This window comes from Myotis lucifugus, unplaced genomic scaffold (genome assembly GCF_000147115.1).
Source record: "Myotis lucifugus unplaced genomic scaffold, Myoluc2.0 scaffold_121, whole genome shotgun sequence".
NCBI lineage: Eukaryota > Metazoa > Chordata > Mammalia > Chiroptera > Vespertilionidae > Myotis > Myotis lucifugus.
This window is the reverse complement of record NW_005871169.1, coordinates 2468960-2541048: the sequence shown is the minus strand read 5'-3', so window position 1 is coordinate 2541048 and position 72089 is coordinate 2468960. Positions and strand designations below refer to the sequence as shown.

The 72089-nt window shown below is 42.4% G+C and overlaps 1 protein-coding gene across 1 annotated transcript; it reads left to right on the top strand.

The window, feature by feature from the left end:
* The first annotated feature begins 27322 nt into the window (after positions 1-27322).
* VIM (vimentin) lies at positions 27323-34896 on the top strand. The gene is made up of 9 exons (XM_006093732.3): positions 27323-28028; positions 28695-28755; positions 31128-31223; positions 31319-31480; positions 32092-32217; positions 32565-32786; positions 33226-33268; positions 33656-33741; positions 34539-34896. The coding sequence occupies exons 1-9, from the start codon at positions 27466-27468 to the stop codon at positions 34575-34577; spliced, it is 1398 nt and encodes a 465-aa protein (XP_006093794.1). The 5' UTR covers positions 27323-27465; the 3' UTR covers positions 34578-34896.
* The last annotated feature ends 37193 nt before the right edge of the window (positions 34897-72089 follow it).

Sequence of the window (72089 nt, the reverse complement as noted above, 5' to 3'; positions counted from 1 at the left end):
TGGATAAAAGGTGAAGGGATTAGCCAAAGAACATATATGTGTAACCCATGGACACAGACAACAGTGTGGTGATGGACAGAGGGAAGGGGGTCAGGGTCTGGGTAGAAGTGGGTAAAGGAGGGGGAGGGAAATGGGGACATCTGTAATAATGTCAACAATAAAAATAAAGTAATAAAATAAAATAAAGACAAGGGACTAGTCATGTGGCTCTCTAGGGACAGCATTCCAGACAGAGGGAACAGCAAGTACAATGGCCCTGTGGCTCAGATGTTCTTGGTGTGCTTACTGGTAGCAGGGAGACCATCATCCCTAATCCACTCTCAAGGAGTTAATATTGGTAATAGGACAATGTGCACCTTCCCAACCTTTTTCTAAGATCAAACTATGCGCGCGCACACACACACACACACACACACACACACACACATGCTGTATGTATGTGTCCAAATATGAAACAACTAGAATAAAAGTCAATCCCCCATCATTTTCCCTATGAGAAAATCCAAAATTAGATTTATGAACATTTTCATTATAAATGAAAGAATATAGCTGAAATATTCAAGTAATGTCATATTATGTAACATTAATTTAGCACAGAGGCAGCAGGAAGGCTCTGTGCATCACAGGGTCAGCCAAGGAAAGCTACTCTGAAGAGACCACATACGAACCAAGACATGGAAAATGAAATGCATCTGCTTTGGAAAAGTCTGGGGTTAAAGCACTATGGATAGAGACTATAGCAAAGGCCAGAATGTAGCAGGAACATGAGGGTTTGAGAATATAGACAAAGAAGACCAGTGTGCCTGAAAAAGAGAACCAGAGGCAGACAGAAGCCAGATGTCACAGGCCTAGTAAGAATATGGGACTGTGATTCTAACCTCAAATGGAAGCCAGTTAAGCAAGGAAGTGACATGATCCACTTTACTTTGCAAAAAGATCATTTTGTTACTATGTGGAGAAAGGATGGAGTGAGAAAGCAGAGTGGAGGCAGGGGGGCAGTGAGGAAATTACTTCAATATTTTAAATAAGAGAAAGTATAGCTTAGGTTCACAGTGGTGGCAATGATAATAGAAATAAATATGTGTACAAATTCAGGTTGCATTGGCTGACAGGAGATAAAATATGTGTTTCATTAACAAAAAAAAATTAAAATTATGCAATTGCCCCTATCAAATTAGCAAAAGTTAAAACTGGATAATACCAATTCTGAAGACTATGTAGTTCATAAACCTCTGAAAAGCAATTAGTTATTATTATCAAAAGCCTTAAAAATATTCTCATAATTTTCGACTTAGTAACTGGCACAAAATCAAGTCTTTTGTTGTTGAATGAATTAATTCAACTTTTAGAAAACATGCTTAACGAGAAAATCAGGATTTATGCTCCAGGATATAACGAGCACATTTATCCTTGCAATACCCAACACTTACGGAGTGGCTGAACGACAGCGTATGGTGAAGTGCTGAGCAGCATTTAAAATCGAGTTTCAAGATCTGAGGGAAAATTAACTAAGGAAGCAAATTGTACTGGAGTTTTGTTTTCATGCTGGTAAGTTTTGATATGACAACTGAACAGGGGAGAGCTAGCAAATAATTGGTAATAAAAATTTAACAATAATCTAAAATCAAAACAATGCATATTTTCAGAAAACTTACATGCTCAACTCATTCCACATTGTATCTTACACTATTCAGTCTCTTGTTACCCTTGGTACTAAAAAAGGAAGCAGGGACGTTTCAGTTTTGTGGTTGTCTTGGTAATTTAAGTATAAACATGCACAAAGTCTATTTGTCTCTCTGTCTCCAGTGCCCAGCACAGGACCTGGCACAGAACTGGGACTTGCTCAATCCATCTTTTTGGAGTGAAAATCACCAAAAAAACCCACACAACCTTTTCAGTCCCAACTTAGCACCGAAAATTTTAAAACGTCAAACTGGAAGAGGTCCATGAAAGCTATAGCGCTAATAGTAATTGATAATATTGTGAACGGCTACAATCTACCAGGCATTATTAAACTGTATGCTCCCTCTTTCACTCCTCACATTAATCCTTCTCTCAAAGAATTACTTTGCACATTTTAAAGCCAGGGAACAGGTTCAAAAATGGTAAAGAACCAGCCCAAGGTTACAGCGCAACTGAGTTCGAACTCGACCCCTCTCGCGCCTAAACGCACCGAGACACGCTGCACCACGAAGGGTGTGGCTTCTCGGTGATGGGAAGGGACCCGCTCTCGGGGTTCACTGTTTCTACCGGGAACCACAGTGATCCCCTAGAGCCCGGGGTCACCAGGGAGACCCGACCGGACCAGCGACCGCCCCTCCCCACGGGGACTTCCGGGGGCGGGACCCTCTTCCCCCGCCGCTCGGCGCTGCCACACTGGGCTTGGGTGTCGGCACCGGCCGGGGGCTCGCCCCTCCGCCCTGGGGGTCCCCTGTAGGATGACTCAGAGCCCAGCCTGGAGGATCAGGACCCAGGAACTGAGCTCTCTAAGGTTCGGGGCAGGAAGAAGAGTCTCCACCACAGAGCAGCGGGAGGCGGCGGCCCGCAGGCGCTGTTTCCAGGACAACCGAGCCTCCACCACCACCACCCCCTCCAGCGTCTCCGCCCCCGGCGTCTCGCCGCTCCTCCCCTCGCTGGAGCCAGAGCTCCGAGCAGCGCCGGGCGGGAATGGAGGCGCTCGGTGCACTCTCACCTCTCAGCGCCTGGTGCATGCCCCCCACGCCGCTGTACAGCTCCAGCACCCGCAGGGGTTCCATCCCCGCGCCGCCACCGCCACCCCGGAACTAGGCCTGCCGGTCCCCCCAACTTCTCCTCCCTCCGCCGGCGCTGCGCCCTGGCCTCGGGTTCCGCGGCTTTTCAGTTCCGCCCCTTCCTGCAGCTCAGGCTCAGGGCTTCACCTGGCAGCTGGGGCCTGGGACTGGCAGGGGCCGACAGGGACACAGGGCATGTAACAGTGCGGTCTCACCAGTGAATAGCAGCCGCTCTGTGGCCTCATGTGCGCTTCGTCACCCTTCTAAGTGTTTTCTAGGGCCTTGGAAAGGAAGAAATCTGGAGCTCAGTGGATGGGCAAAGTTTGCCTTTGCCTCAAAATCATTGGAATCCAGAAAACTCACTTTTCAGGCATGCCGCTTCTCCAGAAGTCCCTCGAACGCCTGAATTGTTCCAACCTTTTCCCATCAGCCTTGAGCACCTAACACGTGCTTGGGTCATGGCGATAAATCTGACGCCTCTTCCCCAGAGAAGGTCCCAGGGTTACACGTAGGGAAGTAGCACCTGTGCAGCAGAGCCCTGGTGCTGCTATCATTGTTAGCGGCGCTACTTATATTTTAGCTTGGAAAACACCCCTCCAGAGGATATTCGGTCAGTGCAATATGGGACTATTTATGGTCCTCCAAGTGCTAGGGCCTTGCTTCTCCCGGATGGTCCAGTGACCAATTTATTATAAATTGGATTACAGACCAAGAAAGAAAAAAAGGCTATATGCCGGAGAGGCAATGTTCTCATTATGAAGTGTCCCTGTGTTGTTCCCATTACCGCCTCGGGTCTTGTAAGAAAAAATTAGGGAGGACCACTTGTACTAAGTTAACTGATTTCTCAGAAACTTTGCACGTGTGCTAACATAACAACTAAAAGTATGACTACTGTTATCTGAATTACAGAACTGTCTGATCCACATTGATGTGTCCTATGAATGTTTACATTGTAAAAGTGTATTATACTTCAAATGTTTTGCATTTATTGGTCACTTATTTCAGATAAGAAGGGTTGTGTGGTAGAAAGATAGCAGAGACCTGAGGTTAGCCCTAGCATTGCCAATAACTGGTTGTGTGTGACTGCACTGAGCCTGGTTTCTTCATCTGCATCATGAAGGGGAAGGAAGAAAGGGAAATGATTGCTGAGGGCCATGCAGCTTCAAGGAAGGTCCTGTGGCTGGCTCAGTACTTGCAAAGGAGGTCCTGATTGGGCCACATGTTAATTATCCGCTCAAATTGAAATGATCTAGAAAGGAGACATTTTAAAAATCTGCTTTAAGCAAATGTACTCTTAAACCAACTCACAGAAATCATGCACACACTAACATCATATGTGATGCATGAAGCAAACTTCTAATATGTATTACATAATATTAGTGCCGTAAATAGATATCATGCCATATACAGTCAATAATCAACACATTAAATAAATCTAGAATCTGTTTAGCATTAGTGCTATAAATCAAAATAAATATGACCAAGGTTCTGACCCTGGAGGGGAGAGACAGGACAGAAATATGTGGAAGAGTTCATGAAAAATTCCAACCTCCTGGGAGAACAGGAGGTAGAATCTCATCCCCACACAGGCTGGTTACAGACGGTTCACTCTGATATTGTGAAGAGTCTTCACAATAGAACCCCAGACTTACCTTTATTTGTTAACTTTGCTTTCACCCTTCTTGAACTCCAACTCCACTGTAAATCGGACGGCTCAGCATTCCCCAAGCACCATTTCCTACTTACACTCTTTACTTGCCTAGAATTCTTCAAGACCCACACTTCAAGTGGAACCTTCCTTCCAGATCCCCAGGCTAGGCACCCCCGCTTGTTTCAGTTCCTTATTCCACCCCATCCAGTTCTCTGAAATACAGATTCCACCTGCTCCTATCACTAACTCCTTTCAGTTCTCTTTAGCACAGTTTTGACTTCCTACTAGTGTATGCCACATAATTTCTTTACACAGTATTTCTTCTCTAAAGACTATTGTGTGTGCTAATCATTTCAAGAATATGAACTTCTCCACAATCATAATTTACAACTATCTCCATAGAAGTTAGTTGTAGATGTTAGGCCCCTTGGATTATGTGTGTGTTCTCTTCCAACCACTTGCACAAGTTTTGTGAGTTGGGGGTGGGAGGAATGCCCCAATCAGGAGTAGTTGAGGAGGAATATAGGATGGGCAGATAAATGTTAAAAAGAAGATATATATTGAAACTCAGCATCCTTTTTGAAAATACAAATATCAAAACGTGGACTTCAGGATAGTCAGTGCATTTTCCTTCAAAACAGAGAAACATGCCTGGCCAGTATAGCTCAGTGGTTGAGCATCAACCTATGAACCAGGAGGTCATTGATTTGATTCCCAGTCAGGGCACATGCCCAGGTTGCAGTCTCAATTCCCAGTGTGGGGAGTGCAGGAGGCTGCCGATCAATGTCTCTCTCATCATTGGTGTTTCTACCTCTCTCTCCCTCTCCCTTCCTCTCTGAAATAAATAAAAAATATATTTTTAAAACACACAAACAAAGAGAAAACACACTTGTAAAAAAAATGCTTCTCATGCACTGGCTAGGTGGCTCGGTTGGAGCATCGACCCATGCAGGTTTGATTCTCAGGTAGGGCACATACCTAGGTTTCAGGTTCGATCCCTGATCGGGGTGGGTATAAGAAGTAACTGATCAATGTTTCTCTCTCTCTCTCTCTCTCTCTCTCTCTCTCTCTCTCTCTCTATATATATATATATATATATATATATAATCACAAATAAAAACATGTCCTCAGATGAGGATTTTTAAAAATGCTATTTATCACCTGGCACATGTGAAGTATATTAGAAATAATTAAAGGTTACAATATAATTCTAAGGATTATATCAAAATGATAATAGCATACTCAATTATTTAAGGGATCATTATTAACTTGAAATCTAATAATATTCTATTCTTCCTCTCCTGTGTTTCTCTGATCATTAATATCTAACTAAATTAAAGTCTGTCAAATGCTTAACATACTTTTTGAAATCATTTTTGAGGTTCCATGATCCAGGCAATTTTTTATTCCTCTGTGAAACATGAGGTGGATTCCTATACAGGCTCACCCACAGGTAGAGTATACCCTGCTTATGACAATTGGAATAATGAATAAATTGCATTCTGGTTTTACATGGGGAAAAGTGGTCTTTATGAATTACATGGAAAAAATTTTCAAAGTAGTCATATGGGAGTAAATTGGCAAAAATGTCCTCCAGAGAGGAAATTACATTCAGAAGAAACTTGAATTGGAAAGGCCCGGAGTGCTCATCTGCCACTTGTGAGTTCCACTTATTCTAAATGCCTTTTACGGTGTTTCTGCTCAGCCAGCACCAGGCCCAGAGTACTTCACAGAGTGGGGTGGTGGTGAAGGGCTTGAATTACTAAAAACTCTTCTTTAAAGTGACCTAAAATCCAGTTCCTTTGAGATTTGCCCTCTGTACTGATCGTAAAGAACTCTCTGTGTTCTGTAAGGAATTATGTTGTGGTTAAAACTGCAAGCTTCAGAGTCACAGAGTGTAAACAGGAATCATAAATCTGCTGCTTCCTAACTTGGTGACTTGGGGAAAGTCACCCAACCTCTCTGAGACTAGCAACATCTGCAACATGTAGAAATAGGACACGCTGTTGCTATAAGGATTACGTGAAAATTAAAAGCAGTTAGCCCAACATACATGCATGCTTTATAAACAGTATCTATGTAATAACATTCTCCGAGTGATGCGCTCTCAGTCCCTTCAGCTGTGTCCTGTGCCATGACTGATCCCTGGAGTCAGTCACACTGTAGTTTGGTGATGCCCATTTTAGGAGCCGTAACTGAACACTGGGCCCTAAACAAGGTCAGATCATCAGGCTACAGAGTGGTCCAGATGGCACAGGCATCGAAGGCCCTAGCGAGCTGGTGGGAGGAGGAGCCTTCCCGGAGCAGAGTGAAGGAAAGGCTGGAAGTCCGGAAGCCATAGGCACGACTGAAGGGGTGCTGAGTGTAGACGCATAGCAAGTCAGAAGGCAGCAGCACACAGCGAGAGAGACAAACGCCTAGCTCTTAACTCCCAGAAAGGCCAGAGGAGCTGTGAAAGGTGGTGTACAGGCCTGGCCGTCTTAGGGCAAAACTGTCCAAGTGACCTTAAAAGAAGGATTGTATGAGCTGGGAGACCTGGGGTAGAGGTGAGGGAGAACCTATCAGAATCATCAATCATTTATTGATTTATTTTTTCCTGTGCCGGGCACAGAAGAAAGTTTTAATCAAAACAACTTTAAAAGTGTAAAACTCTATACTTTATTTCTGACCATAAAGGAGCCAATAATAATAATAATAATAATAGTAATAATAATAAAAATAATTTAATACCTTCTACTTCCAAAGCATAGCACTATTTTAAAGATTTTAAAAATAAATAAAAATTTCATTGATTCTCTAGAGCTCCATTGCCCATTGGGTAGCCTCTGGTCACATTTGGTGATCTGAGTTTAATTAACTTGCAAAATTTAGCTCAGCAGTCACACTAGGCACCTTTCAAGTGTCGGATGGCCGCCGTGGCTGTTGGCGACTTGCTGCTCCGCAAGGAGAGAGGACGTTCCCATCACCACAGAAAGCCCTGCTGGACAGAGGTGCTGGAGAGGGGCAGTCTCTGCAAGTTATGACCCTCCTGGGTAGCCCATCATTCCATGAACAGCAATTGCTTAATTATTGCATATTGGGCCTGATTTAAAGCAAGTGCCCCAAAAATACGGAGTGAAAGGAACCCACATAAAAGCAGACCTTGTAGCCAAACATTCATCTTTTTTCTCTGGTGTCCAGTCATCTTATTCATAGACTGTCACAGGGGAAAAGAAACAGGAGACAGTGGATGTGTTTTCTCAATGATATGATAAACTTCCAGGAGAAAAAGAGCAGATGGGAAAGGACAAACCTCTTAAAGGAGTGGAACTTTTCTGTTTTTGAGGTAAAGTCTAGTGACTTTTGGTTGTGAATACTCTTTACACTTACCTCTAAAGAAGTAAAAGAATAATTTTTCATTGGAATCAAGAGGAATAGAATTATAGGCTTTCTGATGAAAAGCATGGCCACCATGAAGTTTGTCGTGTAGCTTGCCATTTCAAAGTACTCAAAGATTTTGACACTGATTTTTCTCTTTGAGGTTATTTCTGAAAAATGTAACTTAAAAATGATTTTAAAAATAAATGAAATAAAAAAATGATTTTCAGCAAATTTTAAACATTACATTTTAGTTAAAGGTAGTGAAATTCTCTGTCTTTAAAACTGCTTTCATATGCTCATGGAAAGTTAGAACTAGAAGGAACCTATTTCCTTAGCCCCAGCTAGAAGGCCTGCTTTCCAGTGTTTTATTTGGTTTTTCTTCAACTATTTTTAAATATAGCACTCTTTGTTCAAACAAAATGTCACCTAGAATCAGAGCATAGAGGGAGAGGAAGAGGGAGAGTGAGCACACACGTGCACACACACAGCTGTTGTGTTGCTGAAGCTCGGTGATAGGAGGCCCAGACCTTCCACCCCCACTAACCCCCATAGCTGCCTTTAAGTGACCCTGTAGGACATGATTGTAAACCACTGGTTTCTTCCAGCCTGTTTTAGAGATGGAGACACAGAGACACAGAGGTCCGGAGGTTTAGATAACTTGTCCCAGCCCACGGCTAGGTGGAGAGCAGGGAATTCCAACTCAGGTTTCTCCCAGAGGTCTTTCCAGAATACCCTGAGATGTAGCCCAGGGGCCAAACCAAAGCAGCCCTAGTCAGCAGAATGCATTGCTTCCTGAGAACAGACAGGTCGGCCTGAGAATGAAGGCAACTGTGAGCTCAGTGAAGGAAACCTGAAGTGACAGGGCAATGCATGTTATAATGGTCAGACAGGTTAATTCTGCTTCACAAAAAAGGAACCATCTCAAAGGCTAATTACTAACATTTATAACAGACTAGAGGCCCAAAGCAGCTGTGGCTTCGTCCCGAAGGTCGTCTGAAGGTCGTCCAGTCTAGCATATTATGCTTTTATTATTATAGATTCTCTGCCCAGTCACTCCTGCAAAGACAACTTGATACAGTGCAAGAAACATGGTCCTGAGAACAGATAGATTAATATGAATCCTGCTTCTAATACTTTCTTCATCTATGAAACAGGAATAATATTTGTTAAGAAGGTAGTTGTCTGTATTCAATTATTAATTATATATATATACATATATACATACATTAGAACAATAAATACTGACTTCTTCCCACTTTCTTAACAACTTTGTCATAGCATAAAATACAACTATTTTTTTTCTAACAATTATATAGAGAAATTGTTTTTCTAGTATGTTTTCAAAAAGAATGTACTGCCAAGAGACTAATTGGCACGTTATCTAACAAGATGTATTTCCTTACTGTTTTCTGTGAAGCCTGAATTATTTCAGGTGGAAAAGCAAGCCCCACAATGGGAATAGAGGAGATAAAAATGTAATGGTTTCGAGAGCTGTTATTACTTTGCTCCTTTCTCTAGTAATTTATCTGAACATGGAGAACTGTTTGAGTTCTAAATCCCACAAACCAGATCCAGCAAGACCAGGGAAAGGAAATCTCACACACACACACACACACACACACACACACAGGCACACACACACACACACCAGACACATACACACACACTCAAACTCCACAAAAGCCCTTATTCTTCTTCATAGTCTTTTTTTCATTGCTATAGTTGTCAGTACTGACAAACCAAAATCCAGAGGAAAATCGTCTGTAAGGTTTTTCACTTCATCCTTGCTAGTTAGGTACTAGTTTAGATACACGACGGCATCAGTTAGCATCATTCTCATTTGATCCAATAGTGATAAAAATAACTGACATGTAATTACACAACAGTTCCATTGTACTCCCATTACTGTATTGATTCACCATGTAAGATAAAAACAAACCAACTTTGTTTTTTACTTAAAATTGCTAAAATTTACCTTATCAGTTTTCAAAGTCACTTATGTAAACATTATACTACACAAGCACAACTTCGCAGCTGGAATGCACCAGAGGCCAATACCCCTTATATTACAGAGTTAACTTAATTCTGCAAATCAAGACTATCAGTGTTGCATTTCCATCTAAGGTAATGACTGAGGAGTGAAAATATAGTACAAGTCCCAAAGGAATTTGTTCTATGTTTAGTCATTTAGGGGATTCATAATGACTAAAATTGACTATATTTCAGAAGATGGCAAAAGTATATTTGAATAATAGGATAATATCAATAATAAATGATAATATAGGCGTGCAAGTTTCAAAGAACTTCATGAATGTTTAAAATGCTTATTAATTTATTTCAGACTGATCAGCTTTTCTTCCTTATTACTCTGTTTTTTCACAAAGAATAGGGAAATAAGGATATCAGAGAAAGATGAATATCACATGATCTCACTTATATATGGAATCTAAGGAACAAAATAAACTGACAAGAAAAATAGGACCACAGACATGGAAGCATGAAACAGACTGACAATCTCAGAAGGAAGGCGGGGAGGAGGGTGGGAAGAGATAATCAAAGAATTTATATGTATATATGCATAACCCATGGACACAGACAATAGACAGGTGAAGGTCTGGTGTCAGGTAGGAGCTGGGTGGAGAGGGCAAAGGGGGTAAAATGGAGGACATTTATAATACTCTCAACAATAAAATATTTTTTTAAAAAAAGAGAAAAACCTTCATGTGATCTGCTCAATGTCACATAAATCAATCAATAGTCATTGATTTATTAACATTTATTATTCATTCATTCATTAACAGATTTATTTATAGGTAACAGAATCACATTTTTAAAAAGAGAAATTGAAAGAAAGCATCAGGTGTTTTTTTTTCTTAATAACTGGAAGGCATCAAATAATAAATGAAAGAAGAGAGTCAGTATATATTTTTGGGGGAAACCACATTAGGAGCTAAAAATCATTCTGGTTAGGAAAGAATGTCAGGAATCTGCATGTCATATCTTTTTTTATTCATTTCATTTTAGGACTAAATCCTCAAATAGGGTGGGAAAAGAATGCAACAAAGAGCATTATTTGTATGTCCTTGTAGAATTCACAGTTTTAAAATCCAAAAGCTTCAGATGGTAGTTTCATTATATGACTTGTGCTATAAAGATGTGACGTTATTTTTGAAAAACAGATTTTTATTATTACCAAAATGGAAAGAGACTCAATAAACACACATCAGAAATGCCCAGCATATTGAAAGCCAAACTCAATTCTAAGAGCCTCGCCTCTACACATTCTTTCTCTTTTTTAGCAATATAAGGGAAATTAAGAAATGTATAAAAAATAAAATTTAAAAACCACAAGAGAGAACTGTGGCTAACATTATGATGTTTCTCCTTCTGGTCTTTGCACTAATTATATTTTACCAAAATCATAATCTTCTTGCATATATATTTTATATCCTGACTTTCTTCACCTAACATTTTATGATTACCAGTTCCGAATTTCATTCAATATATCAAAGAGGTATACAGATTTTGTTATCTTGATTTTTTTCTGAATTTTAGAAATAATATATGCTAATTTTGATGGGTAAAACAAATTATCTATAATAATAAAAGTGTAATGTGCTAATTAGACCAAACAGCCGAACGACCTTCCGGACGTCATTCCTGACGAAGCTGTGGCGGCGGGGCTGAGGCAGAGGTGGTTAGGGGCATTCAGGCAATCAGGCAGAGGGGTTAGGGGTGATCAAGCAGGCAGGTGAGTGGGTAGGGGCGATCAGGCAGGCAGGCAGAGGTGTTAGGGGCAATCTGCAAGCAGGCAAGTGGTTAGGGGAGATCAGGCAGGCAGACAGGTAAGTGGTTAGGGGCAGTCAGGCAGGCAGGCAGAGTGGTTAGGGGCGATCAGGCAGGCAGAGGCGGTCAGGGGTGATCAAGCAGGCAGGCGAGTGGTTAGGGGCAATCAGACAGGCAGGCGAGTGGTTAGGGGCAATCAGACAGGCAGGAGACTTACATAACATTCCAAGTCCAGGTTTATATTTTACTTAGGTACCCACCTACAGAATTATCACAAGGCCATCAGGGACATTTTTGGCATGAGCTCAGAGTTGCACATATCTGTACACATATGTCTGTGTCTGAATTTTAACATTAAAAATATATATGCCTGCAATGCAAAAGAAAACATAATTTAAGCACAGTACAAAATACATTTTGTTTAAATTGTTCTCAAGACTAGTTTATTTGAATACATGCAGGAATGGAGGGTCATCTTAAAAGTGATAAAAGTTAATAGTTTTTTAACTTCATGTGATCATGATTTTTTTCTTTTAATTGATCTTTATTGTTGAAAGTATTACAGATGTCCCTTTTTTTTTCTCCATTGACACCCTCTAACCCAGCCGTGGGCAAACTAAGGCCTGCGGGCCGGATCCGGCCCATTTGAAATGAATAAAACTAAAAAAAAAAAAAGGACCGTACCTTTTTATATAATGATGTTTACTTTGAATTTATATTAGTTCACACAAACACTCCATCCATGCTTTTGTTCCGGCCCTCCGGTCCAGTTTAAGATCCCATTGTGGCCCTCCAGTCAAAAAGTTTGCCCACCCCTGCTAACCTGTCCCCACCCTCCACCCCAGGCCTTCACCACCCTATTGTCTGTGTCCAAGGGTTATGCATATATGCATGCACGTTCTTTGGTTCATCTCTTCCCACCCACCCACCCTGCCTTCCCTCTGAGATTCCACAGTCTGTTCCACACTTCTTTGTCTCTGGATCTATTTTTGAACATAATTTTTAAAAGCATTTTAGTTCCTAAAACAGTAACATAACTTACTTTCAAGTGATGTCAGTCTCTTTTTAAAAAGCTGCCTATGAGGAAAAGACTAAATATCAGCACCTTAAAAAACACTCACTCTCATTTAAAGCTTTCCTCTGTGATTAGCAGGAGCACTCTGGAGTCCCAGCACCAGCGACACTGGGCGATGGTCTGTGAAGGCAGAGCATTCCCAAAGCGATCGCTCCCCTTTTACCTCAGTAGGAGTTGACGTGCAATTTTTGACTAAAAGTACCAAACATCAGACGCCAATACCAAAGTAAAATACAACAGTATAATGCAATGTTTCCAAAGGAAGCTTCCAGAAAGAGTTCTATAACATTTATAACCGTTTACCCAGTGGAAGGTAAAAAGATGAAGGTTTTTGGAGAAAGTTGCCAGCATGCCTCTCCTCAGATCTATGGGGCCCTTTGCCACTCACCTCAAGCACAGGTTAAGTGCTTCAAAGAACCACCCAGGAAGTTTGTTTCCTCATTACCCTCTGAGGTTTTTGTTTTTTTATTTTTCAATTACAGTTGACTTTCTTTCTTCCTTTTTTTTAATCTATTTTATTGATTTTTTACAGAGGAAGGGAAAGGGATAGAGAGTTAGAAACATCGATGAGAGAGAAACATTGATCAGCTGCCTCTTGCACACCTCCTACTGGGGATGTGCCCGCAACCTGTACATGTCCTTGACCGGAATCCAACCCGGGACCTTTCAGTCCACAGGCTGACACTCTATGCACTGAGCCAAACTGGTTAGGACTACAGTTGACTTTCAACACTATTTTATATTAGTTTCATGTGTATAGCATGGTTGTTAGACAATTATATAATTTTTGAAGTGACACCCCCATGATAATCCTAGTACCCACCTGACACCATAATAGTTATTACAATATTATTGACTATATTCCCTATGCTGCACTTTACATCTCCGTCACTCTTTTGAGACTACCAATTTGTACTTCTTACTCCCTTTTTTACCCAGCCCCCCAAAACTGCTTTCACCTGGCAACCTTCATTTTGTTCTTTGTATCTATGCGTCTGTTTTTTGGTTCATTTACGTTGTTCTTAAGATTCCACATACAAGTGAAATCATATGGTATTTGTCTTTTCTCTGTCTGGCTTATTTCACTAACATAATACCCTCTCTAGAGGGGACCCTCTGAGTTTTATAATGTAAAGTACATCCCTCGGACCAGATCTAAGCTACACAAGAGAGAGCTAGCTGTCTTGGGCTCTGTTCAAGAATCACCACTGGAAAGAAGATATCAGAGCACACAGAAGCAAGGAGTGTACTTCTGAAAAACTCCTACCTTCTGTGGAAGCCAAAATAAAAATGCACTTCTGTGTGTCAAGGGAGCGTTGGGAGAGACATCCCAATAATGAGAAGTCTCTCAAGAAGCACCTGCTAGAAAACGGGCCAGTTTGAAATGCAAGCTGAAACCCGAGGTGTAAACCAACACTCAATCATCAATAGCACCTGCCCAGTAAGAACTTTTTCTCCCCCACCTCTTCTGTTTATGAGCTCTAACCTGTAGTTAGCAAGATGAGGAAGGAGGATGGAGAGAGGGAGAGAAGGGAGGGGAGGGGAGGGGAGGGGAGGGGGAAATCCAGTATTCCCATTTTCTGTGGCTCCTTGCCTCCAGCACTCAAGCTAGGAGAGAGAAGACACGTAACTTTAACACAAGATTGAAATTTTGATTATTACGTGACTTGCAGATTATAAATCACGTGATTAATGTTCTCAATTAGAAGTGATCAGAGAATTGACTTTAATTAAAGTGACCAGAAAAGTCATGGGAACTCCTTGAATTTTCATTTTCAAAATGATCAGATCCTTTTACCAGCTGCCCTCTTCTTTTATTCTTCCTTGCCCTTGACTTCCAGGCTCCTGTCCTCCTCTTCGTGCTAGAGTTTAATAACAAACACCCACATTATTGAGTACTTTCTCTGTGCTAGGCACTCGCCTATGTATTTCATGCACATTTCTCTTCATCTTCATGCAGCCCTGAAATATTACCACCCCATTTCAGATATGAGGACACTGAGCCTTCTCCATGGTTGCACCATAGGAAGCAGAGGATCTGGGAATTTACCCACGTAACGTGACTCCACAGTCACCCTTCCACCAAAGGATGAGTGAAGTGTAGTCTTTTAGTTCAAAGGATAAAAAATGTCAGGCTTACTTTCTTTAATTAAACATATGTGGGTCTCCCTTATTTCATGAGAAAGTGGAAACATTCCACTGATGGAGAATTAGTAGAAAAGTCAACACAGCTATTTTTTTGTAATCATACAAGCTGCTGACACACGTATTCTACACTCCTGGGTGATGTCACTGTGTCAACAATCACACAGCCTCTCCAATCCGGACATAAAACAACAACAACATCTAAAATTTGTAATGTTTGACCTTTAGAAACTGCATTTTCATATTTTAATCCAATTTTATTCTCACAGGGATCCTCTGGGTGTGCATCATTCGTGCCGGGTTTTTTTATGAGGAAACTAAGATTAAAAGCTTTAAAAACCTGTCTTTTACTTAACATCACAAACTAATACATGGCAGAGCCAGAACTAAAAGGGGCAGATGTCAAAGGGAAGTTGAAAGATTAACCCATTTTTGTATCAACTTCTAAACCTCTCTTCACCATCAATATTTATATTAATCATGCTTGACCCTCATGCTTCGCATTTTTCCATGCTCAAAGTGCCGCGCAAATCCTCTAACATATATTGAAGCCCTCACTTCATCCCAATGAGATAATTCATGGAGAGTAACAACACACGTGGTTTTCAGATGTAGAGACTGCGGTTTCAAGGGGCCAACAAGTTCTCCTAGTCAATGCAATACAATAATCTTATAGAGTTTTAAAAACCTGAGTTGAATGTATTCTTTAATATGAAAAGACATGTCTTTTCTCACGAGAGAGATTATTCTAGAATTTCAGAGCTGTGCAAACATATTTTCCGTAACCTCGTCATCTGGATTGCCCTTCTCTGAGAAAGCAAAGGTTCATGCAAGCAATTAGTTCTGCTGATTATGTTCCAGGATTTCTCTTTGTTCTTTTTTGGAATTCTAAGATGTAAAATATTTTTTCTCTCTATTCTTCTTTTCCTTATAAGCAAAAACTCATCAGCATGCCCACTCTCCAACCTCTGTATTTTTCATACCCTCCCTGGCCACAAGCACTAACAGTTCATTAGCACAATGGTTCTCAGACTTTAGCATTCCTCAGAATCATCTGGAATCATCTTGTTAAAACGCAGATTGCTAGCAGCTCCCCCCCCCCCCCGCCCCCGCCCGGGGTTTCTGATTCAGTCCGTCTGAAGTGGGGAAGGATAGCTGGCATTTCTAACAAATGTCCAGGGGATGCTGCTGCCGAGCTGGTCTGGGGACCACACTTTGGGAACCACGGGACTAAGTACTTCCCCCACATGTTCCCTGTCCCCACAGAAAAGCTTCCAGCAGCTAAGGTTCATGAGCACAACCCGTGCTCAGTGCCTTGGCCGCACACTAAGGCTTCTATCTGGAGGGGAAAGAATGGTTGGCCTGACTCACGGTCTTTTCAAGCTTTGCCAGCCACAAAATTAAAAACAGAAAAGGGCTGCAGTGAAAGCAAAATGGAAACAGCCACAGTGACACTGTCTACATGGTGAGCCTTACAGCGTGACTTCTGGAGTCAGGACAAGAGATATCGGGATGATTCAGGTGCCCGGACGCGGAGCGCACTAGGAGCTGGCACCACAGGCCTCACAGGAAGCGACCCCAGGAGCCAGTCGGATGCTTGGCTCCCAGTTTTCTTCAACTGTCGACAGTACGTTCTTCCACTGACTTCTCCAAACACACATCGACCTAAAACGCTTTGGATGAACTAACTTCTTCCGCAACTTCTCTACTATTTTGTTAAGCCAATAAGCAAATACCGTTGGAGCATCAGGCAGGTAGACAGAAAATCTGGAGAGAGAAGCTGGCAAAGAAGTTTCCTTCCAGCTCCTTTATTTTTATAACCATCGCCTCTAGACAACTCTCAAAGGAGACTTGAATCCCATTTTTCATCTCTTTGAAACAAGTAAGGCATTTTAATGTAGTGGTATAAAGTACTTCAGTATTCTAGTTTATCAGAAGTGTGACTAGTATTTTAAATAACACAGATTAAATAACAAAATGAAACTGACAAGAAATATTATAAGACACAGCATTTCCGCTTAGAAAATAAGCTATTAACTCTACCTGTATTTAATTTAGCAATATTTTGCAGAAACTACTGACCTTTTATTCTGATCACCATGAGTCCATTAAATTTCAAGATATGGGCCAGCCAGTGAATAATATGCTACTAAGTAATAAACCCATACCATCCAATGCACTTTTTCTGCCCTCGTCCAAAGAAAAAGAAGAGAGATGCATAATGGTAAGGTCCCTGAATGCACCAGTTTTGAAGGAAGGAAGCCACTCTGTAGGAGCATGAGTCACCAGAACTACTTCCTTAGTGATAAAAGTTGCCTAAGTAACCTAGATGCCTGGGCAGTCTGCTGGGTTTCAAACCACTAGTCATTTCCGTTACTTAATTGCTAACTGCTCTTCCCCACTGCAGCTTGGGGCCTGTGTTTTATGTAGTAACCCAGCAACTAGTTGTTATGTGATATTTTATCAAGGACAACAGAACAGGAAATTTTACATTTCCATGGATTTCAGAGTAAAAGTCGGTGTTATTTCATTCTAACTTTAAGGGGGGATAATTACGTTACTCACACTAGGTCTCCCTGCGGTAGAATGATTATGTAAGGCTTGGAGACAAAATGATTTAACAGAGAAGGGAGAAGTAGGCCAGATGCCCTCTGAGCCAAAGGAAGGTGCTGGATTCATTTCTGGGTCCTCAGCACCCAGCAGAGAACCAGGCACACACTAGGACTCCAAATACATTGACTGAAGGGGGGTCACTAATTCTCTGCAGAATAATCCAATCTGTTAAGTAATTGTGCCGCTACCCAGTTAGGATTTCATCAGGCTGTTTAACACTTTCATGCATTCTTTTATCCTTGAATCTACAAAGAACTGTCATATTTGTTACTCTTGCCCTTATACACATGTGAAGTACTCCCTCCCTTCCAAAGATGTGTTCCTATTGATTTAAGACAGAGAGAAGAGAGAGGAGAGAGAGAGAGAGAGAGAGAGAGAGAGAGAGAGAGAGAGAGAGAGATTGACTAGCTGCCTTCTGTAGGCACCCTGACCAGGGATGGAACCCACAACCTGCATATGTGCCCTCACCAGGAATCGAACCTGCAGGATGACACTCCAACTGAGCCACATTGGCTTGGGCACATGTGAAGTACTTTAAAGTATTTTAAATAGAATTGGTGTTGATGAGCATTACTTAAAAATAATCTTAAATGTATTGACAATAAGATTAGTATGGTGCAAGAAATTTTAAAAGCTGGATAGCAAGCTCATATGTGTTATCAGTAATGTTCCTTTAGCTTTGCCTTGAGAATCTTGGTTTTCCAGTAATTCACTGGACTTCTCATTTCACACAACTCTCTCATGATTCTTGAACGGTACAATATTAGTACCCCGCATGTTAATAAATCTCCCTAAAATTCAAACTAATGGAGAGTAAGTATGAGTTAGAGGTAGAGTTAGGGTTATGTGTTCCAAACATGTGGGCAGTTTATTTCTTTTCCACTAGCAAATGTGGTTAAGGGTTTTTATCCACTTAATTGTATGCAGGAGTCATATGTCATATATATCAAATTATTCTGGTGGTTGAGTCAGAATTAAGAAATGAGATCTCCATAGAAAACCCCTAAAACTGTCCAGAAATGTCTTGATGATTCATTAAGGACATCCTATTCTCTGAATTCAAAGGGGTCCTATTGCAACAGAACAGGAGAAAAAGAAGTCCAAAGAGATAAACTGATACTCTGATAAGAATGCCAAGGAGACCTGAGGATGTCACCAACAGCGGTACAACACCATGGCATGTGAGGTGCCACGGTACAGTGAAGTTAGAGTGTAGAGTCTAGAACCAAAAGTCCTGGGTTCAAATCCCAGGTCTGCCACTTCCTGGCTGTGTGAGCCTAAGTGAGTTACTTACTTTCTCTGAAATAACTTACTGTTACTTACTTTCTTCATATGTCTAATAGGGCTGTTGTGAGGATTAAATAAGTTAGCGCATGCTAAATAAGTTAACACGTGGCATACAGCAGGGGCTCAGTATATGCCAGCGATCCTTATGATTACCATTAGCTTTCCTACCTGGGCCAGACTCTGATTCTAGTAATGACATCACAGCATGCCTAGTTATCATGGACATGAAACTAACCCAGTGTTAGCAGAAGAAAAACCCTGACCTAGACATGCAAGGATCTCTGCACTGGATCGTCCTCACACATGTCTTAACCACTAAAGTTCTAGCCATGGCAGAGAGATAAATTACAATATTGTATCAGAATAATGTTTCATAATTTATGCTATGAAAAAAATGTATTGAGTCTACATTAAATTCAAGTTCCCTGATATTTTTTGCAGTTATTCCACATTTCCATGCGTCACTTTAGAGAGCATATTTCAGTACTTAGCTAATTAGAAATACAAAACCTCACACAATAGTTTAGACACCACTGCAATAGAATTATGAAGAGGGCTGTCAATCCCTTTATTCTGCTGCAGTTTACTCAGAATGGCTTTTTTTTACTTATTTCTTATGATTTTAATACATCTTGATTATATTTTGCCTTGCATAGTTTCATCATTATGCCATCTTATATAATTGTCACAATAGTACCTGGGATCCACAAGGACAAGCACACCAATACAGGAGACTTACATGACATTCCAAGTCCACATTCACATCTTACTTAGGCACCCACCTCCAGAACTATCCCAAGGCCATCGGGGATGTTTTAGGCATGAGCTCAGAGTTGCATTGCTCTGTACACATATGTCTGTGTCTGAATTTTCACATTTAAAAACTTATGCCTGCAATGCAAAAGCAAAGATAATTTAAACACAATACATAATATATTTCATTTAACTTGTCTCAAGTCTAGTATACGTGAATACAGGCGGGAATCCAGGATTATCTTACAACTGATAAAAGCTAACACTTTTTTTTAAACCTTATGTGAACATCATTTGAAAACATTTTAGCTCCCAAAGCCATAACATAAATTAGTCCCAAGTGATATATCAGTTGCTTTAAAAAAAAAAAAAAGCTTCCTACGAGGAAAAGATTAACTATCCATATCTAAAAAGCCACTCAGGCACATTTAAAGCTCTCCTCTGCAATTAGCACGGGTTTTCTGTCCGCCACAGGACATCACATAGTGTCACTTTGATGTATGTGTTTATTGTTTTTCACATACTTGGTCTTTGGATTTTCACTTCTAACCTCTTCAATGATCTCTGTCGGCATACATGGAGACCGAAGTTCGATGGGGTATATTTTAAACTGCGAAGTTATCGAACATATTTAAAAGTAAATTAAATATTCAAGATTCTAATGAATGTCATTTCACTGGCTAATGAATGTGGTAAACCAGAACTAAAGCGCCCCCAAAGTGTTGGGAAGATCGGCCCATTCATTACTCAGTTTTGAGATAAGGGAGACAGACTTCTTTCATTTTTCCCAAATTCACAGGAAAGAGATTTGGGCTATACACATAACGATATTTCCTTTCTAACTTCACAGGTTGTGATAAATACAAACCAGAAATTATTTTTTAATTTGTTCAGTTCTTTAAAAGAACCTGTGCTATTAAACCATTTTTATCATTAGACCCAATACCCGAATATCTCCTGAAGAAAACTTCCACCACTTGGGAACCAGATGATGACATCAAATAGGCAGAGCAAATTTCCAGGATGCCGAAGCACTTGGCAAAATGTCTCCAGTAACAGGACCTTCCTCTTTATCCTAAAAAATGGCAAAAACATTAAAGGTCAAGGGTCAGGTACCTGCATGCTTTTTGTGGTAGTCTCACTAAACTGTGATGGTATTGGTTAGGTCTCTTTCAAATAAGGTCCAGTTTTTATAACTGGTTTGTGTTTGTTTGGATCAGGTGAACCAACATTGAAAATGGAGCTTCATGTCTTGGGCTAAAATTGACTTGAATTTTTTTTTTGCACTAGGTTTTCCCTCTATATGTTAATTAACATCTTTTGATCCTTCTACATACTTTCTACCTTCTTTTTCCTTAATCATAAACTGTGCATTAGACTTTGAAGAAATTATAAACTACGCATAGTTCAATGGGAAATTCTAATCTTTTTTCCCAAGAAAAAGATTCAAAGAGATTTCTAGGAGTTTGTCTTTAAGCTTCTTTTTCTCTGAACTTTAAAAAACTGTTTTAGAGGAAACGGAAGTTCCTGATTTATCATTACCTGTGGAGACCAGACCAACACACTCACACCAGGTAAGGAACAATATAAGGCAATCGACATTCATTTATGTCAACAGACTAGAACTGCTGTAAAAGGTAAAACTGCATTATTCAGCTTTTACCTACCTTTCCCATAAAGTTAGACTTTATATAGACTAGAGAAGGGAAGACACTTCCAGGTAAAGGGATGTCAATGAATTATCTTTCACTTAAATTAATTTCCCACCGACATTATTTTTGTGTCTAATGCGTCCATTCGCTCAGAGCCCTGTGACTTGCCTGTCCTCTCTAACCTCACAGCCTTCATCATCATTGTATCCCCCAAGGTCACCTCCTTTTTCCCATTCACCTGATCTACTGCCAACAGCCATTTAATTGGCCTCCCCCGCTCCTCCTCCAGCATGCCAGCACCATCGTCCTCAAACGCAGCTACAAGCATGCCTTTCTCCTAGTCACAAAGGCAGTGAATTCCCACTGCCCACCACATGAATTATACACTCCCCTCTCTGGCATTTTGTCCTCCAATGCATGGTCCCATGTTAGCGTTCAATGCCCTCTCTCCCCTACAGCTGCTCCATCGTCCAGCCACCCTGGGATTCTTGCTACTGCCGGAATGTGCCCGGAACTCTGTCATCTATGCGATCTTTGCGTATACTGCCTCATCTGTCTTAACCATCCTTTCTCTACCATGGTAAGCTGTAAAAATCATACCCATGCCCCCAAATACTACCTCTCCAAACTACATTTTCTAATCTCCCTCAAATGGACATGATCATGTCTCCATCAAAACCCTCCCATATTTCCTTCATGTCTCCATCAGGTCTCTCACTCACCACGTCCTGCTGGGTATGACAGCACTGCCGGTGGTTCCTAATCCTTTCACAAGCGTGGGAGCTCCCCAGAGGCATGCAAAGTGCATATACAGAGAAGCATGGCAGGCAGTGCAGAAAATGGGAAACACCTACCTGTTGAATGGAATGTGAGGAAGGACCTGAGGCGGGGAAAATGTGGTGTATTAGTGGAGCAGAGAGAAGCGTAGGGCCCCCCCTGAAATTGTTGCCTGGTGGGCAGCAGTGGCAATAAGGATGGACGTGATACCTAGCACGGCTTTCAAAGGCCACAGTTGAGCTGTGCTCTTCAGCCTCCAGCTGCAGCAAAGTCTCTGGTTCCTTCATCATCTTTATTACAAATTGTAGCTACTTTGTTCTTTTACTTGAGTATTGTCTCTCTGAGCCACACATGCGCACACATTCCGAGAGTGCACGCATTAAGCCTGCCTTGTTGACCTTTCTCAGTGTCTAGAAGAGTGTCTGGCATGTGACAATATTCAATAAAGGTGTTTTGAGTAAGTTAATAGAATTTGTGGATCATAATAGCCTGTAAAGATGAAATGAAGTCACATGCAAAGTAACTAGCACAATGCTTGAACATAATAAGCACTAGAAAATATTAGTTGCCTCCCTCCCTTCCTTCTTCCTTCCCTCCCTCTTTTCTTCCCTCCCTCCCTTCCTCTCTGACTACTCCTGCATCAGTCCATACATTAAAAACAATGTATCAGGTTTCTCTCTAGGCACTGAAAATAGGATAGTGAACAAAAGAGAGAAAAAACCCTGCCCTCGTGGAGCTTAATGAGGGAATGACTGGTTCACTTTGGATCTTCAGGGGATCTTACGAATGCAATTATTAAGAAAAGGGGATTGCGGTTTGGCTCAGTGGATAGAGTGTCAGCCTGTGAACTGAAGGGTCCCGGGTTTGATTCTGGTGCCCGGGTTGCGGGCTTGGTCCCCAGTAGGGAGCGTGCAGGAGGCAGTCAATCAATGATTCTCTCTCACCATTGATGTTTCTAACTCTCTCTCCCTCTCCCTTCCTCTCCGAAATCAATAAATATATCTCTTTTTTTTAAGAAAAGGGGGTTGTGGCTTGAAGACAGACACACTGGTAGGGGTAAGGAGAGCATAGAGGAAGGGAAGCCAGTTACAGTGTTGCAGGATGAGGTATAAAGGCTTGGATAAGTGACAGCAACACAACAGGAGAGGATACAGGAAGTAATGGGGTAGGACACTCATTGGTCTAAGATCCCCAAGTAAGGAAGTGGCAATGATGGTGAAAGTTTCCAATCTTGTTAGTTTGCTGTGCTGCCCTGAATAGACAGGGAAGTCGGGAGGGGAAATAGCTGTGGTTGGTGGGTTTTAGGGTGTAGGATGAGCTACAGCCAATTTTGGATACGCTGCCTCTGAAGAAACGGAAAGGAATCTAGGTGAGAATGTTTAACTCTCAAAGTAAGGATTTAGGGTGCAGGTGAAAACCAAACTCCCTTCTTATCACTGTTACATCATCTGAATAACGTACACATGGTATTCTAAGGACCTGCCGAGCTCCTCTGGGAATCTGCTCCTTTACAACAGAATCTGCGAGTTCTCCTGTCTTTTCAGTTCCTGGAACACGGTAGGGCCCTGAATAATATTTATGAACTGAGTTGGTTGACAGTAAGTAAAATGTTATCATTGGGCCAAAGAGACAAGTATGTTTGGAGTCAGAAAGGCCTCAATTCAAATTCTTGCCTCCTCCCTCCCTCTCCTACTATTTATACGACCATGAGCAAATTGATAGCCTGCATCTCAGACTTCTCACCTGCAAAATGAATGATCAAATCTATCTTGCAGTACTCTATGAGAGCAATTAAGTTAAGTTCCAGTAGGCACAAGAATCAAAGCATTTACCATAGTACTGATTATTATGTTTATTACCAGGGCCTTTTAGGTTTTGCCATGCCTTTCGCCTCCTCATTTAACCCATCTTCTCTTTCGTTACATTCCATCCAGGCGGTCCTGCCGGAAGCTGTCCTCTTGGGGTGGCCACCGGCCAGCCAGCTCTCCTAAAGCCGCCACTAAGCTCCTCTCCACATGGGTGGCTGGTCCGTCAGCTCAAATCACCCAATTCAACCGACGTCATCCGAGCTTGCAAATTCCAAAATCACTGTTAGTGCTTTAGATTTGGTCGTGTTTACGCCTGGCTTACAAACAGTATCACTGTCCTTATTTATACACAACTTGCATCGCGCAGTGTTTGAAGCAGCTTCCCCAACCAGCATTTAACAATACTCCTGAGATAGCTTTTCACAGCAAATCAAAAACTAAATACACCGAGAAAGCTGTATCTACATACAGTTTACTCCCAAAAGGTAAGTAAGAACCTGTGTTGCAGATACAGCAGGATTAGTTATGATACTCAAGGATGTTAGTTCAGAGAGAGTGATTTCCCTCAGTGGTGACTAGCACCCATTGGCTCCAGCACTGTGCTAGGCACTGTATAATTTACCTTGGGAGGGAATTAAATTTTTTCAAAAGACTCATACATTCTACATAAATGAGTAAAAGAGCTTTTGTGACCTTCGTTCTTCTATACTCTACAGTCGACCCCAAGCTATGGCAATGTCTAATAGCAAAGACACATGGAACATTGCCTATCTGTGTGTGTCTGCATGCGCACGTATGTGCTCTATGGCAAGTGCTAGGGAATGAATGTTTGTGTCCCTCTTCTCCTTCCAAATTCATAGGTTGGAGACCTAATCTCCAGTGTGATGGTATTTGGAGGTGGGGCCTTTGGGAGGTACATAGGTTTAGATGTGGATGGTAGAGCCCCCACGATGGGATAAATGTCCTTATAAGAAAAGGGAGAGAACAGAGCTTGCTCTCTCTTCCATGTGAAGGCGGCCGCCTGCCAACCAGGAAGCAGGTCCTCATCAGACAGCAAATCTGCCTTGCACCTTGATCTTGAACTTCCTGCCTCCAGAACTGTGAAAAATAAGTGTCTGTTGTTTAAGTCACCCAGTCTGTGGTATTTTGTTACAGCAGCCTGAGCTACAACAGCAAGTGAGCATAGCACAGTCCTGAGGACACAGAGTGGGCACAGTTTCGAAAAGAGAAGGAATCCCTGGGATGATGAGGAGGGCCGGAGTCATCCCCGAGGAAGTCACCACAGCCCTGAGGAATTTGCTGTGGTCACCAGCAGAGCACACTGCCGCACCACACCACAGCCTTGCCCTCCTTTTCCATAGTGAGTCAGTCAGCAAGCGTCCCGACAGCATTGCCCTGGGATCGGCATTTTAGGTGGGAGGAAGGTCTTCCCCCAGATTGAGATGGCTTTTCTCATCCTGAGGGTTCCAGGCACTTCACAATGGTGACATTTGCTGGGCTTGAATAAAGGGCTCTCAGAGAGCAAGATGATAACATGGAGCACAGCTAGTCTGCCAGGGCACAGAGCCCAAGGAATGCTCCTTGGGAGGGACCCACAGCCTCCAGTGACCAAGAGAATTAAAAAAAACACCCCACAGCAGGAGAGCTGTGCAGCAAAGGGTCCTGCAGCTCGACCTTGATGCACCATCAGCCAGAACTAACTGAAATGAGGTAAACAAAATATTGCCTCAAAGAGGTTTGTACAAAGAAGCTAGAATAAACCCTCCTTTTGATTCTAAACTACTTTTTTAAAATGCCAGGTAACCTTCAGTACCCCATCCCCCCCACAAAAAAAAAAAAAACGGAGGAAAGAATTTTACTCCCCCCACCCCATCTGTTCACTATAGTATCAAGATGTTTCCATCTTCACAAAGGTTTTGGCCTTCGGTACTCCTCAAGTCCTCTAAACATTATTAAAAAAACACCCTGTGATTTTTGAATTACTACTTAAATAACAAAGTCTGGCTTCCCTTTCCTGTTTTCATCTCCCTTTAAAGGTAAGCATTCGGTTCTCCATGTTACTAACACTGCAATAACAGCCGTTGAGCGACTCACCTAGGAAGGTTTTGGTGGCGGGTCGATGGAATCTGAACACTGCCTTGGTGCCCTGGACCAAAAGTTTGTTGCTTTGCAGTTTTATCTGCATGAATTCTGAAAAACAGGCCAGAATGACCTGTGGTATTTTCTAGTGGAGTCACCAGAATCCTGCAGTGTGCATTGCTGAACTGCAATGAACACATAAATCTATTACCAGAAAACATTCTGGCATTTGAGCTTTATAATTGCCATTTATGAATCAAATTGGAGTTTTAAAGCAACACCTAATTATCTCCATAATTGGCACAGGTTATACCTTTAATGACTCCCACTGGAGTGTGCGTGTGCACACACACACGCACACACACACACACGCACGAACACAAAACAGTGATCACTTAATTTGATTTTGAAACTGGATTTTGAGTTTCCTCTTTCACCCAGAACTTTCAGATGGTGTTCAAAGTCGGGTGTGGTTCCACTGGGTGTGTGTGTGCAGGGGGGGGCGGGGCGGGGGTGAGGGGAGGATGAAAAGAGGCCGGAAGGAAGGATGGGAGGGAACTTGGCAAGAAAAACCCTTTAGGGACGCCTATGGAAGGTCTGCAGAAATTTCTTGCTAAGGAGAAATCCGCACGTTGGAGTAAAAACGGGCTTTGGCGAGTTCTTGAGAACTTCGAGGCGCTCTAGTCTCCCCTACAGGCGAACCGCAAACAAGAAATCTGAGGCCCAGCTTAAAGTTGGGTAAAACTTTGGGACAAACTGAGCGCGGGCCCCGGGGAGCTCTGAGTCAGTCCCGTCTAACGGTTCACAAAAACCGCTAGGAGCCCGCAATCTCGGCGGGCAAAGGGCGCGGTGACTCACAGCCAGTGACTCAGCGACCCCACCCCATGCCCCTGAGCTGTCTTCGGCCGCCGCCCAGCAGCTCCAGAGGTCCAAAGCCGAACCTCGCCTGCTAGGTCTCTGAACAGCAACCCCAAAACCAGAGGGTGAAAAAGATGCGGGCCCAAGCTGTACCCCTTTCGAATCGCACGGTGCACACGGCTGCGCGGGGCCGAGCTCTGAGTGCGTCCTGGGCGTGCGCCCACCACCTCGCGCTCCAATCTCAGGCGCTCTTTGTTTCTTCTCAGCGCCTTCCGATACGCTGGAACCTTCCTCCCCCTTCCTGCTCCTTTGCTCGGGGTCTCCCCACCCACTCGCCCGCTCCCAGCCCGCGACCGCTGCCCGCTGCCCGCGTGCCCCTCCCACCCGCGGGCCTCCTCCCACGCCTATTTGGCGCGGTGCTCAGGACCCCTTTGATCTGGTTCTGGGTGCGTTCCCCCACCACTGGACGCCGCCGCCTTTTTCAGGACCCAGGGGTGAGCAGAGCTCGCTCGGGCCATCATTAGGAAAGCCCCCAAAAGTCCTAATCCAGCTAAGAAGTAACGGGACTGTGCTTAGTTCCGAGGAGCAGAGCTAACGAGAGGAGGAAGGCTCCAGGGAACCCCCGCCCCAACCCCCTGCCCACCCTTCCCGCTACTTGCCGAGTCCCCATTGGCTGGGACGGTAGTGGGAGGGAAGGTAACAGGTTATAAAAACTGCGCCCTGGGCGGGGTCCGATCCTCTGCTACTCTCGCTCCGGGGTCACCGCGCCAGAGACGCAGCAGCGCTCCCACCGCCCACATCCACCGCGCCCTCGCTCGCCTCTCCGCCCGGAGCCGTCCACGCCGCCCAGCTCACCGTACCCTCCGCAGTCATGTCCAGCAGATCCATGTCCTCGTCCTCCTACCGCAGGATGTTCGGCGGCCCCGGCACCGGCATTCGGCCGAGCTCCAGCCGGAGCTTTGTGACCTCGTCCACTCGCGCCTACAGCCTGGGCAGCTCGCTGCGCCCCAGCACCAGCCGCAGCGTCTACTCCTCGTCCCCGGGCGGCGTGTACGCCACGCGCTCCTCGGCCACGCGCCTGCGGAGCAGTGGCCCCAGTATGCGGCTGCTGCAGGACTCCATAGACTTCTCGTTGGCCGACGCCATCAATACCGAGTTCAAGAATACCCGCACCAACGAGAAGGTGGAGCTGCAGGAGCTGAATGACCGCTTCGCCAACTACATCGACAAGGTGCGCTTCCTGGAGCAGCAGAACAAGATCCTGCTGGCCGAGCTCGAGCAGCTCAAGGGCCAGGGCAAGTCGCGCCTGGGCGACCTCTACGAGGAAGAGATGCGGGAGCTGCGCCGGCAGGTGGACCAGGTCACCAACGACAAGGCCCGCGTCGAGGTGGAGCGCGACAACCTGGCCGAGGACCTAATGCGGCTCCGGGAAAAGTAAGGCTGCGCCCACGCGGGGCCGAGGGAGGGAGGGAGGGAGATGGGAACGCTCCTTCTACCCGCAGGGGCTGCCACACCCTGGGGGATGTAGTCCGCAGCGGCTGAGGGAGGTGGGGGTGGGGGGTGGCCGGGAACGGAGCTGTGCTTGCGGTGGCGCAGCCCCACCCAGAGCCCAGCAGTTGCAACTAGCGTTTCCCCTCTCCCCCTCCCCCTCATTGCCTAAGAGCGCCCTTTTCAAGTTACAGATTTCTTGAAACTACCACTTTAGAGTGGATGGCCCTTGCAAACTGTGAGCGTGACATCTGCAAACTTTTGGAGTTCCCTGGCCCCTTCTGGCGGGCTGCCAGCCCTGGGCGGAGGTGGGAGGAAGGGATGGCTGTGCAGCAAGAGAAACAAAGGGCTGCCCAGGCTTCTCGGGGGGTGGAGGGGCGGCATTCTACTGGCAGGTCCGTGCGGCGACCGTGATTGCTTTGCCGCGCCGCGGTCCAAGTCCCGCTAAGCTTGCGGAGAATGGCAGTTCTCACACCGCAGTCGCTCGCTGGCAGCCTGCGGAGGTGGCGCACCAACTTTTGTCTGGCGGAGCCGCGACGCGGTGGTTGGGTGTGGCCGCCCCGCCCCTCGCGGTTTCCCAGTTCCCCTTTGGTTAATGTGCAACTGTTTCAGGTTGCAGGAGGAGATGCTTCAGAGAGAGGAAGCCGAGGGCACCCTCCAGTCTTTCCGACAGGTTTGTAAATCCTCTCCCACTCGCAACTACCGGACACCCCCCCCCCCCCCCAAGAACCCACGGCCGCGGGCAATTCTAAAAGTTAATTACCCCAAGTCTAAATAATGCAAACCTTCACACGTCTGTGCGCAAGGCCCCCTAGTGGCAGAAAGGCCAGATTGGTGCCTCCAGATAAAAACCCTTGGAGAATTTAAACCGTCCCTTAGGACATAAAAAAGTCTTTAAATTTTTACTTTGTTTCCAAATTTCTTACAAAAATAGGTTTTTTTTGCCGTTTCAATTTTTGGAACACGTAGATATTCTGATTTCGAACAGTTACAAGTTGAGTTAGATTGCTGTTTGCTAAGTTAGCTAACTTTACAAGGCCACAAAAATCGCAATTCTGCCCTGTAGTTAAAAATGTAACCGTGTTGGAGCATAAGAAACTTAGTTAAACTGGCATTAAACCAACAAGTTTTAGGTTCTTTTGTGGCAGTAAAGTTAGATGGAAGTATCGCTATGCACAACTATTTTGTGATCTAATAAGGGTGAAAAGGAGCCATCTGTGCCCTGGCTGAAAGGTATTAATGGTTTCTCTGGGCTGCCCTATGGAATGTAGAAAGAGACCTTCTGGCTAGTGTGGTGGTTCTGAAGAGAAATAATAGGAGTCTTTGTGTTCCTAAGAGAAGCTTTGCAACAGGCTACATTCTTATTGAATATGTAATGATGTAAGCACAGTTCTAATTGGACACAAGTATTTGCTAACATCCGTTATCTAATATCTGGCCCAGACTTGTGAAGTATGTGATGTGAAAAGTTCTTAAAGCTACAGTCATGCCTCACGTTTGGAAAGGCCTTTTTTTATTGAGTCCTTGTATTATTGGGTCCTTAGTATTCTCTTTATAAATAAAAATTAACCCTAAAGCTGAAGAATGGAAGTTTAATTAAAGGGTGATTTTTTTTCCTCCAAATTAAGATGGACTTAAAGAATTTTTTAACTTAAAATTGAAATCCAAAAGCAGAAAGAGTTGCCAGCACAGTTTTATTCCCCTGAACACTTATTGGGATTGGGTATAACAGCGCTCTCACATGCAAAGTCTAGAATAACATTTGAAGCAGAAATACATTTGCCAAATTAACTTACATACATCAGTGTGTGATCATTACATCTGTTAAAGTTTTCCTCAGAGAAGCGAGTTAATATAAAACAATATTAGTATAAAAGGTCTATTTAGGGATCAGGTAACATTTCCCATATTCTCTTTAATGAAGTGTCACGTTGCCCTTTTTTATAGAGGCTAGTAAAATTATCTTTTATATCATCTTTTAGAGTTTAACAACAAGCAAAAAAGAATATTTTTCCCCAGCCTCATTTTTTTTTTATCATCACCTATTCCTCATTCACTTTTCATGAAGGTGATAGAAGTGTCTCAACATTTTAAGAATGTAAGGCTATAAACTGTACTGCAAATAGAATTGTTTGTAAGACAAGAGGTATAAAAAATCCTCATGACATTCCCTTGAGGGGAAATAAAATCTGAGTTGCAAAATTATACATTCTGATTTGGAATGTAGCACTTAACAAATGGTGAAAAGTCAGGTGGAGAGCCAGAGCAGCAAGAATTCTACACAGACAGTAGTTTCGTTATAGGTAAGCGCTTTGACTAGTCATTCTGAAACAAGCTAAGCAACTGAATTGACAGGCAGGGTGCTAAGTGAAAAGGATGGATACACCCTTATAGGAGGAGACGGGGGAGTTTCAGGAAAAGAAGGTCCAGCAGAGAAAGCAAAGCAAATACAGTTCAGAGTTACATTTCTTTCCTGATTTGCCTGTCCTGCATCTCTGCAATTGCCCATCTAAATTGGAGTATAAATCTAGCCTTGTAACCTGAATGTCAAATGACTACACATTTGCTTTGGATCATAATGATGTTTTAGGTGATTTGAGTGGAGGAAAAAAGAGCTCAGGTATACACTAAAACTTTTGAAGCAGGAATTTCTGTTCTGTATGGACTCATGTATTAAAGTATGAGACCTGGTGAACACTTGTCTTGATGTTATTCCATAATATTAATACGATGGCATTGCTCTTTCTAGATTAAAAAAAAAAAACACTTCACTGGTATAATGTAGATTCAGTAACAATTCATGGAATACAGTTTACCATGTTGGCATACATTTATTTATTTTTAAATTGTCTATTAGCTAGTGGGTCCCAGTTCAAATTTGTTAATGAGAAGAAAATATAATATATTGGTATTCGAAGGTCATAAGTTTGTCAATGCCATTTTTATGATAAAGACAATAAGCTCATGTGATTAATAAGAATGAATAAATTAGATAAGCCATAGACTTTATCATGCGCCATGTCCCATCTTTCCTCTTTGAAATAGGATGTGGACAATGCTTCTTTGGCACGTCTTGACCTTGAGCGTAAAGTGGAATCCTTGCAAGAAGAGATTGCCTTTTTGAAGAAACTCCACGATGAGGTAAGTGGAGTCGCTTTCCGTGAATGAACATGAGGGAAGCTGTTCCCATCCTCCACATGGCTGACCTGCTGTCTGTTCTTTTTGCTTTTCCTTAGGAGATCCATGAGCTTCAGGCCCAGATTCAGGAGCAGCATGTCCAGATCGATGTGGATGTCTCCAAGCCTGACCTCACCGCTGCCCTGCGCGACGTCCGGCAGCAGTATGAAAGCGTAGCTGCCAAGAACCTTCAGGAGGCTGAGGAATGGTACAAGTCCAAGGTATGGAACAGAAGAAACGCACTGTGTTCACGCCCTGCAGCTCCAGTCAGGAAGCAGGCCCTAACTTCAAGGCCAAGGAGTATTTGTTGCTCCAGCCTCTCCGCCCACAGCAGACTCCCTTCCCTTTACTCTTCTCTGATTCTAATTCTGAGTAAACCCTACAGCACGCCCTTGACCTCCACACTTTTAAAATGAGGGTAATAGCATGAATTTCTACTTGAAACTATCGACGTCAGCATTCCATTACTTTTTCTCTGGTTTCCAAGACGTAATTATTCTTTTCATTTTTAAATATATTTTTTTATTGTTGACAGTATTATAGATATCTCCCATCCCCCCCCCTTCCCCTCTCCTCCCAACCCCACATCAAAGTATGTCATTCTCACATGGTCTCACTTATTTGTGGAATCTAATGAACAAAATGAATGGTCCAAAACAGAAATTTAGACATATTTTGGCAGACACTGAGGTTTGAACTTAAAATAGAAAAATTGGTTTGTGTTATGCCTTTGTTTGTTTGCGACATTTAAGCTTTCTCATTTGCTCAGGTAAGGTGGAATCTTAGAATCGAGTCGCCTGGGTGATCTACATTTCTCTTTCCTTCCTGACAGTTTGCTGACCTCTCCGAGGCTGCTAACCGGAACAATGATGCCCTGCGCCAGGCGAAGCAGGAGTCAAATGAGTACCGGAGACAGGTGCAGTCCCTCACCTGCGAAGTGGATGCCCTTAAAGGAACTGTGAGTATCACACACAATAAAAGAGGGGAAATGGCCCATTTGGACCCATTCAATTGACCAAGCTCATAGTGACATCTGAACAAAACTCCCAACGAAGAAAAATACATATTTTCATCCAAAGAAAATGAGTTGTTAAGACAGATCCAAAAAGCACTTGAGATCTGTAAGTTTTAGCTTACGTTATGACTGCTATTAAGGAGGGACTTGGTACTTGTATGCTTTACCTAACATCGAAGTGTTCGCCATTTGCCACTAAGGGAAATGGTTGCAAGTGGTCTGCAAATGGTTCTGGGAACAGCAGGGTTTTTCTGGAAAGTAACAGTGGAAGCCTTTCTCACCTCCTGCAGAACGAGTCTCTGGAACGCCAGATGCGTGAGATGGAAGAGAACTTTGCTGTTGAAGCTGCTAACTACCAAGACACTATTGGCCGCCTGCAGGATGAGATCCAGAACATGAAGGAAGAAATGGCTCGTCACCTTCGTGAATACCAAGACCTGCTGAATGTTAAGATGGCTCTGGACATTGAGATTGCCACCTACAGGAAGCTGCTGGAAGGCGAGGAGAGCAGGTATGGAACAAGGTCGAGTGCGTGTGAATTAGCAGCTGCCATTTGCTCGGTTGTATGCCACTCGCTTTACATATTGTATCTCATATCCTCTTTAGAGCATTTCTTCAAGGTGGCTGTTTACCTACCACTTTTTATAAATAAAGAACCTTAGGTTCAAAGAGATTGAGCAACTCGCCCTAGTCAGTAGCAGAGCTGGGATTTGAAGCTATGATTCTCTGAAAGCCAATGCTTTCCCCACTCTGTAAGGCCTCCAGCTCACACCCCTGTGCAGAAAATGCTTGGGGTAAAACGTTTAAATGTACCAATGAGATCAATCAGGGGTAAATGCTTCTGAAGCAAATCCCTCAGGAACACATGAGTACATTTTCTTATTTGATGAAAACTACAAGTGTATAAATTTATTCCTTGTCATTTGAGTTATTTTTCAAACATTTCACTGTATTTCTCTGCCTCTTCCCACTTTTGCTTCCCTGAACCTGAGAGGTAAGCATTTGATTGCTATTTATGAGTAATTTCAGTAGCTTGTAACCATTCTCTTTATAAAGCACTTGTTTTAAAAATGATACTTGAAAAATGCCATACCAGAGAAAGTTCTAGAAAACATCCCATTTTCAAACCCAACTACTGTCTTACCTTCTGTGCAAACTCTGCTGAGTTGCCCCTGCTGGCGAATACACTGCAGTAGTTTATCTCATCCTGACGCTCCAGTGCTGTCAGACTGGGTTTTAAAATAGGTGATCGTCTTTAGAATTATTTTGGGAGTAGTGCTTTAAACAGTTGTGAACAAAAACCATAATTCTTTGGGGAAAATGGTTACTTGTCTTGCTAAAATTTAATTTTTACTCATTTGGGCCAATTTTTCTTATTCAGAAACCAATCTGGATTCACTCCCTCTGGTGGACACCCACTCAAAAAGGACACTTCTGATTAAGACAGTTGAAACTAGAGATGGACAGGTTGGTATCTTCAAATCAAAATTGGAGTAATCTCAGGCGCTGATCTTCTTTTAAATCAATAAGTCTAGCTCAGATACAGCCAGCTGATTTGGGAGGTTTCTGTTTCACTGGTGCCAACTAGAAAGAGAATTGACCCCTTCTTCCAGCACTATATACAGCCAACTAAGTATTTGGCTCCTGGATGTGAAAGGCAGATAACAGTCTTCCAATTAGTGATTTTTCTATGGTCCTTAATTTAAAATGGGAGTAAAGCTTCCTTAAGTCACTTCCTAGACTAGCTTTATGAACTGTTGCATTAGATTACCATGTCGTGATCCTGGACACACCGCCTTCCCTAAACACTCCTAGGCCCTCTTACACAACACAAGGGCATGCCATGTGATCAAGTCCTTTTCATGTCAGCTCTGTGCCAGGAAAAAAATGGTCCAAAGTGATTGTAATCCTCATATAATCTTCCCTTGCACACAAACTTAAAATATAATTGTTTTTAAACTTTGCTGCATAGAATTATTACAGCATCCTTCCTCATAAACACAGGCCTTTTTAAAATGTTGTTTTTCAGTCTTGATATTCCATTGGCTACTTAGTTTGCTTATGGGTGAAGAGCGGTTTACATAGTATCTGTCCCCCTGCACCCCCCCAGCTGTAACCCTGGTCATGCAGAACCAACATAACCTTCCAGCTTCCCCAATAAATTACATATAATTAGTAGGGTTTTTCTTTGTCATGCTTAATGGAGTAATTTAATCTTTGGCATGTAGTATTATATTTTATTTGAATTTTATTTTTTTTAACAGGTCATCAATGAAACTCAGCATCACGATGATCTGGAGTGAATATTGCATGCACTCAGTGCTGCAACATATTACCAGCAAGAATAAAAAGGAAATCCATATCTTAAAGAAACAGCTTTCAAGTGCCTTTCTGCAGTTTTTCAGGAGCGCAAGATAGATTTGGAATAAGAATAAGCTCTAGTTCTTAAGAACCAACACTTCTAAGAGAATTAGAAAAAAGTTTACAACATAACCTAGTTTATGAAGAAGGCTTGTGCTAGAATACTTTTTAAGAAGTATTTTTGAATACCATTAAAACTGCTTTTTTCCAACAAGTTATCTGACCAATCTGTTTCTGCTTCAATAAATCTTTGAAAAACTCTTTTGGTGTCTTATTTAATAATAGCTTCTCTCAATTTTATGAGACTATGTTTTAGTTAAAAAATATTTGGTCCTATTGGTTAATTTGACACAAAAATCAAGTTTACGTTAACTCAATAAATTCAACTTATTTATGCTTGAGATGTAGCCCTTAATTGGTTATTTAGGTAGACTTCACTTCATTTTTTTTTTTTCTAAATAAACTAGAGGCCTGGCCTGAGGGGATCAGGCCTCCAATATCCCTGAGGGGTCCTGGATTAAGAGGGCAGCCAGGCTAAGGGACCCCACTGGTGCCAGGTTGATTGGGGCCGGGGAGGAACCGAGGGAGGGCTCCAGGCATGTCTGGCTCATTTCGCCCGCTTAGTCCCAGTCCTGATCGGCCGGACCCCAGCAGCAAGCTAACCTACCAGTTGGAGCATCTGTCCCCTGGTGGTCTGCATCATAGTGACTGGTCAAATGGTCAGATACTTAGCATATTAGGCTTTTATATATATAGACTAGAGGCCTGATGCATGGAAATTTGTGCAAGAGTAGGCCTTCCTTCCCCCAGCTGCTGGTACCTGCTTCTCTCTGGCCCTGATCCGGAAGACGTCCAGTCTACTTAGCATATTACCCTTTTATTATTATAGATGATACATCCTATCTAATAAAGGGAATATGCTAAGTGACCATCATGCTCTCACAAGATGGTGGTGCCCACAGCCAATAAAGAGGGAATATGCTAATTGACTGCCACACCCTCACAAGATGGTGGCGCCCACAGCCACAAGATGGCGGCACCCAGTCCCCTCAGCCCTGCCTCATCCAGCCGGAGTTGCCCAGTCCCCTCAGCCCCACAAGGGAAAGGCAGTTGGGGGCAATCAAGCTGGCAGGGGAGGGCAGTTGGAGGCAATTGGGCTGGTAGGGGAGGGCCAGTTGGGGACAATCATGCCGGCAGGGCAGCAGTTAGGCATCAATCAGGCTGGCAGGGGAGCAGTTAGGGGGCTATCAGGCTGGCAGGCAGAGTAGTTAGTAGTAGTCAGGCAGGCAGGCAAGTGGTTAGGAGCCAGCAGTCAGACATCCCCCAAGGGGTCCCACATTGGAGAGGGTGCAGGCTGGGCTGAGGGACCCCTCCTCCCCCATGCACGAATTTTGTGCACCAGGCCTCTAGTAATAAAATAACGTACAAAATTTACAACAGCTCTTTTCATAGTATGATTCCAGCTGGGTCCATACCCTTGCGTAATTTCAGTTCTAACAAATAGACTTCCTAAAATTGAAAACTTTGACTAAAATGAAAATCTTTTTTTCGTATATGTAGCAAATGAGTAGCACAAATTCCACTTGCAGGAGTTAAAGCATAGGACATTAGGCAGGATACTGGGGCTTCATCTTCCATTAGCAAGATGCAAAGAAAGGGGACAAGTTCAAGTTTCCACATGAAACTGCCCACCTTTTCTGTGTGTGCATCTATATAAAGGATACCTAAATCTATATTTACCTATAGGTGGATATTCTTAAAGACCTTTGCAGGTGGGGAACAATGCTGACACAAAATAAGGGAAAATCCTTACCTTTTCATCTGGGAGATGAGACTAATCCATGTTAGTCAGATGGTGAAATGATGCTAACTGTAAGTGTAATAAACTTTCACCCCTTGAAGCAAGGACAATGAAGTACGGTCATGACAATCTGTCGCAAGACCATGCAACGTGAGCAGGCTATAGGAACGGGTACAGTTTAGGGGGGCCCTGGCCAGGTAGCACAGTTGGTGAGAGTGTTGTCTCAGGTCCAGTCTCCAGTCAGGGCACATACAAGAATCAACCAAGGCATGCATCAATGAGTGGAACAACAAATTGATGTCTCTCTCCTCCCTCTCTCTCTCTCTCCATTCCTCTCTCTAAAAAAATCAATACATTTAAATAAAAATTAAAAAAGAAGAGCCCTAACCAGTTTGGCTCAATGGATAGAGTGTCGACCTGCGGACTCAAGGGTCCCAGGTTCGATTCCGGTCAAGGGCATGTACCTTGGTTGCGGGCACATCCCCAGTAGGGGGTGTGCAAGAGGCAGCTGATCAATGTTTCTCTCTCATCGATGTTTCTAACTCTCTATCCCTCTCCCTTTCTCTCTGTAAAAAAAAATAAAATAAAAAAATAAAAATAAAAAAGAAGAGGGGAGGATATTACCTGAGAGCAATGAAGTTGTAAAGGCAGATTGTGTTTTTCTGAAGGGAAACTCCTTCGGGAAATTTTCTGGATGCTCCAAGTCCCAATTTACTATATTACTATTATGCCCCCTCCTCCAGGAATGATGTGGTCGGCACTTGTAGTTTTTAGGTGTTTATGTCTATCTTTCTCAGGAGTCAATGAGGGAAATAGTGAAATAGTTCGCGCAAAGCCCACCTACGTGCCAGGCATTGTGCTCAGTGATGTTAGCTGCGTGTTTCATGGTTTTTGTTACTGCAGACACTGGGTGAGTAAAGAAAGGATGGGCCTGGTAGTGACCCCTGGTGGGTGACTTCCCATCCTAGTTCCCTTAGGGTGGTCAGGGTCTATGCTTGCTTAGTAACAGTGTCCCCTTCCAGACTCACACGTGTACCAGCTTGGTCAATAGCTCTCCGGTCATCCTACCCTTGCAGGGAAGGAGAGTCATCCTGGCAGTCCTTAGTGTGTCCCCCCAGCCACTCACCCTCCATCTGTGAACAACTGACATGTTGAAAGGCATGAGCAGCATCGCTAGAGCAAATATCCAGGTCTTTGGGCCCTTACGGTACTTTTTCTATTTGGTTTTGTTTTCTGTTCTCTAGCTATTCTCACCATATTCCCCTCCATCTCCTCACCTCACTTACCCCATCTCTTCTTCCATTTCTACGTGCCTTTGGCTTAGGAGGCTCATCCAGGGAAGACACCAGCCTGTGTTGGTTTTCTTCAAGCACGTGACCTTTGTTAATTATTATTTTCAATTGAAGCTATAGGGTTTTGTTTTTTGGTGTGTTTTTCTCAGGGCAAATGAACCAGGATGACCAGTTCTGCCTATATATTTGGAGTGGGCTCCCCACCCTTAAAAAAAAATCTTGCAGCTCTTTCTAAATCGGCCTCCCTGAAATGGAAAGGATGAGCTGGCCTCCCTTATCTGTGACTCTCAGAAATTAGCCCTTAATGAGGAGCCTCAAAGTGGCCCAGCTCATAGGAATTCAAATCTATTTAAGTCTTTTTTTATTTTTATCTTTAATTATACTATTAGCATTTTCCTTATCTTCTGTTTAGAAAAACAAATAAAAAGAAATTATGTTCTCACCACCTATGGTGAAGCAAAGATTGATGCTCGGTTCTTTTATGTAAAACATTAGCTAAGATTAAAGGAGATAAAATAAAGTAGGGGATGGGGAGAAGGAAATGATGACATACAGTATAAGTCTGAAAGAAGTTACCAAGGGGACCATGAAGTCCATGGAAATAATGTGAAAATTGAGTCTTGCTATGTTTTCTCACAGTAGTGACAGCTGGAAGAGGTGGCTGGTGAGTGAGACAAGTGTCTGTTTTAGTTATAACATGCTTACTTAAGATCCACCTTCCCATGACCAGCCTCTGACAAAGGCACCAGGAAACTAAATCTCTTTTCTGAGGTTGTGAGACTGAGGGAGGAAATGTGTTCAGTGAAGGGGGATGGGTGAGGAGAGGGAGGGGGGGAGCTGGGAGGACACCAGCTTTTACTCCTTCTTGCAAGCAAGGATAGAGCAGACACTATGCCTGCAAGAAGGCTCTCCCTCTCTCCAACCCGCTGGACTTCAGTTAAGGTGTCTGCCTTCTTCCTCTTGGGCTGCCATACAAAATGCTACAAACTGGGTAGTGCAAACAACAAACATTCATTTTTCTCACAGTTCTGGAGGCTAGAAGTCCAAGATCAACGAGTCTAGCAGGGACGGTTTCTTGTAAGGTTTCTTTCCTTATCTAATCTCTTCTTATGAGGAAACCAGCTACAGTCATACGTCGCTCAGTGATGGGGATTCATTCTGAGATATGTGTCCTTAGGCTATTTTGTCATTTTGTGAACATCGCAGAGTAACTTATGCAAACCTAGATGGCATAGGCTACCACACCTAGGCCACATGTTACAGCCTATTTCTCCCAGGCTACAAACCTGTACATCATGTTACTGTACTGAATGCTGTAGGCAATTGTAACACAAGAGTATTTTTTTATCTGAACATATCAAACATAGGGAAGGTACAGTAAAAATATGACATAAAGTGGTACACCTGTAAGGGCAGTTACCAGGAATGGAACTTGCTCTGGATGAGTCTGAATGTGAGTGAATGTGAAGGCTCAGGACATCGCTGTACAGCTCCCTCTGCTTCCTTCTCACGGGGTCAGAAATAAAATATAGAAGCTGCCCTTGCTGCTCCGTGAACAGGGATGTGGGCTGGAGTGACTGGAAATACTGAGGAGAACCTGGCTGGGTAAGGCATAGATCACCAGGGGAGTGACTGTCAGGAGGGAGTGAAAGCGGGTGGCCTGTGGATCAGTAAGAATAAAAAATCAAGATGGAGAGATAAAGGAGCACAGGGGATTGTCATAGCAATGTGGTTTTGGCTATTGCATGCTGGAGCAGTGGTCAGATTAAGGAACTTTCTGCTGTACATTTAAAGGGAAAAAAAGGAGAAAGAGTGTTTAACATGGAGAAGGTATAGAACTGAGGACTCGATGTTGCAGATCAGTTTTGGTTCCATTGACTGTGTCTGGTACAGAGGGCTCTCTCTGACATTGGATTGACAGAGGAAATAAATTTTATATATGCTTTACATCATTACAACCTGAAAATATGTCCAAAGTCCAGGGACAGGCTGGCTCCCCACTACCACAGACAGCTTTTATTAAAGCGGCAGAGGCACTTCATACTTGTTGAGGTAGCTCCTGTGGACCTGTGTCCTTGGACAGGATCTTGGGTCCTTGACAAAGAACTTACAGCAATGTACTCTGAAGACCACCAAGCTAGATCTGGGAGACTGTAGCACCCTCTGAGTATGTACCTCTGGGCTGAAACAAGTCAGTGGCCAACTAGGAAGTGATCTGTGCACTCAAAATTGAAGTGGTGTGAGTGAGATGAAATCTACTGCAAAGCCCCATAGGTATTCCTCCATCAGTTGGGGCTGTCGGTCAATTATGCTCCTTGAAACAGGAGATGCAAGTGATGTATTTTCCTTACTGCTACGCAAATCTAGTGAAAGGTTTTGAAAGCATAAATATGAATTATCTATACTAATAAAAGCATAATAGGCTAATTAGACCAGACAGTCGAATGACCTTCCGGACATCATTCCAGACGTCCTTCCAGATGAAGCTGCGGTGGCGGGAGCCAAGGCAGAGGTGGTTAGGGGCAATCAGGCAGGCAGGCAGGTAAAAGGGTTAGGGAAGATCAGGCAGGCAGAGGTGGTTAGGGGCGATCAGGCAAGCAGGCAGGCAAGTGGTTAGAAGCCAGTGGTCCCAGATTGTGAGTCGGATATCCCCTGAGGGGTCCCGAATTCCAAGAGAGTCCAGGCCAGGCTAAGCCCCCTCCTTTTCCCCCTGCATGAATTTTGTGCACCAGGCCTCTAGTAAATATATAAAAATAATAAATCTTGGGCATGGCTCAGGGATACATGATTATTTTTTATTATAGTTAATTAACATAGTTTAACATTTTAACATTTTAAAGAAGAAAATCACATGATCTGCTTGATATAGAAAAAACATTACATAAAAGTCAGCATTTTATCATTATAAAAACTTTTAGAAAAATAGGAATATAAGGGACCTTTCTTTTTCTTTTTTTTCTTAATCCTCTCTTGAGGATATTTTTCCATTGGTTTTTTTTAGAGAGAGTGGAAGACAGATGGAAAGACAGAGAGAAACATTGATGTGAGAGAAACACATTGATTGGTTGCCTCCTGCATGAGCCCTCACCAGGGCCTGGGCCAGGGAGGAGCCTGCAACCAAGGTATGTGCCCTTGACCAGAATCAAACCTAGGACCCTTCATTCCATAGACTGACACTCTATCCACTGAGCCACACTAGCTGGCCTAAGGGTCGAAACCAGCAGCCCAACATCCTGGATTGCAAGAGGGCGCAGGCCAAGCTGAGGGACCCCACCAGTGCACGATCGGGAAGGAACTGTGGGAGTGCTCCAGAGCATGTCTGGCCCATGTCCCCCAGTTCCAATTGGCCATACCCCAGCAGCAAACTAACCTACCAGTTGGAGCGTCTGCTCCCTGGTGGTCAGTGTGCGTCATAGAGACTGGTTGAACACAGCATATTAGGCTTTTATTATATAGGATGGGTGCAGAGAGAGACATCAAGAGAATATGATGGAGTACTCTCAAAATAAACTCGAGTATCTTAGTTAGTTTGGGCTGTTATAACAAAATACCACAGACTGGGTTGCTTAACCAACAAACATTTATTTCTCACAGTTCTGGAGAGTAATAGTCCAAGATCAAGGTCCTGGCAGATTTGGTGTCTTATGAGAGCCTACTTTTTGGTTTTCAGACAGCCATCTTTTTGCTCTGTCCTCACATGGGGGAGAGAAAGAGCAAGAGGTTGCTCTCTGGTCTCTTATAAAGGTACTAATTCCATCATGAGGACCCACTCTCATCACTTCATCTAGCTCTAATTACCTCAAAGGTCCCACAATACCAAAATCCTCTCCAAATACCATCACATTGGGGGTTAGGCTTTTCAACATATAAATTTTGAGGGGGCACAAATATTCAGTGCATAACACCATGTACATGAAAACATGCTTTATGATAGTGTGAGCATTGTTCTAATATTAATTGAAAAATCATTTTGAAAAGGACCCTTAAACCTTTTTCAGGAGGCTTTCTATAATATGGGCCTAATATTCTCCTTCTGGCCACTTTCTTCTTGCACTTGAAGACATATGTGCCTCCTTGAGGAAAAGAGATGATGACTGAATGGTTTTAAGGTCCCTTTAAGAGTTGACAAAGATTTCTTTGAGAACATACAAATTTCATGCCTAATTGTTCACCATCTATGAGCAAGGCTAAATTTATATAAATATACTAGAGGCCTGATGCATGGAGGGGGGTTCCCTCAGCCCAACCTGCACCCACTCCAATCAGGGACCCCTTGGGGATATTCGACTGGGACACCCCTCTCACAACCTGGGACTGCTGGCTCCTAACCACTCACCTGCCTGCCTGCCTGATTGCCCCTAACTCCTCTGCCTGCCTGATTGCCTCTAAGTGCCTCTGCCTGACTGATAGCCCCTAACTGCCCTTCCCTGCCAGTCTGGTTGCCCCCAAAGGCCCTCCTCTGTGGCCAATTTGGTTCTGATTGGTCAGTTTCTATGCCAGTCAGTGTCAAAAGCTCCAACTCCTAGGCAGCCATTGGCTCCTCACAGTTGACACAGATTTGGTTCTGATTGGTCAGTTTCTATGCCAGTCAGTGTCTCTGGGCCTATAAATGGAGCCTGATCAGAAAGGCAGGGCTGATCAGCAGCCCTGGTGGAGGCCTGGAGGAAATGGACAGGCGGCTGTTAGCCAGGCTGGGAGAGAAAGAGAGGCAAGTTCTGATCAACAGCTGCCACAGAGGCTACGGATCAGATCCTGCCTCTCTCTCTGCAGGCCTCTCTCCGGGCCTGATCCACAGCCCCCTAGGCAGTCAGTACTGGTTTGGGGTGCAGGCAGTGGCCCCAGTCAGTGCTGGGTCACCAAGGCAACCCAGTGTGGTTGAGCCTTTAGTAGTAATCAGTAATCTGTCATTAAGACCCTGGCTCTTTATTATATAGACTAGTGGCCCATTGCATGAAATTCATGCACGGGTAGGGTCCCTAGGCCTGGTGGGTGATCAGGGCTGATCTGTGGGGCCTGTGGGCTAGCGGCAGCTCCTGCATTGAGCATCTGCTCCCTGGTGGTCAGTGCACATCATAGCGACTAGTCATTCCACCAGTCATTCTGCTGTTCAGTTGATTTGCATATTAGGTTTTTATTATATAGGACTAGAGGCCCAGTGCACAAAATTTTGTGCACTTGGGGGGGGGTCCCCCAGCCCGGCCTGTGCCCTCTCGCAGTCTGGGACGCCTCGGGAGATAATGACCTGCTGGCTTAGGCCTGCTCTCGGGTGGCAGAGGGCAGGCCCAATCCCTAGGTGCAGCCCCTGGTCAGGCTCAGAGCAGGACCGATTGGGGAATGGGGCACCGCCCTGTCATGCACAGAGCAGGGCGGATCGGGAGGTTGTGATGCCACCCCTAGTCACGCTCAGGGTAGGGCCAATTGGGGGGTTGGGGCACCGCCCCCTGTCACACTCAAGGCAGGGTCCATGGGGAGGTTGCGGTGCCACCCCCTGTCATGCACAGAGCAGGGCCCATCAGGGGGTTGGGGAGTTCCCCCCTGTCACTCACAGAGCAGGGCCCATCAGGGGGTTGGGGAGCTCCCCCCTGTCACGCACAGAGCAGGGCCGATCAGGGGATTGAGGAGCTCCCCCCTGTCACTCACAGAGTAGGGCCAATAGGGGAGCTGGGGCACCGCCCCCTGTCACACACAGAGCAGGGTGGATCAGGAGGTTGGGGCGCTGCACCCTGTCACACTCAGGGCAGGGCCAATGGGGAGGTTATGGCTCTACCCTGTCACACACAGAGCAAGGCCCGTGGAGGGGGGTTGGGGCGCCACCTTCTATCACCCACAGAGCAGGGCCGATTAGGGGGTTGGGGTGGCGCCACTGTCACACTCAGGGCAGGGCCGATGGAGAGGTTATGGCTCTACCCTGTCACACACAGAGCAGGGCCGATCAGGGGGTTGGTGCGCCGCACCCTGTCAAACACAGAGCCACAGGGCAATCAGGGGATTGGGGAGCTCCACCCTATCAGGCACAGAGCAGGGCTGATCAGGGGGTTGGGGTGCCTTCCCCTGTCACGAACAGAGCAGGGCAGATAGGGAGGTTGTGGCCCCGCCCCCTGTCACACACAGAGCCGCAGGGCGATCAGGGGGTTTGGGCACTGCCCCATCATGCTGATCCCGGTGCTGGGAGCCTCGCTGCTCCACTGATCCCAGTGCCGGGAGGCATATTCCCCTTTTACTATATAGAATAGAGGCCTGGTGCACGGGTAGGGGCCGGCTGGTTTGCCCTGAAGGGTGTCCTGGATCAGGGTGGGGGTCCCCACTGGGGTGCTTGGCCAGTCTGGCTGAGGGGCTGAGGGCTGTTTTCTGGCTGGCAAGTGACTGAAGCTCCCAACCGCTCCTTGTTTTCTTTTTTTTTTTTATTCTGGGCCAGCTTTAGCTCTGAGGCCTCGCTGCTGAAAACATTGATACAATGTTGCGGTCTGGCTGGCTTTCAGTCCGGCTGGTTTCTGGGGTTTTGTTTAGCTTCTTATTTGCAACATAGTACATAGTTGCTTAGAGTTGCAGCTGAGAGGCCGGCAAGTTAGGCGGGGAACGTTGGAGTCTGCAGTCACTGAAGCAAGCAAGCCTCCATGCTCGCTTCAGTGCATGGCTGCTGGCCGCCATCTTGGCTGACAGTTAATTTGCATAAGGATATGCTGATTAGCCAATGGGAAGGGTAGCGGTCGTACGTTAATTACCATGTTTCTCTTTTATTAGTGTAGATAGTCTAACATTAACTCTAGGAAGCCTGCACCCTGTTCATTAATCACAAAACCTTCCTCTTCCCATGAATTACCTATTTCAAAAGCACCACAATATATTCCATCTTCCAATTCCATTTAAATATGGATAATATAAACTATCTTTGTATATAGTTTGGTATGTGTGGGGTTGTGGGAATAGTCAACTAATCAAATGATCTCCTCACCACCTCCAGGTAAACTCTTCCCCTCTGTGATCCACTGATCATAAATTGGTTTACTGCAAGAAGAAAAAACGGAAGCTGTCTCAGGTGGTAGACGGATGAACTGCCTATGAAACAGTACAATCAGCTCCAGGAGGAATACATTTAAAATGTTTCTCCCTATAGGGTTTGACGGAAACAGACCATTTTGTTCCAATTGCCATGTGCTTCAGCAAATCATTCTGGCTGTTCTGAGTAGTTGCCTTGCAAGCCCATGAGCTACCGTCTGAGATTTTACTTCACACTGACAGGGCAAAGCTGAAGCAGAATGGCATCCATGCAGTTCCAATCTGTTCTATTCAAGAGTTTGACAGATTCAGACCCAGGCCTGGCTTTCAGTACCATGGAGCAATGACATTTCCTGGCTTGATCATAAAGTTCTCTTGGCAATACTGTGTTGAGTTTTTATGGTTCATCTAAAATCAACAAGTGAGAGTTTATGATGAGAACAACCTTCTAAAATGTTTGATCAGAAAAACTACCAGGTAACCTATTCCACAGCAATTCTGCCTTCACATAATTTATCTAATGGACCTTATTAAAAATAGGTTTCTGTACATAAATTTGAGGCCATCAGAATGACATAAATTTAAGTTTCAAATACTGTTTTATTCGTGTGTATGTTCTAAAAATATGTTGTAAATATGTTCCTGCCAAGGATGGACTACTGTCTTTAGGCCAGAGCTTGAGGAGGTGCAGTATAACATCCAACCAGCTGCCCAGAGAGAGAGAGGCATGCATTTTAAGGTCAAGAGACCCCCCCCTCCAAAACTGTAACATAGACCCGCAGTCAGCAGACTTTCTCAAACATACTAATCAGAGTTGGCAGTAGCTAGATTGCCTTGGGAAGTGAGTGTCCATGCCATCAGGCCCCTGTGTAGCCTCTGAGCCTGCCACTGAGGCCACTCCACTCACATGTCCATTGCTCCAGTTCCAGTGTGACCATAACAGTGGCTGCCTAACATCAATTGGCCGAGTCGTTTTGTCTAAACTTCGCTGGTTGGTGCCCCTTCTGTGGCAGGATGCTTTCTAATGAGCATTAATATGTGATATAAAAATCTTCATACTTTGTGCATATGCCTCTACTCCAGCCCTCCTGTGTCTAGCAACCCAGTCTCTTTCTTTATAGACCCTTGGCCAGCCAGCCGTTCTATTGGACTCAGCCCAAGACTCTATATAGCTTCACCTCAGGCTATTTCTCCACTTGCATTCCTACTCTTTACACATAGATTTTTTTTCCTTCTCAATATCTTTCAAGGCCACCTCTGAAAGTGGCTACAGTAGACCCACTAGGCATTCCAGCTTTTTATACCCACAAACTGAGCCAATCCCTCTGTAAACCAAGTGCAAGTTCTGGCTGGTTGTATGACACTTCGCCCCCCACATGGCAACAGGTGTGAGCCTGGGAAGGAATGCTAATACCACCACACACAATGACATGGGTGTCTGAGCTACCTTCTCCAGCAGCTTACCTGTGCTCTCTAGTCCTGCTCAGATGCAATTTCGGATGTACCATTTCCATCTTTACTGGGGCTCATAATGGGAACCGTTCCTCAAAAGACAAATAGTTCTCCACTGCAGACGATAGAACCTTCTGTTAGAACCCAGGGCATTTCTCCTACCAGGGCGTTCCATGAACTACATACACGCTGTATCTTCACTCATCACAAACCCCTCCAACACTGTGGAGTCAGCAGGATTGCATGGCCACAGCATCAGGGCTCTTGTACAACAGCCTGGGCCGGCCTCTTCCTATAGGGCCCCTTCCTGCAGGGCCCCTTCCTGCAGGGCCTCTTCCTATAGGGCCTCTTCTTGCAGGGCCTCTTCCTATAGGGCCTCTTCCTGCAGGGCCTCTTCCTGCTCTGGGCTGCACAAAGCAGGCAGCCTTCTGTGTTACCTGGCATTTGGATCACAGCGGCTTCCACAGCCCAAAGAAATCTAGCAGGTTTTGATTGTATTCTCTTTATTAGAGAAAAGGATGTGAGCTGCAGTAATTGTTTTTCACATTGGAGGGAATATCCAGGCACGCTCCTGACCCCTGGGCCCCAAAACTTTGCTGAAGTGACTCTCACAGGAGTTCTGTTCCACCCTCTGGAGTGTGTGTTCTTTATCAAGGCCTCCAGGGTACCAGCCACCTCTTCCCTCAGTCCCACAGCATGGCAGCATTGGTGTGGGGGTCCATGGGATGGCCTGTGGGATAGCTGGGTTACACCATGACTGATGGTGGGAGAGTTAACAGAAGCCTGGAGCAAAACTGTAAACCAGCGATTTTCAACCTTTTTCATCAAATGGCACAAATAAAATAATTACTAAAATTCTGCAGCACACCAAAAATATATTTTTTGCCGATCTGACAAAAAAAAATAGGTATGATTTTGATTCATTCAAACTGGATGGCTATTGTTATGCTGACTATTGTCATTTTATTTGTTTATTTTTTTTTATTTGACAACCTAAGGTCAGTACCCCTGACGAAATAATCAGGTGTTGCATGTTTTAAAAATTCTTGCAGCATACCAGTTGAAAATCGCTGCTGTAAATGAATGTTCCTGTCCATTCCATGTGAATGCAAACTATTTCTGATCAGACTGGAAAAACATCCCCAGCCCCACACTTGCCAAATCAATGGCTGCACATCATTTACCCGAGGCATTGTTAACCTGCTTTAGCAATAATGCCCCAGCCAGCACAGCAGCTGAAATCGGGGTTAATACTTGTCTGAGAGTGCAAGTCAGTCACAGCCGTTTCCTGGATGCAGTTGGTTTCTGCAAGGCTCAGACTAGAGAATTAAACGAAGATATGATAGAGAACATCACCCTTGCATGCCTTGGTTTTTAATGGTGGCATTGATCTTTGCCATGCCCCTGGGATGAGATATTGTTTGTGATTTACTATCTTGAATGGGAGGGTTCACAGACTTCCACTTGGTCTCCCCCAGCTCTTAGTCTGTAGGCCACGGGCTCAACGTGGGGATACTCCAACAGTCAACATATCCATTTTAATTATATTCTCAGGGTCTGGGGAAATGACCAGTGGTGAGTCTGTGGACCCCCTGTGAACTGGACCTGGTTCAGAATTCTGTTTATTTCCTGGCCCCATAAATCTCCCCTCCAGCGGGGCCATGACAATGCTTTCATCTCTGGGTACCATTGTCAATTCAGGACCTGTGTCCAAAAGTCCTCAAGAGGTCTGGGTATTCTTCTTTATAGTCATTCAGGTAAGTAACTGCAGGTCCCTTTGGAGGAAGGACTTACAATAATTACAGGAATTATTGCTGCAGCATTTCAGGGTTCTTTCTCCTCGGGCCCCAGCCACCTCTTCGGTCAATGTGTTCTAGATCTCAAAATTGGCTCAAGTCTGAGATCTGAGCAAGGAATCAAAGCTGCATTGGGTGATGCCATTAGCCCTCTGCTCCTCCATTCCTGCCTTCTCTGGTTTGTAGAATTGAAGAAGCATCCCTGTTGGCTGGCTGGCTATTTTGCTCCTAAGAAAGCCAGGGTCTATTAACCGTTCCACAATTTCCTGTGGCTCAAGCCTCTTTGGCGTCTCTTCCAGCCTTGCCAGTCATCATGGAAATTGTGGCTCCCTGGCTTCCGATGGTTAAGGGACACCTCATGGCTTTATCCTCAGGTCTGAACATAAGCCCAGCTCCGTGTCTGTGTCACCTACCATCAGCCCTGGCCCAAAGACCTTATCTTAACCACTGTTTTCCTGACCACTCTTGGTCCTAACTGTGTCTGGTCAGGTCTTCCAAGAAGTAAAAGTCAAGACAGGATTAAATGAACAAAAGATTTATTGGATGAAATCCCTGTGAAGGATAAAAAGGGCTGGAGAAGAAGTAGAAAGGAAGAACCTTCAGTCTACAGTGCTGGTCCAAGATCTGTGAAAGGACCGAGGGAAGGGAGAATGGGTTAAGAGGAGCTTCAGATGACAGTGCTGCTCTAAAAAAACGTCTTGGCTAGGCCAGTGGGAAGTCTTGGACGAAAGTTGTCCATTAGAGGTATCTTGCCTCTGTCAAATCGTCCTGTCGCAGCACACACCATGCTCAGTCATCGGCTGGGAGTGGCCTGGTGGTAGCATTGGCTGAGAGTGGACTCGGAGGTGCATCCTGAGTGTCACAGCTGAGTGTCATCAGCTACGCTCCAGTCAGTTCTTGTGAAGGGAGTTCTGAAGCTCCACTGTCACCTTTCCCAGGACCACACGATAATTCTTGCTAAAGAAGAAAATCTGGAGCATAATCTGCAAAGAGTCCTCTGAGCTTGCGATGAGGAAAAAATATTACATTATCAGACAGAGCAGTGTCTGCTGCTTTTTAATTCTCTATTTTATTAGACTATGCCTGGCTCTGTGTTTGAAGAAAGAAATCCATTAACTTACCCATTTATCTTTTGATGGCCTCCTTTTAGCTACATGAAGGCCCTGCTAAAGTTTTGAAATGGTCATTTTTCTTTAATATCATCATATCATCTCAAAGACATTTTCCTTGACTTTCTTCTTCACTTTCTATTCCCTTACTCTATTTTTCCCCAATACACTTATTATTGTCAATCATGTTATTACATATATGGGTGTTTGTTTACCTGATCACTTTTCTGTGTAACTTCCACAAAAGCAGGAACCTCCTTTGTCTTGTTCACAGTCATATCTTCAGTATTCAGCACACACACGCTTGACACAGTATGTACTTAATACAGTAGGTCCTTGGGTTACGTCGGAGATCCAATCCTACGGCGTGATTTTCGCCGTAAGTCGGAACCCACCTACATAAGCACCTACGTCACTCACATGGAGCACATACACAGCAGTAATGAAGTGAAACAGTAAAAAAAATTTAAAAGAAAGATAACAATTCCTGACCTTTACTTGTGGTAAGTAAATAATAAAAAAATAAAGTACATGTGTACATACGTCGAAATGATGGAACTTTTTTTTTATATAAATAAATGGGAGATGGCGACATAACCACGAAACGACGTATGTCGAGTCTGATGTAAGCCGAGGACTGTCTGCATATGATTATTGAATATATACATCAAATCCTACCAGGCCAGCCCTGGCTGGGTGGCTCAGTTGGTTAGAGCATTTATCGAGTGTCCCAAAAGGCGGTGGGTTCAATTCCCTGTGAGAGCACATACCTAGGTTGTGGGTTTGATCCTCAGTTGGGGAACGTACAGGAGCCAACCAATAGATCTCTCTCTCTCTCTCTCTCTCTTTCTCTGTGTGTGTGTGTGTGTGTGTGTCTACCTTCCTTTTTCTAAAAAAAATAATTGCATACTCAGTGAGGATTTTAAAAAAATAAACTTACCAGGCCAGCCTCTCCCACACATATCTAAAACCAGTCCATGGGTTAGGAAATGCAATAGAGAAAAGATGTTCTCCTGGTTATGTTATAACTCATAATAATCCTACAAATCAAGCAAAATGTCCCCGTTTTACAGATAAGAAACAGGTAATATTCACAAAGTCATCCAGCTAGCAAATTAGGAAGCTGTGACTTGACATCAAATCCAAAGTGTGTGCTCTCAAGCATTATAGGATACCAACAGCAACAACCCCCCAAACCTCGCTTGCAAATAGATGAGTTCCAAGAAACACTCACTCCATTTCCAAACTTCTTGAACAGAATGAATCTCACCATCAATCGACATAATTGCTAAATTACAAAACAGGCGTTGCGAGTAACCCTAAAGCACTTCTAAATTTTCTCGCTAACAACCGATTACATCCTCTTTTGCAAAGTAAGTAAAATTGTTTGCTATTCAGGCCTCCGAAGAGCTTAAATGTTCCATACAAAATATATGAGATCTAGAGAACCATTAAGTCATTACCTAGTGCCAGATTGAATGTTACAGTGTATTTTTCTGGTATTTTAACCTGTCTAGCAGCTAATGACTCGGAAAGTGTTCCTCTTATTTAATCCCTCTCAAAATTTTTTCCTCACCAAGAAGCTACTAATAACTTCCCTTGTCAGGGAAGTTAGTCTCTTCAGATACCTGTCAAATGATTTTATGTGATTAATCTAAAGCAAAGGTTTTTTTTAAAGAAGTAGCAGAATCATTCTGGAAAGCAAACAAGAAAAAGCACTCAGCTGGGAAGTGTCGTTATTACACATCCACTACTGCCAGGAGCACGAAAAAGGCACACAAATCATACACCAGCATCTAAAATCAAATGCACGTCAACTTACATTCTAGTCTTCTGTTAAGCTGATAAATTATTCAGCCTTCTTACACATTTAATAACTCTCTGAAACAGGTCCCAGAAAGTATTTGCATATAAAATATAATTTGAGAATTAAACAAAGCTTTGGTAGAAGGCTACAGTCTTATCCAAGCTAACTCTGACAAAAATATTCAAAGCAAGCTGTCCATCCTGATGATTCATTCCCCAGTCACTTACCTCAAAGGACAATTCTTTCTGGATGGGCCTTGACCATCCTGGTACTTGCCTAATTCCTGGAGAGTGAGGTGGGCTTGATTGACCAGCAAGAGGGCTTGATGAAATCTGCCTTTAATATCCTCAAATGTTTTTTTCCCAACCTCTGCACAGAAAGATCTTCTTGGGAGGAGATCCTTCATTTGGATCTTTCCCATAAATGTGTGTGTGTGTGTGTGTGTGTGTGTGTGTGTGAGAAAGAGAGAGAGAGAGAGAGAGAGAGAGAGAGAGAGAGAGAGAGAGAGAGAGGAGTTGCTTTTGGGTCGTTAACACCTTTGAAGATATTTATCTCAGAAGATTGTGCCAACAAAATGAAAATGTAGAAGAAACCACTGCCCATTCTTCCATTCTTCACAGACAGTTAACAACAGGCAGAATGGCAGGGCAAAAACCAAGCGGTCTTTGTGGTGCGCAAAGAAATACTGACATCTGCTGGTGGGTCTGGAAGGCACAGGCCTCTCCCAAGGGTCCCCTTTAGCTGTTCGGAATTAGAGGGATTAAAATCCAACAGACAAAATCCAGAACTATTCTAAGAAAAAAAAAATGAACTTATTATTAATATTGACTATTTCTATTATTTATTATACTTGTTTTATCTACGAGATAGATAATCATTGACTAAATCCCTACACCCCAAATAGTTAGCCAGCAAGACCCACGGTCAAGGCAAGAGTAAAATGAACCAAATTCCCTACTAACTTTTTATGATCTCAACACATACATCTTCAAAATCAGTGCTTCTAAAAGCAGCAAGAACAATGGGACGTGATGGTGCTTGGTCAGAAGATGGACCTTTGTTCAAATCCAGGGACCTCCACTTGGCTAAGTCATTTCTGCCAGTTTAGTTAATTTCCCAATATTCCCAGTTGAAAAAGAGGATTAAGAATACTCACATTATGCATATAAATAAGCCTAACCAATGGACACAGACACCAGGGGGGTGAGAGCATGAATGGGTGTGTGTGTGGGGGGGCGGTGTAGGGGCAATGGGGGGATAAGGACACATATGTAATACCTTAATCAATAAAGAAAAATTTTAAAAAATACTCACATTAAATACTCAATAATGGTGTTGTTCTATTTAAAGGACAGGAACCATCCTGGGACCATTTGGTTCTTGACTGACCAAGCTGGGACTGAGGAGAGTGCTTCTCAAACTTTGGCACACAAACCACCAGGGAACCTGATTAAAATGATGATTCTGACTCAGGTACCTAGAGGCCAACTCTCCACGGAGCTCCTGGTGCTGCCTTGGCTGGAGGGGACAGCCCTGGGGAGCCTCCCACGCCCTCAGGTGCTCAGGAGGGTTGAAAAGTTTCAAATGAACGTAAACAGTTCTTAACACTTCAGTCATTCTAATTCATGGATGAAGAGTCATAAGAAAGCTCTGGGAGAAGAAGAATTTGGAGGATGTAGAAAAATTGAAAACTTCATCCTCAGCCTTAGGAAGTCTTATGGATTCCACTTCTCATGAGAGACACGAGGAGTTTCGGTTCTGAATCAAAACTGCCCCCAGAAGAGGGTGTAAGCACAGCAGTTAATTTCAACGCTAAGCTTTCTGTGGCCTCCGCACGGTGAGCAGTGAAGATCCTGGAGTTTGGAGGCACAAGCCAGTTTGCACCCTGGCTTTGCCACCCACCATCTGCAAGGCCTTGAGCAAGTTGTGGTTCTTTTTTAACTTGTCAAGGTCTTAGACTTCGCAGAGAATATTGTGCAAGTTAAACAAGATACTACAGATAAGACTCTAGCTAGCACATAGCTTGCTCAATAGATGGTAGCATTATTATTGTTTTCGTGATGATATAGCAGAGCTGCTGTTTTCCTTCTTTCTTAAATATAGTGCTGCAATTGGGTAGCACATGTTAGAGCAGGTTGTGGACATCCAGAACAAGGTTTTGGAGGAAGCAAGACGGTAGCTTTAAACCAATGTCCACCAACAGGCAAAATGATATAAATCTCTGGGCCTCAGGGTCCATCAGCACGACAGGGAAAGTATGACCTACTTGGATCGTGTGGGGATTAGAAGTGTCAGTTGAGCTCCTGATGGATCATAAGCCCTCACAATCAGTAGCTGTTAGTATCAATGGGAAAACCATTATACTGTGAGTCAGGAGACGTGTTCTAAAGCTCCTCATTCTTCTGACTTTTCAACCTGGATACATGACATTTTAGGTAAGTCAGTTAATATCCTTGGACTAGTAAACTGCCAAATGGAGACAGGAAGTTTTGGTCACAGCATTACTGTGTGAGTCAGGTTTTAAAAAATTATCATTATTGAAGCCAGTTAAATTATATTATAAAGTATTTTTACATGCATGTGGTTTTTAAAGTATAGAGAGTGCTTTATGCATTATCACAGTTATTGTGTACAACAAGGTCATAGGGTAGAAAGAATGGGGTTGCCATTCAAGGGGTTGTCCAACATTCAAACTACCCCTGTGTTAGCACCCTGTTCTCCGCTTTAGGAAATCTATTTCTGTGGCCATCTTTCTATGTGACCAGACCTTCTGTCTACGCACCACAAAGCGTCAGGGAGCCAAGGCTCTCCTTGGACCTCAGCTCCTCGGTGAGTGTTAGGATAGCAGAGGGATGGCAAGTTCATAGTCACGGCCTCTCGTGATGACTGTGGCTAGACTCCAGCGTGCCCTCCTGCACAGTTCCTGCTGTCTAGTGTTCCCATGCTTCCGTGTTTCTTGGCTGTTTTCCATGTCTGATCCCCCAGCTCTCCTACCATTCCAATAAATTCCCTTTATGTTTAAGAGGGCCACAGCTGGACTCTGTTGCTTGCCACTAAGACCCTGACTAACTGCACACGCATCTGCTTTGCATTTTCTTTGCTAAAGCTACTGCCAACGTTCTTGTAATGAGCTGAGCCAACACAATTCAAACCGTAGTTTATAACTGTGCCATGTACACGAGGCGCCAGCAAAGGCAGAGGAAGGAATTAAAAAGTGGTTATCCTCCTTTAAAAATTTTTAATTTGAATGTCACTTCATTTTCTGTGAATCAGGCATTCACGTCCCTTTCTAAAAATGTGCCACCACACCAATAAATGAAAATCTTCATGATCAGATGTATTTACGTACGGGACTGGTACCATACAATACTGTGAGCATAGTTGGAAAGTGCTATGTGCTTCGTAAATTTAGAACTTCATTTCCTAAATGTCAAGTGTTTATTACCTACAACAAAAAAGGAAAAACAACTCTACATTTAAACGTGTTCTGTAGCTTTTTTGATGAGACATTTTAAGGATCATTAGTTGTCTAAATAGAAATGATATTTTAGAGAGGGGAAGAATATGAAAGATTGTTCTCTAGTTTAAGATTATGCCCTCTAACTTGCAATAAAGCTGTAAACTCAAGTAGGCAGTTTGCATGCTGGGTATTCCAAGTTATATCTCCTTGTGCTCTCCCCCTCTAAGGTTCCTTCTTCATTTTAAAGACAAATGCATACGAAAGCAGCCAGCACATGCCCTGGCCGGGTGGCTCAGTCAGTTGGAATGTAGTCCCATGCACTAAAAGGTTGTGTGTTCGTTCCCTAGTCAGGCCCATTTAGGGGATAGATGTTTCCCTCTCACATTGATGTTTCTCTCTGGTAAAATGAAAAAAAAAAAAAAGCACTCCAGTGAGGGCTTAAAAATAAGATTACCTTCCTTTCTTCTTTCACTTAATAGACAAAGTAAACTCTACATATGTAATCTGAGGGTTAAAAAAAAGTTCATCTCTGGATTTCATGAACTTGCTGTATCTTGTGCTGTGGTTTCCGGAAATGAATTTTGTCAGAAGGGAATAATCATTTTGAAAATAAATAAATAAATAAATAAATAGAACTTCTCATGATTTCCAGAAAGGATAATAAAATAAAAATATATTGGTTTTCTATCTCTGGCAAACAGTTCTTCGTCTGATTTCTTTTGCATCTGCTCTGCTTTAATTTGGGTCTCTAGGGAATACATGTCTAATTGTCTAGAGGTCAGCTTCAGAGCGTTCAGGCCTCAGAGAAGTTCCGTTGGATTTTTTACATGATGGTTTATGATGTGGATCATTCAAGGGACTCTTTCCTCAATTGTCTCCTTCGTTTTTCCTTTTGTTTGGCTCTGTGGCATCTGGGGTATAGTCGGGCTCAGAGCTGACATTTGCCAGAAATTAATGTCAGGTATGAATGCTGGGAGGTGTGCTGTCACAAGTGGGAACCGTCGAGGAGAGCCATCTGTCATGGGTGCAGGCCCCGCAGTAAGAACGCTCACGGGGAAGGAAACATAATTCTCCCGGAAGAAGCAAGCAGTTTGCACCTGCTTCTCTTGACCTCATTTTCGTAGACTGCAGAATTGATTTCAGGGTGGTCCCTCTAAATCTCTGCAACTTTTCATAAATTGGTGCTTGCTACAAGCAGCTTCAAAATCTCAAATAACTGCCTCTCCACCCGCCCCCATGTATTACACACACTATCTGTGAAGAGCAACTGAGTAGGGCGGGAAACTGCAATGGCAGTACATCTTTTCAAAAAATGTGCATGCGTCACAACAATCTAGGCATTATCGATCCCTTAGAAGAGAGAGTTTAGTGGCTGGAGATAGGCAGTCCCTTTTATGGGACTATTAAGCGCAAAGGGACACAGAATGAGGGTCAGTGGAGCAGTCAGCAGTGTTCCCAGAGAGGAAATGGTCCAACCTGTACTAAGAGAAATGCACTCTTGAAGCAGGCAAATGGCAATCAGACAACTGGTAGAGCCTCAGTCTCCAATTTACAGCATGACGCTGGAGCCTTCATTAGCTGAACACCTGGCTTGCTAATGTGATACTTGGAAAGTCAGCAAATTGTGGGCTTTTCCTTCTCCATCAAATGAATCTCTCCAGTGGTGAGTTGGCTCTCCTGAGGACAGCTTTTCTGTGGTTTAAAGAATTTAGGATCTTCTGGAGAACCTCTAAGATGAAGACGTCTAGCTCTTGGATGACACTGAAAGATGAACTAGAACCCTAATGCGTGATGCCACAGTCCTTCACAGGAAATGCATCTAGAAAGGTGAAGCTTCAGCCCAACATTCACAAGGATGACCATGGAGTATCATTGCTGGCTTTTATACAGTGGGCATCTTAAAAACTCAGTGCACGGAATGGACAGTTCTCTGGGCCTCCAGGCCAGAAGTTCCACACTGGCCCTGGCTTTGCCATCCATCAGCTACAGGATTGATGTGGGGGTCACCCAACCTCACTGAGCTTCAGCTTCCCTTTACAAAATGGAGATGAGCATCCTGATGGGCTGTATGAGGCAGTGATATATGTAAAATCACTATGAATACAATGTTCCGCCCACCTATCAGTGTCTCATTATTATTGATGACCGGTGAATTGGGGGGTGAAAAGACTCTGATTTATGATCCACAGAAGAGTGAAAACTCGCAAAAGGAAATTAATGAGGAATAGAGATTTAAATAATTAAGGATGAAGAGATTTGCCAGCACAGGCCAACTTTTATGTCCCTTTCAAGTTCATGTGATCAGGGTACATAAAGTGTCCCAGAAATAAGCTAAAATCATTTAGCTGAGGTGATGTGCAGGGAGGGCGATTATATCCTATCAAATGCACATGACAAAGATGGGCAGCCTCATTTCCCATAAGAACATACTGCGGCTCAATTAGCTGCATAATTAAAGGCATTTTTCTATCAAAACTCTCCCAATATAAAAGAATGAAGCAAGCATGTTATATATGATGGTGCAAGGTTTATGGATGAGTAAAGAAGGATCAATATGATAAATTTTTCTTCCTTCAAGAATAAAAAGAGTTTCATTTTAACCTGAGAAATAAAAACCATTATACCATGATATAATCTATAGTTAGCAAATCAAGAACTCCATAAAAATATTCAATATTTTGAGGAAGCCTTAAAGCGTACTGCATAATAAACCACATTGCCAGAAGATTAAATCCAAATTATGGCATTATTCAGAAAGAAATTGGCTCAGTCAAAATAGCTATTTCCTGGCCTGTCCTCCAAACCCTCTAATTGTTTTCTTAACCTTGAGCTCTATTCGATTTACAATGATATTTTTTTAAGTTTGAATGAGATTCCTTTACAGTTCTTTCAAACTCCTTATTCTGCAGATGGAGAAAACCCAGTATCGTGATAAGACTTTGATAAGACTTTAATTCCCACTTTATTTTGATACCCTAAAAGGAGTTGAGTTGGAGATGATCAAACAAACAAAACTCCAAGTAAATACAACATCACCCTCATTATTTAGAAATGTAAGCATTTACAACTTGTTTTATTAAAGAAAATGAAAATTTGTATTGTGTTCCTTAAAATTCAACCCGGTCTCCAATTTAATGTTAACACCACATTATTACTCTTTTTGTTTATTTTAAAATCTGAGATCATACTCATCCATTGGTCTAAACATAAGTCAGTTACCCCGTATTTACCTCCATGTTTTTGTTGATTTGTGTCTTTTCCTTCTATCTTGAACTGTAAATATAAAAATCTCAGGTTCGTAGGTGTCTCAAATTTGGAGGTAAACTAACACTATAAATGACTATGAAAGAATTTTGCTTCTGTCGGCTTAGCCGTGGTATATATCAATCCTCCTATAGAACCCTAAATTACCTATTACTGCCATAGATCAAAATTATGAAGTCCATTTACATTTTTGCACTTATTTCCAAAATTTCCAAAAAAAACTTTAAAAATGTGAAAGCTTGTCCTATTTCTCTCTTACCAAACAGATGGGGTCATAATACTCCTAAAATACTAGCCTCATTATAGCTTCTACTTTTATATATTTATTTCCTATGAAAGCGGGGAAAATGAGGCAGAGAAAAGATTCCTTGGAAGCCTGAGAAAATTACTTTTTAGGACCTCGTCCCCACGACTTATATCAGTGCCCTCAGGTATTTTACATACTCTCTTTACAAACCAGATTCCTGGCCTGTAAATTAAGGAATATGTAATATGTTGTGGTGGTTGTTGCTTGCTTTTCCCTAAATAAGCAATAACCGTGCAAACCTCATGGGCTTTCCTGTGAAAATAAACACTGGAAACGATGACTCTGAATTGATAAAGCAAAATGAATAAAAATAAGATGAAACATAATAAAGCCAGGAAGTAAATGAAAGCTTTATGAGAAATCAAATATATAGAGTCTCCTCCATTTTTGTTTTTATTAGCATCTGAAATTTGATATACATGTTAATATCTAGTAAGGAATTCTTTGTGGTTGCAGGAAGACATTTGAAATATCAAAATATATGACTCAAAATGTTAAAGCTATAGCAAGAAAATCACAAGAAAAAAATCCATGGGTATAATTCAAAAAATACTCAGTCCCTACTGTGTTCCAGGAAATACACAGTGAACAGAAACCCTGCCCTCTGGGGTCACTTCGAATATTGCTAACATGAACTGAGAAAGATATATTGGATTCTTTTTCTTTTCTTAGACTATAAGCTTAAGGGAAAATTTGAAGCAATACATTCACGGAGGTGAACACAAAATATATACCTCATAAAGGAAGTATTAACCCCTCCGCCCCCACCTTCTCCAGAAATGAAATCTTTTCTCTGTATTAACCATCTGGACCAGATGACTCACAGGGTAAATGATCATTTGTGAAACTCTTGTGATTAATGGCAATTAACTAATTTATTGAGTGCCATATGAAAGATGCGGTCAGGCACTAGGACAGATACAGTTAAGGTGAGATAGGATAGAATACCTAGCCTTTCAGGCAGCTGGAATTTACATATTTGAAAAACAAACATATAAGATAAAGTTGATAAAATATCTTCCTAAGCCATGTAAAGCAGAAGATCTGCTTTATAGATGAATAACATATTTTGACTTAAAGTTTCTCTTTGCCCTGGTCCAGTTGAAAGTAAATAGGCCAGCAGTTCATAAAATCATTGTTTCAAAAATTCCCATCCTTGGACCCCATCTATGCCTTCAGCATCTTCCCATTTCTGCCACAGGAAAACTTCATGATATGCTCCTTTTGGGCATCCAGTATACTGCTATTCCTTTTGTTCCCTCTCTGTTACCAAATTGGGAAGGTTCCAAGACAGTCTGACAAAAAAACAATTCATTCTAAAATGTTTGTTCAACATGACATTGCATTTTCTTTAAACGCCTCATCTTATGCTCTTCTCCACCCTGCATCTCTCTACAACCCTCATTACCCAAAACTTCCCACAAAAAGGTTTGAACATTTTCAGGATCCAGGGGACCCCTGAGATCACATTAGATCTTTTCAACTGGTCCAGTGGATTACAAGGCAAAGGGAAGTCAAACAGGCAATCATGGGATGTGCTCCCATCATGGCTGAAGGAGGCAGGAGGTGTTGGGAGAGTCTTATTCCAGGTTGCATTGCTAAATGAGAAAGATGCTAGGTCTCCTCATCACTGACAAATTTTTTTGGGGGAGGGGGGGGGATTTTTGTAAGTTTATTTGAGCCAAACTGATGACATATGCCAGGGAGCAAGATCTCAAATGTTCCTGGACATTTTTAAATAGCATAATTTTTTTATTTCAAGACTCTAAGGTTTGTGTTGTGTTTTTAAAAATAATATAGAAGTTTTTCCTTGGAAATTAAAATTCTTTCCCAAATAGAAATTGAATTCACTAAACATTTAATTTTATAAGTGGAGAAATTGCCAATTATAATATCTCCATCTTTCGCCTTGGCTGGTGTGGCTTATTTGGTTGGAATGTCGTCCCATATACGAAAAGGTGGCAAGTTTGATTCCCTGTTTTGGGCTTGATACTCCCCGACACACACACACACACACACACACACACACACACACACACACACACACTGTCAGGGCTCATGTGGCAGGCAACCAATTGCTGTTCCTCTCTCAAATCAATGTTTCTCTTTCTTCCTCTCTCTAAAATCAATAACAATTGTTAAAATATATCTCCCTTCTTCAAATCTTTCCACCAACCTGCCCATTCCTTAAGCTAATCTTCTATTAGAACTGTCTTTAAAAATAAACAAACCTAGCCCAGCCGTATTATTCAGTGGCTGAGCATTAACCCATGGACCAAGAGGTCACCAACTGATTCTCAGTCAGGGCACATGCCGGGATTTCCAGTTAATTCCCAGTGGATACGTGTGGGAGACAGCCAATGGATGTTGATGTTTCTCTCTCCCTCTCCCTTCTTCTCTCTCTAAAAATCAATTAAAAATATTAAAAGAAAACCTGTTTATAAAAGTGTGTATAAATATGATTATTGTACCTGCAGAATATAACTCATCTCAGGAACACAAAAAGGCAAATAATTATCTCCTTTACTTCTTCCCAGAATTTCTGCAAAGAATTATAGTATTTTACTTTATCCTCCCTATAAAAATCAGACCATTCTAGATAATGTGTTTTCTAGATCAATCTCTCTGTTGAACACGTGAGATAACTTGGTTCTTTTTTTTTAATATCTCAAGAAAAACAATTTTAAATATGATAATGTTACATGCAATAAACACCAATTATTCAAGAAAAATGATCTTACATATAATATTACATGCAATAAACATTAATATTTCAAGAATAAAAGTATTTTAAGTATAATAATATTACCAAAACTGTACTGACATAGTATATCACAAAAGTTGTAGGAAATATTAAAAATCTGAAAATAATAGGATTACTTCTATTATATTCCAGTATATTTTTCCCTGCTCTGGCTCTATTTTTGTTCATCAGTTTATGTTGTTCATTATATTCCACAAATGAGTGAGATCATGTGATATTTATCTTTCTCTGACTGGCTTATTTCACTTAGCATGATGCTCTCCAGGTCTATCCATGCTTTTGAAAATGGGAAGAGTTCCTTCTTTTTTACTGCAGCATAGTTTTCCATTGTGTAGATGTACCACAGTTTTCTAATCCATTCATCTGCTGATGGGCACTTAGGCTGTTTCCAAATCTTAGCTATTGTAAATTGTGCTGCTATGAACTTAGGGGTGCATATATCCTTTCTCATTCAAGTTTCTGATTTCTTGGGATATATTCCTAGAAGTGGGATTATTGGGTCAAATAGGAGTTCCATTTTTAATTTTTTGAGGAAACTCCATTCTTTTGTGTGCACTTAAGAAGAATGTACATTCTGCTGCATTGGGGTGAAATGTTCTATAAAGGTCTATTAAATCCATCTGATTCAGTGTGTCCTTTAGAGTCTCTGTTTCCTTGTTAAGTTTTTGTCAGGAAATCTGTCCAGGGAAGTCAGAGGGGTGTTACTATTACTGTATTGTTGTTGATCTCTCTGTTAAAGTCCTCTAGAAGTTATATATATATGTAGGTGTTCCTATATTGGGTGCATATATGTTTACCAGGATTATATCTTCTTGTTGGATCAATCCCTTTAGTATTATGTAGTGGCCTTTGCTGTCTCTTGTGATGGCCTTCATTTTGAAGTCTATTTTGTTGGATATGAGTATTGCTACTCCAGCTTTTTTTTTTCTTTTCCATTTGCATGGAAAAATGTTTACCATCCCTTTACTTTCATCCTATGTGTGTCTTTTGTTTTAAGGTGGGTCTCTTGTAGACAACATATAGTTGGGTCATGTTTTTGTATCCATTCAGCTACCCTACACATTTTGATTGGAGCATTTAATCTATTTACAATTAGGGTTATTATTGAGATGCACTTATTTATAGCCATTTTAATTCTGTTTGGCTAGGTTTCTCTCTGTGTTTCTTCTTCTCAGCAACCCCTTACAGCAATCCCTTTAGCATTTCTTGTAACGCTGGCTTGGTGGTGATAAACTCCTTTAGCCTTTTTTTTTGTCTGGGAAGCTCTTTATTTGACTATTTTGAATGATAGCCTTGCTTGATATAGTAATCTTGGCCTCAGATCCTTGCTTTCCATTACTTTGAATACTTCATGCCATTTCCTTCTGGCCTGTAGAGTTTCTGATGAGAAATCAGGTGTCAGCCTTATGGAAACTCCTTTGTAGGCAACAGTTTTCTTTTCTCTTGCTGCCTTTAAGATTCTCTCTTTGTCTTTAATTTTTGGCATTTTAATTATGATGTGTCTGGGCCTGGGTCTGTTTGAGTTCTTCTTGTTTGGGGTTCTCTGTGCCTCCTGAACTTGTGTGACTTTTTTCTTTACCAGGTTAGGAAAGTTTTCTACCATTATTTCTTCAAACACCTCCTCTATTCCTTTCTCCCTCTCTGCCTCTTCTGGCACACTAACTATTCTAATATTGTTATGTTTCACTTTGTCCCACAACTCCCTTAAGCTGTCCTCCTGTTTTTTAATTGTTTTTTCTTTTTGGTTCTCTAATTGAGTGATATTTTTAACTCTGTCTTCTAATTCACTGATTCGATCCTCAGCTTCCTCTAATTTGCTCTGTATTCCTTCCAATGTGTTATTTATTTGTGTCATGTCATTCTTTATCTCAGACTGTTCTTTTTTCACAGTTACTATATCTTTTTTTCATACTGTTGAGCATTTTTCACATCATTATTCTGAACTCTGTTTCAGATAAATTTCTTATCTCTGCTTCATTTATCTCTTCTTCTGGAGAATTTTCTAGTTCTTTCATTTGGGTGTTGTTTCTTTGTTTCCTCATTTTGGTTGTCTGTTTGGGTTTGTGACTATGTTTTAGGTAGATCCTCTATACCTCTCAATCTCTAGTGCAGGACAGTATTAAAGGCTGTTTCTGACTAATTGGATCAGGCAAAGACTCAAAGCCTCCAGAGATCGCCTCTGTCTACAGACTAATAGGATTCTGACTTGAATTTCCCCCAGGCAATCGTCCTCAGGTATGGCAAGAGTTTTTTCAACAGCCTGGGGCAGTTGCTTCTGCCTGGAGGCTAATTATTACTTTTAATCTCTTAAGTGGCCTCAGGACAAGGTGTTTTCCAATAGGGTGTGTCAACTGTCTTCCCCCAGACAAGGCAGATGTCTATGTGGGAAAGATGTCCTCTGCTGTGTGAGGGAATGACTCAGCCCAGGAAACTTGGGGTGTCTGCCTTCTGAGCTCTATTCCTCGAGTCCCCAGTGCTGGGTTCTGCTCTCACAGCTCCAGTCCACTTCACCCTCCCTCTGCCAGAGCACAAGGTGGGTGGCTTCACAGGGAGTTTTGTGCATTGGCCCTATAAGAGGGTGCCCGAACTTTCAGCTGCCACTCCCTGGCAGACAGCACCCCACTGCTTTTCACAGCTAGATGTTATGTGGGTACCCTCCTCAGATTTGGTGCTCTCTGCTGGGGAGCCCAGCTTCGGGATTAGATACCAGAGTTCTCAGTGGCACCCCCCCCCCCACCATAGTTGAGATATCTCTCAGGGACTTCAGTTGCCATTGTGGGTGCCCGGCTAGCTCTTTCGTACCAGTTTCTATGCGGTCTCCACCTTCGGTTCTTGGATATCAGGGTTCTTTCCTGTGAGTTTTCCATTGATTATTCAGAAAGTCTTTCTGTATTTCAGTTGTACTTCCAGGTTGTTCTCATCACTGACATCTTTAAAACATTTTTTAAATCCCCAAAAACCCTTACCACAGGCTTCTCTAGGTGAGCAGTTTTCAATTTTGTCTCAATTGGTATTCGTGAAAGATGTGAGTCTAGTCTACCATGCGACTCACTCTGAGCTACCCAGGAAACACGCAACCTTGCTCAGTAGCTGTAACTATCTTTCTTCCCCAAAGAAAGCACGCCAGAGCTGTTCATAGAGATAACCTTGAATTCATTACATTTTATTATTGTTAAGTAAATCATTTACAAACATGGGCAATTTAACTCTTACTAGTTATAACGTACTCAGCATGTACCTCACAGCTCATCCTGCTATTTCTATTGAGAGCTACCACCAGAGACCTTCCTATAACCAAGGGGCCAGCAAACTTCCTTTGTAAAGGGCCAGATCATAGATATTTTCAATTTTGTGGGCCATACAGAGTTTGTGGCAACTATTAAATTCTGTCACTATAGCCCATAAATGATTCTTAAGTGAATGAATGAGCTGTGTTTCAATAAAACTTTCTTTACAACAGCAAGCAAGCTGGATTAGACCCATGGGCCACAGTTTGCTGACTCCCCTCCAACCAGCTTTCTCCCTCTTCTCAGGCTCAGACAAGGCCCCTCCCAGCTCATCTAGTCTTGAGCCATCTCTGGTGATCTCTCCTTTTATTCAATACACCATCCTCTCCCCTCCAAACAAGACCTCCCCAGTATGTATTTTATGCTTTCCTGATGTTATTTTACTTGCATTTCTTAACCTGCTGTTTCCCTTCAGCCTGATATCTTGAAACACATTCCTACGCCTTCTCTTATTCTGCCCATTGTAATACATATTTTTGATAGAGAAATGCATTTTCCTCATTAAGTAGGAGTGCACTTCCTCCATTAAAAAGAGTAACTACTGCATTTATAAATTTTCCAGTCAGCAGTAATTATTGCCAGAGACAGCAAGACTTCTAATTAACAAGCAAATTCCAAATTCTAAATGGTGTGCTAGAATGCTTCATTCGATCTGTTGCTTTTAAATTCCCCAGCAGAAGTTTCAGGCTTGACTTTAGCTCCATGCAGTCAGTTTTGTTCTTTACCTTCATCTTGGGTGTACTCTGGGTCATGTTAATTATTCCCACTAACATGTCCACTTACCTTAGGTAGAGGACCTCTGAGCCCCTAGACTTCAGGGAATGTCAAAATCTCCCTGACCCGTAGTTATACTAGTTTCACCTCACACAACAAAAGCAATTCCTGACTGTGGCTTTGTCTATTTTTCAGGCCTAACTCTTTTTCTCTCTCTCTTTCTTTTTTGCCCGCAACCTTTACCTTTATAACCTAATTGAACATTAACATTCAAACAAATAACACAAAAACCTTTCTCAGTTTTACTAGAGAAATAAAATCCAGAGATAAAGTGAAGATACTGGGTTAAAGAATGGCAGGTACAAGGTTGAAAAAGTAAGAATATGAAGATTAGAAATTAGAGACTTAACTTTTTGACCTTAGTTATAGAAATCTAATTTGCAATTTTAATTGATGGGAAACCTTGAGAAGAAACTAGTCTTGATGATATACATCTTCAAGTTTTGTGTTGACATTGCTTTTTTTTTAGCAAGACAAGAAAGAGGATGATGAAATATGTTTATATCCTGGAGACTACTAGAGCACTCTAAACACACACAAAATGAACAAACAAACAAACAAAACAAGCAGTGCTGGAAACTACACAGAAAGTCCATCAGATTAAATTTACTCAGGGATGCCATTCTTAAACTTACTGAGAGTTACGAGAAAAAAAATAAGACTTCTTGAGAAACATAAATACTTGACAATCAGGCTTGTAAATATGATGGTTTAACCACAAAGCTTGAAAACATTGTTGTAGAAAATTGATTTTGTTCACTTCAGCTGTAAATTAACTCATCAGACTTGTGATAAATACCCCACCACTCAGAATGTGAACTTTCTGGCCTTGTGATAATGAGTCTGCCACACTGCACCTTCTGTTTTTCAGAAAGCTCTCATTTATTTTTGTCTCTTCCCAACAGCTACAGATTTTCATACACAAACCTCATCCATATACAGCCCAAAGTTTCTTTCTTCCACACGCTGTGCTTGAAATGCTAATAATCTTGTACTAAAAAGTATAAACTCAGCAACCTTAGGAGGTAAGGGAATGGGAGAGGGTAAAGTCAAATGAAAAGCATTCTAAATATATCTTCTCTCTGATGCAGAGGGAGAAGCAGTGGAGAAACGGAATATCTAAGTGTAAAGAAATAATATCTTGTTTCACATAATAGTAAAATAATGATATTTGATTATGAATGTACTTGTTCACAAAGAGAAAACAATGAACACATTTTTAAAAACTGGAATTTTAAAGACCATGTTCTCCCATCACTATCTAAATAAAATTAGATACAAAATAAAAATATGCCTCTATTACTCAGAAAATAAGGAATTCACCTCTAAATATATCTTGGATAGAAGAGAATAGTCGAAATGAAATGATGAACTGTAGGAAAAGTAATGAAAGGAAGACCAATGCACTCCCAAGCCTCTGGAACACAGTGAAAACTATACTCAGTGGAAAACTGTAACGTGAATGCTGTGCCTGGGGTCCTCAAGACCACCCTCGGGCTGGATGATGCACCAGAAGGACTCACCGGACTCAGAAAAGCTATTATACTCATAGCTACAGTTTATTGCAAGAAAAGATATGGATTAGAACCAGCAAAGGGAAAACGGACATGGGATGATTGATGTCCAGGGAAACCCAGGTGCCAGCTTTCACACAACTTCTCCCAGTGGAGAAACACAGATGCACGTCATTCTCTCAGCAACGTGTTGCCAACCAGGGAAGCTCACCTGAGCTTTGGTGTCCAGGGGTTTTTCCTGCAGGTCAGAAACATAGCCACACAGTGTCTGGGTGACCAGCTTCAGCGATTCAGACTCCAGCGTCTCAAAAGCAAGAAATAGACATTCGCAAAGAATCACATACACTCTGATGAAACTGGTACCACGTGGCCCAGGCCTCAGGCATGCAAAAAGACTCTGGTCAAGTAGAATATTCTAAGGGCTCAGAGCTCATCTCCCAGGAGCCAGGCAAGGGCCAGTCCTGAAGACAGATCTTTCTAGGAAATGTGCAAAGCTTGAGCAGCCAGACCTGCTTTGTTAGCACTTTCCTGCACAAATACCTTCATGGTTATAAAACAAATAGTTAAGGAATTGTAATAATAGATTTAAGAAATTATAAACAAAACTAAAAACAAAATAGCAGAAAAGGGAATTAAGATAACAAAAAGAAATTTAAAAAAACATAATAGGTTAAATGTATCCCAAAGCCAGTTATTCCAAAAGACCAATAAAATAGACAAACTCTCATGAGCTTAATCAAGAAAGAAAGAAAACAGAGGTTATAATTGATGCCACAGAAATAAAAAGGATTCTAAGAGACTATTATAAACAAGTATATGCCAAAAAAAAAATAAATAACAGAAAAAAATGAATTCCTAGAAACGTAAAATCTGCCCAGGTTGAATCATGAAGAAATATAAAACTTGAACAGGTATATATATATATATATATATATATATATATATATATATATATATAAAGCCAGAAACTGGAATGCTATAACGACCAGAACAACCGGTTGCTATGATCTGGGGGTGGGGCCGGCTGGCCAACCTCCTATGGCCCCTCCCCCCAGCCACCCCACCCCTGATAGGCCTCTCCCACCCAGATCGGCCCAAAGCCCCTCCCCCCCCATGGCCCCGCCCCTGATCACCCCCCTACCCCAATAGGGGACAGGGCCAGCCAGCCAACCTCCTGCAGCCACTCCCCCAACCTGGCCCCACCCCAGATCAGCCCCTCCACCCCATCAAGGGCAGGACCGGCCCCCAGCCAGATCCACCCCGATTGGCCCCCCACCCCAATCAGGGGTGGGGCCTGCTGGCCAATCACCTGAAGCCCCTCCCTCCAGCCAGCCTGGGCCCTGATCGGCCCTGATAGGGGCAGGCTGCCCAGCCAACCTCTTGATGTCTCCTCCTCCTGACAGGCCCAGCCCCGATCCACCCCAATTGGGGCCAGGCCAGCCGGACCCCATCCACACACAAATTCCTGCACTGGGCCTCTAGTAATCAATAATGAGATTAGATCAGTAATCAAAAGTCTTCCAACAAAGAAAAAGCCCAGGACCAGGTGGCTTCACTGGTGAATTCTATCAAACATGTAAAGAAGGATTAACATCAATCCTTTTTAAGCTCTTTCAAAAGAATTGAAGAAGAAGAAATACTTCCAAACATATTTGATAAAGCCAGCAAGACACCAGAGTCAGACACTACAACAAAAGAAAACTACAGATCAATGTCCCTGATAGTGAACATAAATGCAAAAATCCTCAATAAAATCTAACTGAATTCAATAGCACATTAAAAGGATCATTTACCATGAGCAAGTGGGATTTATCCCTGAGATGCAAGGATGAATCAACATATGCAAATCAATCAGTGTATAGACTACATTAACAAATTGAAAGATAAAAATCAGATGATCGCATAATCAGAAACAGAAAAAAACATTTGAAAAAATTCAACATTCTTTCATGATAAAAACTATCAACAAACTAGGCATAGAAGAAATATATCTAAACACAATAAAGGTCATATGTAAAAAGTCCACAGCTAATATCATACTCAACAGTGAAAAATTATATGATCCAGCAATCCCATTTGTGGGTATTTATCCAAAAGAATTGAAATCATTATTATAATGAAGAGATATTAACATCTTCATGTTCATTGTAGCATTATTCACAACTAGAGGCCTGATGCACGAAATTCATGGATTTGGCAGGGAGGGCCCTTAGCCTGGCCTGTGCCCTCTCGCAGTCTAGGAGCCCTCGGGGGATGTCCAACTACTGGCTTAGGCCCGCTCCCAGTCAGACATCCTTAGCCCTGCTTCGGAGGCGGGAGAGGCTCCTGCCACGGCCCACTGCACTCACCAGCCATGAGCCCAGCTTCTGGCTGAGCAGCACTCCCCCTGTGGGAGTGCACTGACCACCAGGGGGCAGATCCTGCATTGAGTGTCTTCCCCCTGGTGATCAGTGTGCATCATAGTGACCAGTCGTTCTGCCATTTGATCGATTTGCATATTACCCTTTTATTATGTAGGATAGCCAAGAAATAACCTTGGGGGATGAATGAATAAAGAAAATGTGATATGTACTTAAAATAGAATGTTATTCAGTCTAAAAAAAAAAAAGGAGGGAATCCTGCCAAATGCAACAACATGGATAAACTTAGACATTATGCTAAATGAAATAAGACAATTACGGAAAGACAGATACTGTAGAAGCCTATTTCTATGAGGTATATAAATAGTCAAACTCATAGAAACAGAATAGATTGGTGGTTACCAGGGCCTGGAGGCTGGGGGAAATGGATAGTTGTTCAATGGATATAAAGTTTCGGTTATATAAGATGAATAAGTTTTAGAGATCTGCAGTACAACATAATGCCTGCAGTTAACAACACTGTATTTTGTACACTGATGAGTTTGATAAGATGGGTCTAAAGTTAAGTGTTTTATCACAAAAAGGGTGGGATAGAAGGAAATTTTTGAAGGTGATGAATATGTTTATTACTTTGACTCTGGTGGTGGTTTCCCAGGTATATGTTTATGTTGAAACTCATCAAATGTGCACATTAAATACATGTGGCTTTTTGTATATCAATTACACCTCTATAAAGCTCTTAAAAATAAAACAAAGAGCTTCCAAAAATAAAAGAGAACAAAAATATATAGATTAGGACTGAGAAAGAAAACATAAAAAACAGATAAGACATTAAAATCATTTTAAGCCCTAGCCTGTTTGGCTCAGTGGCTAGAACATCAGCTAATCGACTGAAGGGTACCAGGTTGGATTCTGGTCAAGGGCACATTCCTGGGTTGTAGGCTCAATCCCTGGCCCTGGTCAGGATACAGAGGTGTGTGGAGGCAACCAGTCTCATGTCTCTCTCACCACGATGTTTCTCTCTCTCTCACTCTCTCTCTCCCTTTCTGCCAGGGCTGACCAGCAGCCCCTGAATGATGGATGAACAGATTATTATGACACAGTTTCAATGGGAAAGAGAGGGCTAAGGCGTTGCCTGGCTCAAGAGACTAAGCAGCCTCGATTGCCTGTCTTGTTAGGCTTTTATTGTACCAGCGGTTTGAGATAAAGTTTATCTTTTAGATATAATCAGCAGGGTAAGTAATCTTGGGAGGACACATGTGTTTGTAGTGTCTTTTAAACAAGGACACCCAAAAATTAAGTATAAGGGTTCCAGTAAACACCCGGGGGTCTGCACGTGCATAGACTTGTTTGGAAAGATCAAGGAATTATTTGGGGCACGGCCTTCGACACTCCCCTAAGTCAGAATTCCCATAAACAGGGCAGGTGGCCTTCCACACACTTCCCTTCTCGCAGAATGTCCTCCTTACAAACTTTCCAACCAAGTCTCCTGTGCTCCCCAACACCTTCTACTCTCTCTAAAAATCAATGGAAAAATATCCTCAGGTGAGGATTAACAACAACAAAAATCATTTTAAGAAAATTTTAGATATAATTCATAACAATAAAGTTCAAAACCTAGAGGAAATGTATATTTTTTGAGCAAAATATAAACTTCCAAAATTGATCCCAGATCAAGCACAGTTGAGTTCTAACAACAAAAAGTGTAATTTTGGTGTCATTTATACAATTCTGGACTCTAAAAAATATTAAAAGCTTCCAAATTCATCTTATGAAATCATCATAACTTCTTTTTTAAATGGATAAAAGAGGAATAAAAGGAAAAAGAAACAGACCAATTTCACATAAATATAAATGCATAACATTCTATTACCAAATAGAATCCAGCAATATATCAAAGGAATAATACATTATGATCAATTAATTCATTATATTAACAACTGAAAGAGTAAAAGCATGACAATGGATGGTGAAAGTCAGTTGATAAAACTAAACAGCTTGGTCTAATAAAATTCTAAGTAATAAGAATAGAAGAGAGGTACATAAGTAAGATAAATTCTGCTTATAAAAAGCAATATCAAACATCATTCTAAATTGTATAGCACAAAGCCATTTTCACTAAAACCAGAAATAAGGCAAGGATACCTGTTATTCACATTAAGGTGCAATACTGCTTTAGAAAATAGGGTAGAATAACATGGGGCAGGGGGAATGGTGATGTATTTGAAGAGGAAAAAGTTTTGTTTTTTAAAATTTCTTTATTGATTAAGTTATTACATATGTGTCCTTATCCCCACATTTAGCCCCCATCCCCCCCACTCATGCCCTCACCCCCCTGTTGTTTGTGTCCATTGGTTAGGCCTATATGCATGCATATAAGTCCTTTGGTTGATCTTTCCCCCTTACCCCCACTCTCCCCTACCTTCCCTCTGAAATTTGACGGTCTGATCGATGTTTATGTTGTTCATTATATTTCACAAATGAGTGAGATCATGTGACATTTATCTTTCTCTGACTGGCTTATTTCGCTTAGCATAATGCTCTCCAGTTCCATCCATGCTGTTGCAAATGGTAAGAACTCCTTCTTTTTTTTTTTTTTAAGAACTCCTTCTTTTTTTTTTTTAACCTCATCATAGGAGGGAAAAGTTTTTGCTACATATAATATTGTCTACCTAGAAAACCCCAAAGCCCTAAGTTAAAACAAAAAACTATTACCTTAATACAGAAATTATTTATGGTGTATAGATACAAGAAAAATATACAAAATTCATGCAGTAATAATTGTCTCCATATCATAATAACCAGCTAGAAATTGAGGTAGGAAAAGTTGCATTTTCAATTGTATCAAAAATTGAAAATATACAGAATAGAATTATTGTAGCAAAGGACCTATAATAATAACTATAAAGTTTTAAGGAAGGACATAAAGGTAAACAGAACAAAGTAAATGATATACTATGGGAAGACATAAAGTTATAATATCTCAAACAATTTATAAATGCAATTCTCATATGAATATACTTTTTTCTATATTTAATTTAGATAAATAATCCAGTTTATATGAAAGAACAAGTGTTTGAGATTAGTCAAAAAATTATAAAAACAAATAATGAAAGGAAACTTGACTTACCAAGTATTTTAAAGTCATTGTAATCAAAATAGTATGTTACTTGCATTTGAATGAAAAATATATTTGGGAAGTAGATTCTCCTAGATACATATCTCATTACGTAGAACATATATCTCATTATGTAAGATAACATTCAATTCACTGGAGGGAAAAGATAATTATATTTAATAAATGGTGCTGACATAACTGTGTCTGTCTGGGTCTGTTTGGTCTCAGATTCATTCATTGTCCTTCTGCCACTGGCCTCTGAGTAAGGGGAGCTGAGCCCTGCAGGCTGCACTCTCCTGTCTCCCTTGACAAATGGTCTGTCTGGGTTCAGTCAGTAGTAGGTTATGGAGGAT

What these genes read in the sequence shown, in the direction of transcription:
- VIM (XM_006093732.3), top strand. Translation starts at nt 27,466, where the DNA reads ATGTCCAGCAGATCCATGTCCTCGTCCTCCTACCGCAGGATGTTCGGC. An exon ending in CTAATGCGGCTCCGGGAAAA is followed by an intron (nt 28,029 to 28,694) that starts GTAAGGCTGCGC and finishes CAACTGTTTCAG; the next exon opens with GTTGCAGGAGGAGATGCTTC. An exon ending in CCCTCCAGTCTTTCCGACAG is followed by an intron (nt 28,756 to 31,127) that starts GTTTGTAAATCC and finishes TCTTTGAAATAG; the next exon opens with GATGTGGACAATGCTTCTTT.